Source organism: Thalassophryne amazonica, chromosome 12, assembly GCF_902500255.1.
Source record: "Thalassophryne amazonica chromosome 12, fThaAma1.1, whole genome shotgun sequence".
Lineage (NCBI taxonomy): Eukaryota > Metazoa > Chordata > Actinopteri > Batrachoidiformes > Batrachoididae > Thalassophryne > Thalassophryne amazonica.
Window position 1 is genome coordinate 14933592 of NC_047114.1, and position 72089 is coordinate 15005680.

Genomic DNA, 72089 nt, shown 5'->3' on the forward strand with positions numbered 1-72089 from the left:
ACATTTTTAATGATCCGTTCATTTATTGTTAAAATATAAAATGAAACAGCTTTTTAAAAAATAATAAAATAGTTGCTGTTGAAAGAGCCTTTTATTTAGAAGCAGATGATGTTATGCTGGATTCTCGGGACCAGATGAAGGTCTCTTCTGCAGCTTTGAACTCTGTTGGTGTTGCTGTACACGTTTGTCCTATTTTGAAGAGCAGAGATGTTTTCTTTCGACTGGACTTCATGGTGTTCAGCTCATCAATGGAAGTTTTGTCTGCACAGCAAATGTTCCTGTTTGGGACAAATAAATATATTTTTTTAAATATAAAGAAACACTAAACAGTTTATATATAAAAAAAAAAGGGGGGAAAAAACAGCAAAAAAAGAAATTAAAAAAAAAAGATGGAAAAAGGCCCGAAAACACAAGTATTTAAAGTTGAGCTTTTCTGGTGTCTGAAAAAGCTGTAGCTTTATTTGGTAAAATAAGAAGACTGAACCATTTACAATTAAAGCGTTCACTCAGATCAACTGTGCTAAAAAGCTAAGCTAACGTTAGCCGATCAATAAACCTTCACAGCAGTGCAGAAACATCACGTTTTACTTTTATTTTATCCTCACCTCGATAAAGCTGCAGAACTAACCTCCGTTGGGCAACTGGGACTTTGCATATATCCAAAAAGTGGGAGATTTCGGACTGAGTGGGTTTGCTCCATCCCCCCGGCTACCTGCCTCGGTCTGCCCAGGAATGATGCCTGAAGGCCGGCTTCTCCGTGCAGGTCGGCCCGCTGTCGCTGTTCGATCGATATCCCAAGTCGTCAGTCCTCCCTCAGTCTGCGTCACTCTGAAAAGTAGGGTCCCAGTAGGGTGATGGGAGAATCGTTTGACTGCTGTTTTTTAAAGTTTTCTTGTGGTTCAGGCGACCCAAATTCAAGATGGCAATTGCTGAACTTTTTTCAGGGTGTGAAACAGCCAGAGTGTGACGTAGCCGCAATCTCCGCCCCTTGCCGCTTCCGAAACGACGCGTCTGATGTCACGACACATTGGAACGAATCGGCCTGACGTGCTAGGGGGCGTTAAAGCGTCACGCTGAAGCTTGCAGTGTGAAAGGCCCTTAACTGCTGGCACATCGGCTGCTTTTTTTTGCCGATCACCAGCGTTGGGACACTGTCAGCCGCTGGTCCCTGGGATGGTCCATAGCAAAGCTAACACAGCTATTAGCTGTGGTCTGAATGTCTTTGTATTGTGTAATTAATCAAAAAATCATTTAATCTCCCCCTTCTTGCTCGATTTATATTCTGCAGCCAGCAACAGTTACGACAGTACCAGTAATGTCCTTGTGTCATGTAATTAATCCCCCCCCGCTTGATTTATATTCTGTTCCCAGCAACAGTAACAATGAATATAATCCTTGTCCATTGTTTACTTATGTGTTTTGTGTGGGTCAGTATTATTGTACCGCTGTGATGGGATCCAGACGCACATCACCCACCCATCTATGGATTTCTCCAGCTCAGGAACTTGCACTTGGTCAATATCGGCTACTGATTATTCGGTTTCACATCAACTGATGTCCTGCTACCAGCAGGAATTAATTTGACTAATTTTACAACTCTTCTTTCTTTGATGTGTATATCAGTCTTACAGAGCAGTTTTACACAAACAGAAAAGGCACTCATTGACCTGAAAATCTCCAACATGGTCAAGAATGACAATTTTTTCAAATGCAGCGCTGAGATCCAACAGCAACAGAACTGTAGTGGTGTCCGAATCCATTGTAAGCAGAAGATCATTCACCACTTTAGTGAGAGCTGTCTCTGTTGAATGATATTTTCTAAAAGCAGACTGCAGTGGCTCAAAGAGATTATTCTCAGTAAGATAGTCTACGAGCTGCCGTGACACCACTTTTTCCAGAATTTTAGAGAAAATGATAGATTTGATATCGGCCGATAGTTTTTAAATACACTAGGGTCAAGATTAGGTTTCTTAAGTAATGGTTTAATCACTGCAGATTTGAAACATTTAGGAACAGATCCAGAAGTTAAAGAAATATTAATAATTTCCAGCACAGTTGGCCCAAGAGTGGGCCACAGGTCCTTAAACAGTTTTGTTGGTATAGGATCAAATAAACAGGTTGTGCTTTTTGTTGACGTTACGCGTTTTGTCAGCATGCCTAGTGAGATACTATCAAATTCTATAAATCTAGGTAATACCTCGGTAGTGGCGCCCACCTCAATAGCAGGGTGTAGTGGCTGAATTAAGGCATGCCGGGATATGTTTAACCTGATGTCTTCTATTTTCTTCCCAAAGTAATCCAGCAAATCTTGTACTGTAAAAGGAGAGCGAACTACAGGTGGTTGTCCATGCATAAGTTACACAGACAAGTCTCCACAAACACACACACGTATCGCTGCACGCATTTGTAGATCTTCCTCAGCAGGAGTGTAGCAAAAGTCACGTGTAACAACACATCCAAGCTAGTGGGCCAATTTTTACAGTTCATACATCCAGATCTGTCGCCCATCCAAAATGTGTGGTGCATTATGAAGTACAAAATACAACAACAGAGACCCCGGACTGTTGAACAACTGAAGTCGTACATCAAGCAAGAATGGGAAAGAATTCCACCTACAAAGCTTCAACAATTAGTGTCCTCAGTTTCCAATCGCTTATTGAGTGTTGTTAGAAGGAAAGGTGATGTAACACAGTGGTAAACATACCACTGTCCCAGCTTTTTTGAAACGTGTTGCAGGCATCCATTTTCAAAACAATAAGGTCTATCAGTTTGAACATTAAAGATCTTGTCTTTGTGGTGTATTCAATTGACTATAGGTTGAAGAGGATTTGCAAATCATTGTATTCTGTTTTTATTTACAATTTACACAACGTCCCAACTTCATTGGAATTGGGGTTGTATGACGATATGTGTTTGGGCAGCACGGTGGCTTAGTGATTAGCACTGTTGCCTCACAGCAAAAGGTCATGGGATCAATTCCCACCTGTGGCCTTTCTGTGTGGAGTTTTATGTTCTTCCCGTGTTTGTGTGGTTTCCTTCCAGGTTCTCCAACTTCCGCTCACATCCAAAGACATGCAGGTTAGCTGGATTGAAACTATAAATGGTCTGCAGGTGTGGGTGTGACTGTGTTTGTTTATCTATACAGTACGTGGCCCTGCGGTAGACTGACATCCTGTCCAGGGTGTACCCTGCCTCCCGCCCTATGACTGCTGACACACACTCCAGCACACCACTCCCCTCGACTCACGCCCTGTGATGCTTAATTGGAGTAAACGGTTGAAGATGAGTGAGTGAGTGAGTGAATAATATGTGCTTGAGCATTTTTATAATAATAATGATAATGCACTAAACACAGATTTATGAAAACTGCTTTGGTTGATTAAACATTGAATAAAATATCAATGCATAATACAAGGTAAGTGATGATGATGATGATGATTATTATTATTATATTTAAAAAAAAACGTGTATTAAAAACACTGGACAAAACCAAAAAAATCTAACATTTGAATGTCAGTGATATAAATAAGTATTCACTGCCCTCAAGCGGACATAATGCAGGACTACAACCAACTATTTACTTGGGAATAATAGTGTTTTAGCATTTTTCAGCATTTATCATAATAAAACCAATCATAGTAGTAATAATAATGCACTAAACATAGACATATTAAATATATTTTGGTTTATTCAACATTGATTGACAAAACTAAGTATAATGCAAGGGAAAGTGACGACGATGATAATGATTAGTTTCGATTAGATAAAACTTTAATTATGATGATGATGATGATTATTAAACAAAACTTGTATAATATAACTAAGACAAAGCCTTGGACTGAACATCGATGCAGGTTGATGTAAATATATTGTGTCGACTGTATGTGATACACCATAGTTCAAACTTGCTTGGGTGTATGAAGGTCTTGAGATGAAGATACTTTATGTAGACTGACACGATTTGTTAATGATAAACTATTGTGGGCTTTAATGGTACATAAATATGGGTTTATTGAAAGTATTTATGAAAATATCATTGCTAAGTAGAATACCAAGAACAGAAACTTCTGTATTCTCGAGATCAATAGATTTATTGAATGATCAGTGTAATTTACAACAACAGTAAATAATATGTTTATGTTGCCGATATTAATGAGCGAAGCTTCCCACTATCTCACCATGTCATTTAGGTCATTCAGACTTTTTTCAGTAAAATGCTTCTGGGGAGCATTAGCATGGCTAAAACGCTTCGGCTTCTGGGGAGCTTTGCAAACGTTCAGGGCATTCTGAAGCAACAAAAAAGCAGTACAGGCTTCAAAACAAACAAAACTGGACTTCTTCAAATGAGTGGATGTGTCAGACTTTAAACTGTGACTTTGAAGAACACAATGCTGGCTGTGATCGTGTTTTGGACTCAGAGTGGGTAAAATATTTTATGTGCTTCACTGTTTTGTTAAGCACATTTTCATTTCATTTTGTGACTTTAAATGCTATAATTCTTGTGCTGTGATGTTTTGAGACTGAGTGGAAGACATGGTTTGTCTCTGACTGTAGTCAATAAATCTGTGATGTTTTTCCCCATCCTCCTCAGCAAAGGTCACCCCTCTGATGTGGCCACTTTTAGTCTGGAGTTGAGATGGTCTTAATAGAGGGGGACTACTGTGCTGCTCACTCTCAAGTCCCAAATATATTCTGATTACTTCATTAATTTTTTGCAACCGCTGCTCCATTTACTCTCAATGTGTAGCGGCTTATACTCTCATCATCTCCAGCATGGGATGCGGATGCTCTGCCCAGTCTACCAAAAGCTGGTCTCTGCCCTGAGTGGCCAGAGTATCCTTTGGCTGTCGGGTGAGTGAGGCCATATTCTATTTCTACCTCATATTCTTATTTTATTGTACGAGGTCTGTTAGAAAAGTATCCGACCTTTTTATTTTTTGCAAAAACCATATGGATTTGAATCAGATGTGATTGCATCAGCCAAGCTTGAACCTTCATGCGCATGCGTGAGTTTTTTCATGCCTGTCGGTTGCGTCATTCGCCTGTGAGCAGGCTTTGTGTGAGACCCCTCTCGTCGGATTTTTATTGCGAATAAAATGTCTGAACGATTTGGAGCTTTGCTGCATCAAATTTTTCCAGAAACTGTGAGAGACCTCCAGGTGGACACCATTCGAAAAATTCAGATGGCTTTCAGGGACGATTTTATGGGGATTACACAGATTAAGGAGTGCTCCAGCTGGTTTAAAGACAGCCCACAGCGTCTGAGAGTGCCGATCAACAGGCTGAAACCCCGCTGAAACAACCAGATCATGTGATTCAAATCCATATGGTTTTTGCAAAAAATAAAAAGGCCGGATACTTTTCTAACAGACCTCGTATTGTTCCAAGTATTATTATTATTATTGCTTAACCTTGCACATGCTGTTTGATGCACATTTTCCTTTACTTACACCCATCTTGTGTGTGTTTTTAAGAGCTGACATATGTGAATTTCTCCACTGTGAGATAAATAAAGTCTTATCTTATCTTATTGACTACCACATGCACAGCGACTCCTGCTGGCCTCTGTCACACTCACCCACCTCCCTTGAACCTTGAATCTCCCTTGATCTGGGGCTCCATGCAAGATGTCATCCTGTGGGGTCAAAATGATCATGAGAACGGTGAACAAAAATCCCAGCACTACACGGAGGGACCTGATGAATGACCTGCAGAGAGCTGGGACCAAAGTAACAAAGGCTACACACTACGCAGAGAGGGACTCAAATCCTGCAGTACCAGGCGTGTCCCCCTGCTTAAGCCAGTACATGTCCAGGCCCGTCTGAAGTTTGCCAGACAGCATATGGATGATCCAGAAGAGGATTGGGAGAATATCATGTGGTCAGATGAAACCAAAATAGAAGTTTTTGGTTAAAAACTCAACTCGCCGTGTTTGGAGGAAGAAGAATGCTGATTTGCATCCCAAGAACACCATATCTACTGTGAAGCATGGGGGTGGAAACATCATGCTTTGGGGCTGTTTTTCTGCAAAGGAGACAGGACAACTGATCTGTGTTAAGGGAAGAATGAACGGGGCCATGTATCATGAGATTTTAAGCCAAAACCTCCTTCCATCAGTGAGAACATTGAAGATGCAACGTGGCTGGGTCTTCCAGCACGACAATGATCCCAAACACACCGCTCGGACAACGAAGGAGTGGCTCCGTAAAAAGCATTTCAAGGTCCTGGAGTGGCCAAGCCAGTCTCCAGACCTCAGGGCTGGCCCAAGTCTTTATGGGGCCTTAAGCAGAATTTCATTTGGGGGGCCCCCCTACCATCACCTCAGTACCAGATGCCTCATTATTCCATAGGCTACACTGTTATGTGTGTAACGTACCCACAATCATTAGCATTATTTGTAATTATCTTACATCATACAGGTGTCATTCTTGTTTTTAACCTTAAAGGGGTAGCAAACTCATAAATATATTTTAATTAACTTCTACATACAGAGTGATGTATAAGTATGGATCCTTAATTTAACTATTTGAAAGTAACATCAGCAGGCAGGAGACTGCATTTATAGTAAACACGTTAAATAGTTTCTTTCAGATGTGCAATGGTGTGCAAATGTTCAACATCCAAATACAAAATAGAATCAAATGACATTCACATTATCTTACAGAAAAATAAAGTTGTAATCAAAATTAATACTTAAATAAATACAATACTTAAATAATCTCCAAAATGAACACAGAAATCCACAACATAACAGCAATGTGTGTGCATAGCAATGCACAAACATTGCACTGGGGGCTATTTCTTTAACTTTGGCCTGCAAACCATTGAGAGCTGAGCTACTTTTCCCCACCTTTTGCACCAAATTAATCTGAGGAGTTGATCTGCCCCGCTGTTTAACTCTAAGTTTTTCTTCGTAAGGAAGACTGTTGTATGGCTGGGGGGGCCTGGCTGCCTTTTTGTTTCTGTCTTTTGTCCTGTCTTTTGTTTTTTCCTTCCAGGTGGCTTGCATTTGGGACTGAGTGGCTGTGTAGCTGAGTTTATCAGGACCTCACCCTGATCACCTGAGGCTGATCACCTGCGGTTCGTCAGGACTCACAGCTGTGGTGCATCTACATGGATTGGAACATGGTGGCATTTAAGACTGGAGTACACAGTGTGTATTTGCCAGAGACTCGACCTTGTGACCAGACGGGTGAGATCATCGTCTCGGGAGCCATCTCATCATCAGTGGATGCAGAGAACGTCCAGGTTTGATGCATGGTCTGTGAAAGAGGAGGGGGTGAGGTCTCACGCTCGTCAGCACACTTCCTGAGGTATGTTAGATTTTGTGACTAACATTTATACAGTCAGTAAATGTGGTGTCCCTCACACCTTATTATATTGAGCTGTATGTTGGTCATGTAATCAGCTTCCACTGCAGTGGAGTTTTGTGAACTGGGTGTTCCATGCCTGCAGGGTGGGAAGCTGATTAGTAATTAAGCCAGGAAGTGTTTGCTGTTTGTGCACCTTTGAGCGTTCTCTCTGTGTGTTGAGTGTGGACTCACATAATGATTCCTTCTTTCACAGACTCGGTTTGTCGCGGCCACCTGGGGGGTGTCGGCGGGGTCCTTGGGTCCGGGTTGGTTCTGGCTCCGGACCGTTGGCGCTGCTGGGAGCGCACCGCAAAACCACCACGCCAGACCGCGCACTTTTATATTTTTTTCACAGCACTGTTATGTTCATTAAACTCTGTTATCCTTTTGTACCGTTGCTCTGCTTATTTTATACTGGGTCCTTCAAATGCTGGTCGGTTCTCCGGGCTGCGTCCGAACATAACAGGCGACTAATCAAATGGCTTCGCCAAAATCCGGTCCACAACATTCAAATGTCTGCCATTATGTGCAGCTGCTACCTAGCTAGCTCGCTAGCTGGGACTGGCGCGAGGCTCGTGTGAAGTCTATCCGCCTGTGAGCGCTTTGTGACGGTGGAGGTAGCTCAGCAGCACCCGCTGCTCGGTAGGACAGAAACTGCGATAGAAGTCAGTCTCCAAACACAAGCAGCTACAAAAAAAAAAAACACCAGAATAGAAGCTCGATTTGTCGCTAGTCGTTTTTAACAAAGAAAATGCCGCTAAGAGGATTAGGAAAGTCTCCGGTTCAACTCAGAACAGAATGATGCTCCCCCACGGATGTTTACACCAAAAGATCGCTGATTCGCTCATTTCGCTGTCAATCAAAAGGGATTCAGCCTCAGACAGATCATTCCAATCAACATGCAGAAGTTGAGCGGCCGGGCCAGCCGAGCCCGGCCACTGCCCCATAGACCCCCAGACACGCTGAGCGTCCGATGGGCGGGACAAAGTCCAGCATTTATCCAATGACTCGTCTCGTTTCGCTGCATGCTTTGTGTCGCTATTGAAGTCTGTGGACGCTCAGCGTTCACACTTTTTTAAAGCACTGTGAAGCTGCGGGTCTGAGTGAGAGGAAAGTCGCATCATTACCAGTGATAAGAAGCTGATTCTGAGAAAAGTTGAGCGCGTTGTAGCGCATATTTAGTCAATGACATGTACACACAACAGTATATATTTGATAACTTATTTTTTGACATTTTAGGGGAAGCTGATCTTCCCTTGCAGTCTTAGAGCAATCACCTCTGACTTTAAGACACCTAAAGCACTTTACACTAAACGAACGGATCATTTCGCAAATAATGACAACAAAAATTGTAATATTGGACATGCAAATCTACCTTTGTCTTGTTGTTTTTTCTCATCTCCAACTTCTTTTTTCTTTTCTTGCTCCAGAGGATAATTTCTTTCTGAGGACATGACTTGCACTCACTTCTTTCCTCACGATTAGTCGACCCCTGACCCAAGCGGTGCATCTAATTTGCCCAACGGTTCTGCCAGCAGCCAAAAGGAGGCATCAATTAACCTAGTATGGTATTTGTCAAATGAATTTATTTTTTTTTTCGGGTGTAATACAATTTCGTTTAAATTATTCAATATTATTTTAATTTCATGTATATATTTACTTTTTTATCACAACGTCTCGGTGCTCTCGGGGCCCCCTGGTGGCGTGGAGGCCCTAAGCGACCGCGTAGTTGGCGTATGCCTTGGGCCGGCTCTGCCAGACCTCAACCCCATAGAAAATTTGTGGAGGGAGTTGAAAGTCCATGTTGCCCAGTGACAGCCCCAAAACATCACTGCTCTAGAGGAGATCTGCATGGAGGAATGGACCAAATACCAGATACAGTGTGTGCAAACCTGGTGAAGATCTTACAGGAAATGTTTGACCCCTGTCATTGACAACAAAGATTATGTTACAAAGTATTGAGTTGAACCTTTGTTATTGACCAAATACTTATTTTCCACCATCATTTACAAATAGATTCTTTAAAAATCCTACAGTGTGATTTCCGGATTTTTTTTTTTTCCTCATTTTGTCTCATAGTTGAAGTGTACGATGTTGAAAATTACAGACCTCTCTCATCTTTCTAAGTAGGAGAACTTAGAAATCTAGTGTGGTGAAAATGAACAGTAAACAGCAATCTATGAGACTGACCATGTTCAGCAACAGACTTCAGAATTGCAAATAATCGCAGAATAAATTCAGTTGTAGTCAGTGGTGGGCACAGCTACCAAAAGAGTTAGCTTTGATAACAGTTAATCCACTAACTGAAAAGTTAACTTTTATCAAGCTAAACTGATAAACCTCTAAAACATTTTACAGCTAAAAGCTAAACCAATAACTTTTATTATTGACTCCAGTACACTGGCAGCTACTGATACTTCTGAATAAATTCAACGGCAATCACAAACAACAAGCCAGTGCTTCTGTTTAAGATCAACCATCTCTCAGCAAAACAGACATAATGAACAGAGCTGAAAAAAAGGAGCGCGGGGGGGGGGAGAAGATTATTTATTTTCACAACCATACAGTCTTGCAGATGTGTCACAGGTAGCACAGCACAGCAAGGCAGTTTGATTTATGGTTAAAATTTTAAACAAACTAATTTCAGTCAATTATTGAAATTAACATCACCTGTGCAGTGGTGGGCACAGTTCGGCTAATCCATTATCAAAGCTAAAGTTTTCATTATCGGATTAGCTTTTCAGATAACTTTGAAACCATCGTCGGACCACTTATCTTCTGATAAGTTTTGGTCCGATAATTTTTAGACTGCTAATATATTTTTGGAGGCGTGGTGAACAAAACTTTATAGTTACAAACATTTATTAAGTTTAAAATCAGTTGAGCACCTACCTGTTAAATGTTTTGTAGTAAATGCACACTCTCACGAGCACCACTATCTTAGCTTATAACAAGCTAAAAGTGGACGCTTTCATTATGGCCGAACAACTTACCACAGTTTCTGGGGATTCTGTGTTAGTACGCGCCCGCGGCCGATGTGCTTGATGAATTCCTGCGCAAAAAGTAGTTCCCAGATAATTGTGATATATTCCTGTGAGATAATGAGTATATCTCATCTAATCAATTCTAAAATTTAGTAGTAATAAAATTATAAAGGAACTGAAGTTTTAAGAGTGGCCATAATAAATATTTAAGAAACTTAAAAGTTTATGAGCATTGTAAACATTGGCACAATGGAGTTTGATGAGGAAGAGTTCAGAAAGAAAACGATTGGAATGTTTGATTACTATTTACAGTTGGCGATGAAAGACTTGGGTGTTAACTTCACGTTAAAGTCAGAACAAGAAGCTGTACTGAAAGAGATCTATCTGGGAAGAGACACATTCTGTGTTGTCGCTCCAACAAGAGCGGTACTCTGAGCAGTTTTGTGAAAGTAGGCCAGTGAGCTCAATCTGTGGGCAAGCTATCCCACAATGTTAAATTGCAGAGATGTCGGTCCAGTAAGAGCAGCACTCTGAGCAGAGTGTAGTAGATGTACAGTTCTATTCTTTTCAAACAAAGACAAGCTGGTTCAAGAAGAAACCACTTTATCCTCTACAGGCAAAGGAGAACTAGTCACAAAAAAAAAAAAAAAACTCATTTCTGTTGACCCCATACTGATGCATTGGCAATATCACCCAAGTCATTGAGAGGCATACAGTTTTAACTTATGGTCAAAATTTTAACCAAACTAATTTCGGACAAGTTATTTAAATTAACGTCACGTCTCAAGTTTTATAAAGTGAAAATATCAGATATATGTTTTAGTTTTAAAGTATTGCACTAATTTTGAAGGTTTTAGTGTGGACACGCTGTGTCCAGGTGCATTATGGGTACAGAAAGCACAGTCACAACAGAAGAAATGCATTTGAGATGCTCTGATCAGGTTCCACATGGACAACAGCATCAAACCCCTTGTACGAGGTCTACTAGAAAAGTATCTGACCTTATTATTTTTTTCAAAAACCATATGGATTTGAATCACGTGTGATTGCGTCAGACAAGCTTGAACCCTCGTGCGCATGCATGAGTTTTTCCATGCCTGTCGGTTGCGTCATGACGCAACCGACAGGCGTGAAAAAACTCATGCATGCGCACGAAGGTTCAAGCTTGGCTGACGTAAAAACATATGAATCAAATCCATATATTTTTTGCATAAAATAAAAAGGTCGGATATTTTTCTCACAGACCTCGTATATGTAAACACCAACACACACACCTCACATTAACGTGTTGGTTTTTGCATAGAATGAATGAATGACTCAACCAATCAGTGTTAGTGGAGGCACATTTTACCCATAATCCCTTTGGCATATGTCTGTATTTATTACAAAACTTCAGAATTAGTGCAGTATTTAAAATTAAAAGATATATGCTATGTTTTAACTTTGTAAAATGACAGAATTGACATTAATGGAGTTATTCTATCGGTGTTAATTTTACTTATAAATCAAATCCATAAGTTAGCACTGCTTTATTTTCCAAGGCCTCCACCTCACAGCGATACTACTATCGAGTAGAGAGTTGATCTTCACTGTTCCGCTGCTTCACTGGTGTAAGCTCTTGTTTACTACATAGCTTCCAGCAGTGAGTAGGATGCTCAAGAACAGAAGTACAGACTCATTGTTTGGGTCTGTAGTCACCTTTGATCATACCAGAAGCAAATGTGGTACTAAAACTCAAAATTAGGTTGTTAGTAGTTGCAAGTGTACTGAAGACGATACTGGAAATTATCTGTAGTCTCCGACAAATTTTTGGGTGGTTTATCGGTTTAGCTTTGTAAAAGATAACTTTTGATTTAGCTGATTATCTGTTATTAAAGATAACTTTTTGCCTAGCTGTGCCCACCACTGCACATGTCATTTTTACAAAGTGAAAATATAAGCTATATGTTTTGATTTTAAAGTAATGCACTAATTCTGATGGTTTGACGTGAAACAGACACATATGCTGAAAGGCATTATGGAAAAATTCAAATAAGCTGCTCTCATCACCCCCCCCTCCCCCCAACAAAATGCAGAGAACACTGCCATCTACTGAATGGGAGTGTAAATAGACCAACTGTAATTTGTGTGTGAGGTTTCAAAAGCGTGAAAATGTCGCAAAATATCAGAGTTCGCATTGAGACTGTCTGATCAGGCTGCAATTTAACCACTGCACTGCATACAAACAACAGCATTTAACATCATCACAACATAAAACTCTTTGTATAGTGTGCCCAATACTCTCATGAATATATGATCTAGGCAGTGGTGGGCACAGTTCCGATAATCCGATAATAATCGAAGATTATGTTTTCATTATCGGATTATCTTTTCAGATAACTTTAAAACCATTATCGGACTAATTATCTTCCAATAAATTTTTGTCTGATAATTTTTAGACAGTTAACATGGTAAACCAAGCTGAACAGCTACAAACACATACAAAATTTAAATCAGTTGAGCACCTACCTGTTTGTTTTATGGGAGATAAAAAGTTCTGCCCTCTGCAAGTAGAGAAGAACTGCTTCGAGAACAAACCGCTCTAGTTTCTGCAGGAAAAGGAGAGCTGGTCACAAAAAAACTCATTTCTTTTAACCCCATACTGATACAAGGGTGATATCACCCAAATCATCAAGAGGGATACATTTTAACTTATGGTTCAAATTTTAACCAAACTAATTTTGGACAAATTATTTAAATTAACGTCACGTCTGAAGTTTTCTAAGTGAAAATAGATATATGTTTTAGTTTTAAAGTAATGCGCTAATTCTTAAGGTTTTAGTGTTGACATGCTGTGTCCAGGTGCATTATGGGTATGATAGGGTAATCTCAGTATGTTCACAACATGAGAAATGCATTTGAGATACTCTGATCAGGCTCCATGGACAACAGCATTAAACTCTAGTGCCTAAAACTCTTGTGAATATATTCTCTGGTTTTATAGACGTTATTGTATTTGCGTTTATTAATTTCCACACATTTTACACGTAGCAGAGTAGCAGACACAGATTATCTGGAATTTTGTTTTGGCACGTTTTCAAGGTCTCTACTACCATCTACTGGCCATACTGTTCATGGCCGTATTCACCCTGAAGCTGGTCTGATTTTTTCAATCACTGTACTCGGGTCCAGCTCAAACTCTACTACAGAATCACACGGAAAGTTCAGAGCACACGATTTACGTTCTCACACACATTGTACTTTCAAAAACCACATGTCGGACTCGTGTTTCCAGAAGCAAAACATAAACAGAAGCTTTTTTTTTTCAAACGTAATTTACAAAAACTCTCGATGGGAGACATCAAAATTTAAAAAACAAACAAACAAAAAACATTACAAGACAGGTCTGCTGTGTTTGCACATGCACAGTACGAGAGGTTGGACGCTTGTAGCGCTTCAGCAGTGGGATACCCTCATGACGGCCAACCAGAATATCAAACAGGTTTGATTTTCATCTGACCATACGATCGCCGATCAGGAGGTGGTCGTGAGATGTCAAACGCAGCTCGTTACTCCATGTATACTAAACAATGCAGGACACGCGATTAACCTGAAACTCGGTGTGATCCAAAAAATTCTCGCACGAATGAAAATCAGCTGAAAAAGGGTCAAAACTCGCAGTGGCACCAGTTGATCATTGCAGTGTTCTATTTATTTTGCCACCGGTTATATCAGACGGTTATCTAATTACAACTTGTTTTTTTTTTTTGTTTTTTTTTTTAAAATGCCTTTTTTTACAAATAAAAAATGGCATATTTTACAAAAGCACATTTATCTGTAAACACCAACACATGACACACCTCATGTTAACGTGTTGGTTTACATAGAATGAATGAGTCAACCAATCAGTGTTAGCGGAGGCACATTTTACCCAGAATGCCATCTGTCTGTTTGTTACAAAACTTCAGAATTAGTGCATTATTCAACCTTAAAGATATATGTTCTATCTTAACTTTGCACAAATGACAGAATTGACATTAATGGAGTTATTCTATCAGTATTCATTTTATTTACACCAAACCATAAGTCAGCATTGCTTTATTTTACAAGACCTCCGCCTGATGGAGAGGTGAGCTTTGGGGTTTTTCTCAGCTGTGTTTGTGCTGGAAGCTATGAAGTAAACTGGAGCTTCCAGCAGGGGGTAGAATGCTCAAAGACAAAAGTGCTGACTCATTGTTTGGGTCTGTCATTGTGGTGTTAAAACTCAAAATCAGCTTCTTAGTAGTTGCAAATGTACCGGAGACAATACTGGAATTTATCGGTTATCTGTAACTTCTGATATATTTTTGTGTGGTTTATTGTTTTAACTTTATCAAAGATAACTTTTCAGTTATCTGATTATCTGTTATCAAAGTTCATTTTTTTGGTTATCTGTGCCCACCACTGAATCTGGTTTTTATAGACATTGTTATTGTGTTTGTTTTATGTAAACTTGTGTTAAGCTCATGTTGTTTCACCGTTATTTACAGTGGGCGGGGAATCGCTGTGAGCCGCGATTGCTTCATGTTCATGTCATTCTGGAGGAAAATGAAGTTTGCTCTTAACATCCTGCTTATTGTCCTTCACAGCACTGTTTGTTCCAGAATAATATACAAAATGTTTCAAATTCAGTTTGTGTTTATGAAGTTGTGAAGTTCCGACAGGTTAAATGTAGCAGCCACAGAATATTTGGAATATTTGTTTTAGCAAGTTTTCAGGGTCTCATGCAGCAGTCTCTTAAAAATGTTATGAAAGGCATAAAAGTTACATTTTGGTCATATAATGTTCATTTACAATTGTCGTCATGTAGTTTCTCAGTGTTATTTTGACTGCAGCAGCTCTCTGGTATGCAAGGGATTATGGGATATTTCAGTGGGGCTAATTGTGGTAGTTAAAGTGATATACTGTTGTGAAACTGAAATAAACAACAAAAAAAAAAAAACATGCCAATTTTGACACCCCCTGGAAAGTTAGTGTAACTTGTGTGTTGTTTTTTACAATGCGTGTGATCGATGAGCCACTTATATTGAGATGTTCTGAATATGTTGGTCTAATTCATGGAGCTGTATATAAGAACTAGAGAGCGCAGTCGTGCTGAGCCGTGTGCAGACAAGGAGGCGTGATCGCCATTTTAATTCCGGCCAAGTTTGTGATTTGCATGCATAGAAGTTCACTTAGTCTCATCAAGAAACAGGTGGAATATGCCGGAAAGCTGCACATGTTGGCAAAGCCACAAATGGAGGAACAAGGGAGACAATATTTCCTTCCATAAGTAAGTGGTTTTGGTTATTCTTGGGAGGTGGTGGTCTAGTGGGGAGGTGATGGTCTAGTGGTTAAGGTGTTGGGCTTGAGTCCAGAAGATCTTGGGTTTAAATCCCCGCCTGACTGGAAAATCACTCAGGGCCCTTGGGCAAGGCCTTTAATCCCCTATTGCTCCCGGTGTGTAGTGAGCGCCTTGTATGCCAGCACCCTGACATTGGGGTGAATGTGAGGCATAATTGTAAAGTGCTTTGAGTGTCTGATGCAGATGGAAAAGCGCTATATAAATGCAGTCCATTTACCATTTTAAATGCAGTCCATTTATTCTTGTCACTTTGTCCATGACATTTGGATGATAAACAGCTGTATGTCTCCTGCCGTACCTGTGTCGGGGGGTGGAGTGATGAGAGTAGTTTATTTGAATTTTTCCATAATGCCTTTTGGCACATGTGTGTTTAATGCTTAAACCTTCAGGAATTAGTGCATTACTGGATATGCACCTAAGATGAAAATTTCAGACTCCCTTATTACCATTGCAATGAGTCAATCCTTGGATTAAATGATGATATTTCCATATCTCCCATAAAGGCTTTGCTGAGGGCATTCAAACATTTCTTCATTAAAGTCACCAACAGTTCAAATCATATCTGCATGAGTCACCAAGTCAGAAACGAAATGAAGGAACATGACTTAATCTGTCTGATCAGAACTGCTCCTAGCAACCTGAGATGGGCTGACAGTTCAAATGAGGAAAGTATTAAAAAAAATAACACTCCGATGAGCCAACACCTCCTCTTTGTTTAGCAGAGGTGGGATGAAGTCACCAACAATTCACTCTCAAGTCATGAATCAGCAAGTCCCAAGTATAAGTCGTAATGACCACCAATTGTTTGCAAGCTGAGAATGACCACTTGAGAATGACTTGACAGTGACTTTGTCTCACCTCTGTTGCTTACTATCAGGGCAGCATGAGTAAATGTGATCCTCACTGATTCCGTCCATCTCACAGAGTATTTGGATCCTTATCAGCTCTGCACATGGTCCAAAGTGAAGGAGGCGGTGTTGAGGTGGACTGTGGGGGGATTGGGGGGGGGGGGGTGTTCGGGTGGAGTCAGATAAAGAGTAACAGCAGACGTCAGTCAGTGTCTCTGTTGGTTTTGACACTCAGCCATGTCTCACGCATGGGGATACGGAGCGGCTAACGGTGAGGTTCAACAGCTCTCCATCATCACACAGCTACTTTCATCATGCTTTGGAAAATGTTTTGTTTGGTTTTGGTTGTTGGCTTTTCTGGATGAATTCATCACCTGTAACGATGTATGATGACCATAAACACACAACTCATAAAATTAACTTTCCAGCAGACTTATGATGCATCAAATTTGTGGGCAGTTGAGTGACACTGACAATATCACCTATAATGAAAAATACAGCATCTTCACTCCTTGGCAGTTTTGCACTAAGTTTATATGTATTCTGACCCTGACGAGACTTCAGATGTCTGTGGATAATATGCGTTAAAGTATGTGGCATACTAATGTTTTCCAATAATACTGCACCGTCATTTCTGGTCTTGTTAACGGACAGGCAGGAAAACATTTAAAAAGAACCTATTCAAAAACAGGAAAAGAAATAGTCCAAGCACTGCTGTGTCTGACTTTCTTTGGCTTCATCCAAATTTAACAGCGTACAAAGTTATTATGTCTTATTGAACATGGTCCAATAGCCTGAGTCAGTGGTAGCTTTTCAGCCAGGTCAGAGGTCAGACAGCCTCTGGAGGTAACAGTGCATGTTACACAGCTGATTTTATTTTCATTTAGTTGTAATGTTGTGGAGAATTTGCAAAACCCTTGTGAAGCTCCTTGGGTGACTTATGTTGTGATTTTGCACTATATAAAATTTAATCAGATGAAGCATATAATTGAAATCTAGAATTTGGCATTAGTTAATGTTGCTTCGTTGTTAACTGATGATACGACTGCGTTTTGTAGTGGGGATCATTTGGCACAGGTTCTGAACACGATGAAGACGGAACTACTCAAGTTCAAAGAATGGTTTGATTCAAATAAATTATCACTCCATTTTGTACTTGTAAATGAAACTAAATTTCTTGGGGTTTTTATTAATGTTAAATTAAGTTGCGAAACATATAAATTATGTTAAATCTAAAATGTCAAAAGCCATTGCAATCTTGTATAAAGCACAAGTCTTCCTCTCCCAGCACTCATTAGCTACCTTATATCAATCATTACTTGTTCCATACATGACCTATTGTATTGAAGTTTGGGGAACCACCTACAAAACTAATACAAATCGAATAGTTTTACTAAAAAAGAAAGCTATAAGAATTATTAGTAATAAACCATATTGTGAGCCAACAAATCCATTGTTTTTCTATTTATGCATTTTAAAATTTTGTGACTTGACTGATTATATCATAATACATATTATGTTTAAATTAAAAGATAAACTTTTACTACAATGACCAGGACCTGCTTAAAATGAGGGACTCCAGTTATAATTTGAGAGGAACATTATTTCAGAAATCAAAGATCCAAACTACTGTAAAAAGTCATTGTATTTCTGTTAAAAGTGTTAATATCTGGAATAAGTGCCCTGATAACATAAAATCATTTTGCAACTTGGTTGGCTTTAAAAGGCTCTATAAAAATTATTTAAATACTTGTTACAGCGTGATGAATTAGCTTTTGATTCTGTTTTGTTTATTGTGCACTGCTGTTTGCATGTTTGTGTTTTGAAAATTTAGTTCAGTGATTCATTTATATTTGTATTGTTATGATGGGTATATGTACATTTTTATATACATATGTATATTTTATTTATTTAGTTAAAGGAGTGGGCACCTATAAGCTTTTGCTTACGCCTACACCCTTTTGAGCACGAGTACATTGTTAAATTGTTTTCTTTATGAGTTTTCCTTGTTATTTTGAGTCTGTGTGTGCTGAATAAATTAAATAATTTATTCATAGTTAATACTTGTTTCCCTGTCTTTGTATACATGTGGTGGCTAATTGGATAGGAGCAGGTCTGCCAATATGTAGACCTGGGCTTGAATCCTGCTTGTGCTACTTGTTTGTGATCTTGGAGAAGAAAATCTGCATTGTCTGAGTCTACCCAGCTGTAAATGGGTACTGGCTTTGCATGGAAGTAACCTGTGATAGATTGGTGTCACGCCACAGAAAATGGAGATAAACACTGGCCTGATGGGCCTCAAACATGGAAACACATCACTTAAATCCTTTATTGAATTTGCTGGCTGGGGCTTTCATCATCCTGCAAATATGATGAATATTCGTGTTGTTAAATTTGAGAAATTCTTGCAGCTGGCAGGTGTAGAACATTTTCATTGTTGGACTGGAAACAACTGAGCGGTATTAAGTAGAACAAGGAAATGATATGCAAGTAGAATGGGAAGTAAAGAATGAAAATGAGGTTGCACTGCAGGTCTCTATTTGTTACTTTCATAAAGTGTGGCGATGGAAGATGTAATATCTGTCAAAGTGTTTTTTCTCCTTTAAAAATAGAGGAAAATACACACATCAGTGTGACGTTTGCCTGATGCACTGAAACTGGCTCATATTCATTCATAACTTAATGTTGTTTGCTGTGACTAAAAGATCCAACAGTTAAAACGTAACTCTACATTTAATGTGTCCTGTCCTGGGTTTTCTGCAGGTCCACACAAATGGGCAGAAGATTTTCCAGTAGCTAATGGATCTAGACAGTCTCCCATCAACATTGTCACCAGTGACACCCTCTATGACCCCACTCTGAAGCCTGTGAAATTGACCTTTGACCCCTCCACTTGCACTGGTATTTTAAACAATGGACACTCAATCCAGGTGGATTTTGAAGATGACACAAGCTCTTCCAGTATGTATACCATAAGTGTAGCACCTATGCATGTGGAAAGTAGAATTGCAGATCTGTTTTTATGTTACAATTGCATGATTTGCTTGAAACTATGTTTATTCATGAGAAACTTTAGCTAAATTAAGAGAAAAACAAAACAGAAAAAGTCAGAAAAAAGAAAAAAAATCTTAATTCTTGAAATTCTTAATTTGGTCTCAGAATTAAATTTTTCTCAAGTCATATGTTTTATTTGCAACCTTAATCCATAAATTGCAATTTTTATTATAATAACCAAGTAAAACTTAAAAAAATCTCAGCATTCATTAATATGCAATACCACAATTTGAAATAAAATATGATTCTACGGCATAATATAAACGCAACACTTTTGGTTTTGCTCCTATTTTGTATGAGATGAACTCAAAGATCTAAAACTTTTTCCACATACACAATATCACCATTTCCCTCAAATATTGTTCACAAACCAGTCTAAATCTGTGATAGTGAGCACTTCTCCTTTGCTGAGATAATCCATCCCACCTCACAGGTGTGCCATATCAAGATGCTGATTAGTGCACAGGTGTGCCTTAGACTGCCCACAATAAAAGGCCACTCTGAAAGGTGCAGTTTTATCACACAGCACAATGCCACAGATGTCGCAAGATTTGAGGGAGCGTGCAACTGGCATGCTGACAGCAGGAATGTCAACCAGAGCTGTTGCTCGTGTATTGAATGTTCATTTCTCTACCATAAGCCGTCTCCAAAGGCGTTTCAGAGAATTTGGCAGTACATCCAACCAGCCTCACAACCGCAGACCACGTGTAACCACACCAGCCCAGGACCTCCACATCCAGCATGTTCACCTCCAAGATCGTCTCAGACCAGCCACTCAGACAGCTGCTGAAACAATCGGTTTGCATAACCAAAGAATTTCTGCACAAACTGTCAGAAACCGTCTCAGGGAAGCTCATCTGCATGCTCGTCGTCCTCACCGGGGTCTCGACCTGACTCCAGTTCGTTGTCGTAACCGACTTGAGTGGGCAAATGCTCACATTCGCTGGCGTTTGGCACGTTGGAGAAGTGTTCTCTTCACGGATGATGCGAAGGAGATGTGTTGCACTGCATGAGGCAAATGGTGGTCACACCAAATACTGACTGGTATCCCCCCCAATAAAACAAAACTGCACCTTTCAGAGTGGCCTTTTATTGTGGGCAGTCTAAGGCACACCTGTGCACTAATCATGGTGTCTAATCAGCATCTTGGTATGGCACACCTGTGAGGTGGGATGGATTATCTCAGCAAAGGAGAAGTGCTCACTATCACAGATTTAGACTGGTTTGTGAACAATATTTGAGGGAAATGGTGATATTGTGTATGTGGAAAAAGTTTTAGATCTTTGAGCTCATCTCATACAAAATGGGAGCAAAAACAAAAGTGTTGCGTTTATATTTTTGTTGAGTATATCTATCTATCTATCTATCTATCTATCTATCTATCTATCTATCTATCTATCTATCTATCTATCTATCTATCTATCTATCTATCTATCTATCTATCTATCTATCTATCCATCCTCTCCTTCTCACCCCCAGTGGGGTGATATGTGTGTTTGAGGGTTCTGTGCAGCGTCAGTATTGTTCTTCCATTTCATTATAATGTTTTGTAAGCAATGATATAAAATATGAAACTTGCACGATGAACAATGTCTCCAGATGCAGCCACAGATCACAAGTCGCCGTCATGTCTTAGTACCTTTCTTCACTCCTCTTCTTTTGTACATGTTCACTCAGTTATGAGAATTGTCTCTTTCAGACAGATTTATTATACAATTATACCATACTGATTGTATTTATTAATTATTGATGTAAATGAAGACCAAGATGTATTGAGTAATTGGAAACATTCATGTATTCATCCCCTGGCTTATCTGAAGAAAATTGGCTGTAAAAGTTATCATTTACAGGTGTTACATTCAGAAAACTTTTTTCATGATGTTGCGGCTGCTGCACGGAAACCCCTCAGAACATTTTGAAATATTCCATGTAATTTGGTGCAATCTGATGCAATTAATAAGCTTAATGTGTTACGATTAGTAGCCAGAAACAAAGACTCAAAAGGACTTTGTGTCAAAAAAACAAGTGATTTAAGTGCAGTTCAGAACAATAGTGAGGGAAGACAAGTAAATACGAATAACAAAAGAAGGGGATAATAGGGAAACCCAACTATACTCACAAAGAATCTGGGAATGCAATTGAATGAACATGCCGACTAACCTTCATACCAAACAAACACTAACTGAACTAATGGACAACAGGTGTGAATACAAAACTGGAAGGAGGAACAAATAGAACCAGGTGAAATAACACAAACACTGAAGAGACTGAAATAACTGAAGAGACAATAGTCGAAGATGCAAACACAAAAAGGGTCGAAGAGTACATACTGTAAAAATAACCTAAATCGCAGACAACAACCAAGCCGACACGGAAAATAAAAGACAGCCATGGAAGAAGTACAGTGAACTTCAGAGAACATACATGAAGTCAAAACCAAATACATCATCAAAACCGACAACTGAACCAATGAGGAACTACAGATAAACAGATGAACACACGAGCAGACAGACAGAGGATGGGCAGAGGTAGCGTGCACACACGCACACGTGCAAGGGACCACCAGTATGACTGCTACACACACACCCAGCACTCGGGAGGCAGCCACACACTCACACACAGACAACAGGATGGTAGGTGCACATGAAGGGACGCATGAGAGGCTCACACATACAGACTGGAGGCAGGAGAAACAGCAGTGTACAATACAGAAAAGATATGACGGCACAGGATTCACAGGAAGCATATTTTCCCATATTGGCAAGATGACAGAACTATAATATGCAGAGTGTTATTTCTATTTCATAAAACCACATAGGTATTTTGCAGAGGGCTGATCTTGTTCTTGTTCTCTCTATATATTTATCGAAGTATTTGACTTCAGCAATTTGTGCTTTTATTTAAAAAAAAAACTGATAGTGTCTCAGCATAAACAAAAACAAAATTTGATGCAAGTAAAGTAAAGTAAATGCTGCACCTACTGTTCATTCACTTATATAAATGAGAAACACAATAACATGAATTTCTCCGTCCACTGCAGATGTCAGCCTTTCTGGGATACTGACAATTTACATGTTGTGCAAAATGATGCACAAATGTTTTTCACATCAATATTTGACTTTTAGAGCATGTTAAAAAATTATCATATGTTAATTCACAATAATATTTCACGCCCATGTAACAGAAGAAACCAAATGCAGATTGAGAAGGTTAATATATCACATATGCACAGAGCAGGTTAAAGTAAATTCATCCCAAAGACAGAGTTTGATTTGTGTGAAATAACTTAAATAACATCAACTCACAACAAATTCTGTCAAAACATGATATAATAAGCTCAAAGACTTACCAGGAGTGTTACCTTTTCTGTATAAATGATGATTTAAAAAAAAAGTTGGGTCGGTGTTTTGGTCCTTTTTGCTCAAACCAGGTGCATTTTAATTTATTCCCGATGAACTTTAAATTGTTTCCCTGCAGCAGAACAACTTTTCCATCCATTACTTTGTAGTTTCAACATGGCATGGAGATACACTTTTGAGAGGTTTTGCCAGATTTCCCGTCTGACCTGGGAATGTTTGTGTGTGTAATCTGTCCGTGTGGTGTGTTGTCTTTACACTGTGGCTGCACACTCACACACTCTACGACCAAAATTGTTATATCTATGATTTTCATCACCGTGTGGTCTCTCAGGTATTGAAAACCTACCAACAATTTGAAAATCTTGCCAGGTGAACCAGGATTAAATCCGATGCGGGCCACGAGAACAGAAATAACCCAGTAAATATGCGGATTTCTGTGAATTCCTGGAAAATTCCCATCACTCTACACAAAAGGGTGCAATTACTATTTTTATTTAATTTATCTTGTGGAGGTTACATTAGGTTTCACTCAAGTTTAAAGGGCATCATTTAAATTTTTCAATTACAGAAGCCTGAATATTTGTTTGACACTGGATCTCATTCTAGCATCAGATGTGTCATAGCTCAAAGGTTCAAATACATTTTTGTTGCCACTGTGTATATTTTTGTCTAAAAAACACACAAACTACTGTGACCACCCATGCTGGGTTCAGCGTCCTTGTTCCTGTCCTTATCGTGTATGTGTCTCCACCCATTTGCGCCTGCTCCCGAGGCTGTTCAGGAGCAGATAAGAACAGTGACGTCAGCTTTAGCATCAACTCGTATCAGGATTATCTTCACGAGCAGCTGAAGCACCAAGTTATAGCAGTTATGCAGAAAAAAAGACACACTGGATCTCACATTTTTACAATGCTGTCAGTCCGTGTGTGTGTGTGTGTGTGTGTGTGTGTGTGTGTGTGTGTGTGTGTGTGTGTGTGTGTGTGTGTGTGTGTGCGTGTGCGCGCATCAGTTTTCCATTCTGTCTGGTGGTCATATTTCAGTCCTGTTATTTTTCTTTCCATATTTCTTTTGTTGAGCTCCAAATGTTGGCATTCGCAGAATCATCATTATCATGATTACAAACACGTGTGTCTTATGAAGTGTGACCAGATCACATTGAAATTTTTGCCCAGAGGATGCTGATCCTTTGGTGTTTTGGAAAGAAAACCAGAACAGTTTTCCAAATCTAGCTGCACTTACCAACAAATATCTGGTCATACCTGCATCCTCTGCACCTGCTGAGAGGATCTTCAGTGTTATCAAAAAAATTATTCCAACCAGAAAGATGTCTCAATGATAAAAGCTTTGAGGAATTTAGGACAATTAGATGCAACAATGTTACCCTATAAATTAAGAATGGTTAAAAAAAAAGGATTATTGCATTTACCACAATTTTGTGTCATTTGTTCATTTTCATGCAAAACTTTTTTTTCAAAGTCAGCTTTATTGTCAATTCTTCACATGTACTAGGCATACAAGGAATCAAAGTTTTGTTTGTCACCTTCCCTCAGTGATGACAGGACAAAACATTTCGACAATAAGGACAGTAAAGTGCACAAGTATTTACCATGTAGTGCAGTGGTCTCCAAACTATTCCAGAAAGGGCCAAGAGGGTGCAGGTTTTCTTTATAGCCACTGACTTCAGCAGGTGATTTCACTGATGAACTCATCTCACCTGCTCCAAGTGATGTTAATCAGTGAAATCACCTGCTGAAGTCAGTGGCTGCAAAGAAAACCTGCACCATCTCGGCCCTTTCTGAAATAGTTTTGAGACCACTGGTGTAGTGTCTGAGGTAGTAATGAAAGTGGAAAGTGCAGTAGTGCAAACCATTCAATATTTGTAGCAGCAGCAGATTTTGTTAAGATAGTGGGCAAGTGGTGTGGTAGTGATAATGTGAAACAGTGCAGGACACTGGTCATGGGCAACAGATTTTATATAGGCAAAGGCTATATGCCCAACTGTTTGTCCCATAAGTCATACATTGAACGTTACATGCACAACCGTTGGGAGATAAATATAATGTCTTATCTTATTCGCCCAACCGTGACTGTGTATTTGACACGCTTTGTGCATCTAAACTACGTTTTTTACACCACTTTTTAAGGCTCTATTGTAGAATATGTTTGACACATTTAACGGCGTCGTCTTTAATTACTGTGAAAACACCGCAATGGATCAAAACAGACAAACTTCATAAGCATTTGGAACAGAAGTCTGTTAACGACGACGAAACAGTTTTTGAACAAAATGCTGCTTGTTGGCTGTAAGATGGTGTTAGTTTGACACAGTTCCCTGGGCGTGATGAGCCAAACAACCATTTTAGATCACAGCCCCTCCACGGGGAGCAAACCCTTCCGCAGCCGGTAAGAAAATATCCACCTTTTTTCCCTCCCGCGTTGAAACCGGAAGTGACGGAAGTGAGCTTACAAGCGCGCTCATTGGTCTTTTGTGGTTGGGCGTATATGCTTGCGAATTTACGTTATTGACCCAACGGTTGGGCATATAGCCACTCCATTTATATATATATATATATATATATATAAATATATATATATATATATATATATATATATATATATATATATATATATATATATATATATATATATATATATATATATATATATATATATATAGCTTCTGAAGGAATATGTGTGTTTTTAAAGTATTTTTAGCATTTTGCCAAACCTTTGTTAAGCGTAACAAATTTTTCCTGTTACTTAGCTAATAGCTATAAGGAATTTCTCTGAATTGTATTTCATTTAATTATATTTCCTCTAATTCCAATTCAAATTATAATTCAACATCCGGTGGGGTCGGGGCATTTCAATTCAAATTCCAAGTTCTTCAAATGAATTGAATTGAAATTCCAAATTCAGAATTTTGCACAAGCTTGTTTTGGGCAGTTGCTGTCTTGCTAAGTGTGTCAAACACTGAGACTCTATTTGTTTTGTTTTCCACAGCTCTGACAGGAGGTCCTGTTTCTGGAACCTACCAGCTCAGGCAGTTTCACTTCCACTGGGGAGCCGCTGACGAGAGAGGCTCTGAGCACACCATCAACAACTTCTCTTTCCCTTGTGAGGTGCTCAACTGCCTCATTTAAAAGTCCTACTTTCACACTCAGCACTGCCACCTAAAGTTCACATCAAAACTGAGTTTAAGCCAAATTTAAAGGTATGTGCTGTGTAGTGTGGAAACTGCAGAGCATTCATATATAAGAACATTTATTATAATGTGATCATTAGCATAAATTTGAATTTTCATTCAGTGCTTACAAATATTTAGTCTGTGGACTAGGAGGGGTCTACATACACTGCCTACATAATGAGAGTGGCAACATTCAGTGTCTCAGGGTTTTGTCTGACAGGTGTCATATTGTTTCCAACACTAGAATAATTGCACATTGATCACATTGTAAAAAAAAATGCATCTCAATGTTATTGTATCAAAATGACAGGATGTTGTATATGTGGATACAAAATTTTAATTTAATTAATTTTGTTATATACAGCACCAAATCACAACACAGCCGCCTCAAGGCACTTCACACAAGTAAGCTCTAACCTTACCAACCTTACCAAAGGGAAAAACTCCCTTTTGATGATATTGAGGAAGAAACTTCAAGCAGACCAGACTCAGAGGGGTGACCCACTGCTTAGGCCATTCTAACAGTTACAAGGTTTCAGTTTCAGGCATGGCATCTCAAGATGAGTTGAGCTGACAATGAAGACCAAACAGAGATAAATATGTTGGGAAAAAAGCAACATCCAGCTCATGTCTCTGTCAAGCAAGTTCATGTTGAGGGTTATACAATGAACATTTCAACCGTGGGAGACAGAATCTAAAAAAAAAAATCAGAAAATCACATTTTGTGATTTTTAAATAATTTGCATTTTATTGCATGAAATAAGTATTTGATCTCCTACCAACCAGCAGGAATTCTGGCTCAGACCTGTTAGTTTTTCTTTAAGAAGTTCTCCTATTCTGCACTCTTTACCTGTATTAACTGCACCTGCTTAAACTCATTACCTGTATAAAAGACACCTGTCCATATGCTCAATCAATCACACTCAAACCTATCCACCATGTCCAAGATCAAAGAGCTGTCTAAGGACACCAAGGACAAAACTGTACACCTGCACAAGGCTGGGATGGACTACAGGACAACAGGCAAGCAGCTTGGTAGAAGACAACAACTGTTATGATTATTTATTAGAAAGTGGAAGAAACACAAGATGACTGTCAATTTCCCTCAGTCTGGGGCTCCATGCAAGATCTCACTTTGTGGGGTAAGGATGATTCTGAGAAAGCCCAGAACTACATGGGAGGACCTGGTCAATAACCTGAAGAGAACTGGGTCCACAGTCAAAAAGATTACATTAACACACTACACCATCATGGTTTAAAATCCTGCAGGGCACGCAAGGTCCCCCTGCTCATGCCAGCACATGTCCAGGCCCATCTGAAGTTCACCAGTGACCATTTGGATGATCCAGAGGAGGCATGGGAGAAGGTCATGTGGTCAGATGAGACCAAAATAGAACTTTTTGGTATCAACTCTACTCACTGTGTTTGGAGAATGAAAACAACCCCAAGACCACTGTCCCAACCATGATGCATGGGGGTGGAAACATCATTTTTGGGGGTGCTTTCCTGCAAAGGGGACAGGACGACTGCACCGTATTGAAGGGAGGATGGCTGGGATCATGTATTGTAAGATTTTGGCAAACAAGCTCCTTCCCTCAGTAAGAGCATTGAAGATGGGTCATGGCTGGGTCTTTCAGCATGACAATGTCCCCAAACACACAGCCAAGGTAACTAAGGAGGGGCTCTGTAAGAAGCATTTCAAGGTCCTGGAGTGGCCGAGCCAGTCTCCAGACCTGAACCCAATAGAATATCTTTGGAGGGAGCTGAAACTTGAAACCTGAAAGATCTGGAGAAGATCTGTATGGAGGAGTGGATCAAAATCCCTGCTGCAGTGTGTCCAAACTTGGACAAGAACTACAGGAAACATCTGACTTCTGTAATTTCAAACAAAGGTTTCTGTATCACATCTTAAGGTCTGTTTTTCTATTGAATCAAATACTCATTTCATGCAATAAATGCAAATTAATTATTTAAAATCATATAATGTGATTTTCTGATGTTTTTTAATTCTGTCTCTCACAGTTGAAGTGAACCTATAATAAAAATTACAGACCTCTTCATTCTTTGTAGGTGGGAAAACTTGCAAAATCGACAGTGAATCAAATACTTATGTGCCTCACTGTATATAATGTGTAGGTCCTACCCTTGAGGCTTTTATTTAATAATTATGGCTGTAAAAAAAAAAGGGGTTAAATTAGCTAGTCTCATCATTGCCAAACAAGAAATGCATATTTTTAAAATCACTAACAAAAAAACAACACTGGATGTCATTATTCTGGAAATCAACAATGATTTTGGTGCATCCACAGAAATGTTGAGAGATAAAGAGTTCCTTATAAAAGTAATTTGCTTTAATAACTGTCATGTAATTATCTAAAATGTGTGTGTGTGTGTGTGGGGGGGGGGGGGGTATGTATTTAAGTGAGTGTTAAATAGCAGAGTTTTGTGCTAAAATACTTGTTGAACCTCAAATTATCATTAAGCACGGTGTTGGACCCCTGAAATGTGCAAACTATGTAAAAATGTTTTCTTTTCAGGTTTTAACATTTAAAGATAAGATATAAGAGCAGGTGATGCGTGCATGCATTATTGTCATTCACAAATTGGGTGATAATATGTCAGGTATGACTGTGGAGGTGCCATAGTAAATACAGTGTGGAATGGATCAAGCTACCAAAGAATATGGCTTCAAATCCCTAGTTGTGGCCACTCTCAGTATGTAGGCACTCTTGGTGTACATGTCCACTGCCCTGTCCCTGCAGTCAGTAGATCTCTCCTTGCAGTCACTGGATCTTTCTCTACAGTTAGCACATACACAGAGTCTTCAAATCTTCATGTTGCTATTTTTTTTTTTTTTTTTGACCATGCCTTTTTTTGCCACTCAAACCCTATATGGGGCTAGGGCAGGGCTGGGCAAAGAGGGCCGAGGCACTGCAGGTTTTCTTTGCAGCCAATCACCTCAGCGTGTGGGTTGCTGATGAGCTTCTCCCTTGAACATAAACACCTGATCGTCAATAAAATCACCTGCTGAGACACCTGATCATTAATGAAATCACCTGCTGAGATAATTGGTAGCAAGGAAAACCTGCAGTGTCTTGGCCCTTCATGGCACATGATTGCCCACCCCTGGGCTAGGGGAAACTCAATTGCTCATACGATTGCTATAAAGGAGTGACACAAAATAAATCTGGAATCCATAGTTATCCTAAATATCCATAGATAGTTAGGAATTTTAATGCATTGTTTCATAATTTCTGACCTTGTAAGGGGTCAAAAATCTATTTTGCCATGAACAGGTAAAAAAAAAAAAAAAAAAAAATCTCTATGTGAACCCTCTCTCTGTGAGGTTGATATATCTATATAAGTATATATCTATTAACAAGCACAATCTGAGATTGCTGACATCCGGCAAGGGTTGACAAGGACTCAAAATAAAAGATATGTGATTCACATCATGACCCGGACTTTACCTGGATCAAGATTTCACAACACAATGCAATAATTGCATACCGATCCAGAAAAGATCCAAGTAATCAAGATGTTGCAATCTGATTCACAAGCTGAAACAGTGTCTTCCTGATCTTGGTTTTACATTGTGATGTCCTATCCATGAAGTAGTTTTGACGTAATTGTTTGATGTCATAAGTCTACAAAGTGAAATCCTGATCCAGAATCTGCATCCAGATCACCTTGAAAACTTAATGGAGTCTCCCAAGGCCTAACACCAATGTGTGGTGAAAATGTGGTGAAAATCCGTACGTTATGATGTAATCCTCAAAATCCGAAAAAGTGAAGCATCCTGATCCAGAATCTGGATCCAGATCATCTCCAAAACTCAGTGAAGTCTTCCAAGGCCTAATATCTGTCTGTAATGCAAATTTGGTGAGAATCTCTGAAGTAGTTTTGACATGATCTTTAAAAGCCTAGTAGTAGTTTCTTAAATGTCATCCTTCAAAGCCAATAAAAAGTAAAATCTTGATCCACAATCCGGATCCAGGTCTGGGTCAAATCCAAAATTTAATGGAGTCTATGTCCATAGCCTAATATCTATATGTGGTGAGAATTTCGTCAAATTCTGTGCAGTAGTTTTGACATAATCTGGCTAACAGAAAGACAGACGCAGAAATAAATGCAGATGATTTTATTGCGTCCTTGGTAGGCGTAATAATAGCACAGTGACATTGTAGAATAACAGTGCAGTAACACTGGAATAACAGCTCCGTAACACAGTGGAATAACAGCTCAGTAACACTAGAATAACAGTGTAGTAACACTGTAGAATAGCAGAGCAGCAACACTGTAGAATAACAGCATAAAAACACTGTGGAATAACAGGACAGTAACAATGTGGAATAACAGCACAATAACACTGTAGACTAACAGTGCAGTAACACTGTAGAAAAACATTGCAATAACACTGCAGAATAACAGCACAGTGACACTGTGGAATAACAGCTCACTAACACTAAGAGCACAGTAACAATAACAGCACAGTAACACTAGAAAAACAGCACAGTAATAATGTGGAATAACAGCACAGTAACACTGTAGAACAGCACAGTAACACTAGAATAACAGCACAGTAATCATGTGGAATAACAGCACAGTAACACTGTAGAATAACAGCTCAGTAACACTGTGGAATAATAACAGCACATTGACACTAGAATAACAACACAGTAATAATGTGGAATAACAACTCAGAAACACTGTAGAATAACAGGTCAGTATCACTAAGAACAGTAACAACAATAATAAGAGTGCAGTAACACTAGAATAACAGTGTAGTAATAATGTGGAATAACAGCACATTAACAGTGGAATAATAGAGTAACACTGAAGAATAACAGCACAGTAACACTAGAAAAACAGCACAATAACATGAGAAGAACAGGGCAGTAACACTGTGGAATAACAGCACAGTAACACGAGCATAACAGTTCAGTAACACTGTAGAATAACAGCACAGTAACACTGTAGAATAACAGCTCAGTAACACTGTGGAATAATAACAGCACATTGACACTAGAATAACAGCACAGTAATAATGTGGAATAACAACTCAGAAACACTGTAGAATAACAGGTCAGTATCACTAAGAACAGTAACAACAATAATAAGAGTGCAGTAACACTAGAATAACAGTGTAGTAATAATGTGGAATAACAGCACATTAACAGTGGAATAATAGAGTAACACTGAAGAATAACAGCACAGTAACACTAGAAAAACAGCACAATAACATGAGAAGAACAGGGCAGTAACACTGTGGAATAACAGCACAGTAACACGAGCATAACAGTTCAGTAACACTGTAGAATAACAGCGCAGTAATGCTGTAGAATACCAGTGCAGTAACACTGTGGAAAAACATTGCAGTAACACTGCAGAATAACAGCACAGTAACACAGTAGAATAACAGCACAGTAACACTCTGGAATAACAGCTCACTAACACTAAGCACAGTAACAATAACAATAACAGCACAGTAACACTAGAAAAACAGCACAGTAATAATGTGGAATAACAGCACAGTAACACTGTAGAATAACAGCTCAGTAACAATGTGGAATAACAGCTCAGTAACACTGTGGAATAATAACAGCACATTGACACTAGAATAACAGCACAGTAATAATGTGGAATAACAGCACAGTAACACTGTAGAATAACAGCTCAGTAACAATGTGGAATAACAGCTCAGTAACACTGTGGAATAATAACAGCACATTGACACTAGAATAACAGCACAGTAATAATGTGGAATAACAGCTCAGAAACACTGTAGAATAACAGCTCAGTATCACTAAGAACAGTAACAACAATAATAAGAGTGCAGTAACACTAGAATAACAGTGTAGTAATAATGTGGAATACTAGCACATTAACAGTGGAATAATAGAGTAACACTAAAGAATAACAGCACAGTAACACTAGAAAAACAGCACAATAACATGAGAAGAACAGGGCAGTAACACTGTGGAATAACAGCACAGTAACACGAGCATAACAGTTCAGTAACACTGTAGAATAATAGTGCAGTAATGCTGTAGAATTCCAGTGCAGTAACACTGTGGAATAACAGCACAATAACACTGTAGACTAACAGTGCAGTAACACTGTAGAATAATAGCTCAGTAACACTAGAAAAACAGCACAGTAATAATGTGGAATAACAGCACAGTAACACTGTAGAATAATAGCTCAGTAACACTGTGGAATAACAGCACAGTAACACTGTGGAATAACAGCTCACTAACACTAAGAGCACAGTAACAATAACAATAACAGCACAGTAACACTAGAAAAACAGCACAGTAATAATGTGGAATAACAGCACAGTAACACTGTAGAACAGCACAGTAACACTAGAATAACAGCACAGTAATCATGTGGAATAACAGCACAGTAACACTGTAGAATAACAGCTCAGTAACACTGTAGAATAACAGCGCAGTAATGCTGTAGAATACCAGTGCAGTAACACTGTGGAAAAACATTGCAGTAACACTGCAGAATAACAGCACAGTAACACAGTAGAATAACAGCACAGTAACACTCTGGAATAACAGCTCACTAACACTACGCACAGTAACAACAACAATAACAGCACAGTAACACTAGAAAAACAGCACAGTAATAATGTGGAATAACAGCACAGTAACACTGTAGAATAACAGCTCAGTAACAATGTGGAATAACAGCTCAGTAACACTGTGGAATAATAACAGCACATTGACACTAGAATAACAGCACAGTAATAATGTGGAATAACAGCTCAGAAACACTGTAGAATAACAGCTCAGTATCACTAAGAACAGTAACAACAATAATAAGAGTGCAGTAACACTAGAATAACAGTGTAGTAATAATGTGGAATACCAGCACATTAACAGTGGAATAATAGAGTAACACTGAAGAATAACAGCACAGTAACACTAGAAAAACAGCACAATAACATGAGAAGAACAGGGCAGTAACACTGTGGAATAACAGCACAGTAACACGAGCATAACAGTTCAGTAACACTGTAGAATAACAGCGCAGTAATGCTGTAGAATAACAGCTCAGTAACACTGTGGAATAACAGCACAATAACACTGTAGACTAACAGTGCAATAACACTGCAGAATAACAGCGCAGTAATGCTGTAGAATACCAGTGCAGTAACACTGTGGAATAACAGCACAATAACACTGTAGACTAACAGTGCAATAACACTGCAGAATAACAGCACAGTAACACTCTGGAATAACAGCTCACTAACACTAAGCACAGTAACAATAACAGCACAGTAACACTAGAAAAACAGCACAGTAATAATGTGGAATAACAGCACAGTATCAGGCGAGGCACAAACCAGAGGGACACAAATGCAAGCTCGCAAGACTGATAAAGTTCAAATGGTTTAATAACAGGCAGGGGTTCGGTACACGGGTGGTCCAGCAGCGATGCAAAGGTAGCAAAAGGACAAGAGGCTGAGACGTGGTACAAAAAACAGGCACAGGTCAAAAAACACGGTGTAAGAGCTATCAGAGGCAAGGCAAAGTCAAGGTCAAAAACAAGGCAGAGTCAAAATACTTACAGGCAAGAACAAAGCAAGGAATTGGGCTGGAAGGTGTACAGAGACAACGATCTGGCAGTGAGCTGTGAGACTGTGAGGGCTTAAATAACTGGTGGTGTAATCAGTTAAACAAGATGCAGGTGTCAGTGAAAGTTCTGGAAGGGGCGTGACCGGGGAAGACAAAGATTGTGCACAGTGCAAGAAAGTGAAGGCAGGAAAACACAGAGTGGAGTGATGAAAGAGACAAAGACACGTGAGCAGGTGCAAGAGTGGAAGTGGTAGAAAACACAGAACAAAAAGAGTCAGTCACAGACGAGGACACAAGAGCTGGTGTAGGGGCAAACAAAGAAGATGAGGCAAAAACAGAAACCATGGACAGATTAAAATACAACTATAACCAGGACAGAGCATGAACATGAGAACTGAAAACAAAACTGGACATAACTGAAATCACAAAAGAGAAGAGCCAAAATAAACTACTGATAAACAGAGAATAAACAAACCCGATGACTACAGAATAATGCAATTAATGAAACAAGATAACTGATAAACAGAAATTGCAATACATATCAAATGGAACATAATCAGATAAAAAACACTGACGATAAATAATAACAAAACCCTGTGACTAAAGCATAATATAATAAATGTGATAAACAATGAAACTAAGACTAAAGCAACTAAGAGACCAAGAGTGAAAGCAAATAATAAACAATAAAGCAAAACAAAATATGTGGCAAAGAAAAGATACACAGAGAATAAATGAAACAAAAGCAAACATAACATGAACATGACAATGATAAGAAGACATGGCATAGAGGCTCAGAACATGGAAAAAAGGTCCAAAATCATAACAGCTGGCCCCAAAAGGGCCAGACCATGACACACAGTAACACTGTAGAATAACAGCTCAGTAACACTGTGGAATAATAACAGCACATTGACACTAGAATAACAGCACAGTAATAATGAGGAATAACAACTCAGAAACACTGTAGAATAACAGGTCAGTATCACTAAGAACAGTAACAACAATAATAAGAGTGCAGTAACACTAGAATAACAGTGTAGTAATAATGTGGAATAACAGCACATTAACAGTGGAATAATAGAGTAACACTGAAGAATAACAGCACAGTAACACTAGAAAAAATAGCACAATAACATGAGAAGAACAGGGCAGTAACACTGTGGAATAACAGCACAGTAACACGAGCATAACAGTTCAGTAACACTGTAGAATAACAGCTCAGTAACACTGTAGAATAACAGCTCAGTAACACTGTGGAATAACAGCACAGTACAACTAGAATAAAGATCAGTAACGCTGTGGAATAACAACACAGTAACATTAGCATAACAGCTCAGTAACGCTGTGGAATAACAACACAGTAACATTAGCATAACAGCTCAGAAACACTGTAGAATAACAGCTCAGTATCACTAAGAACAGTAACAACAATAATAAGAGTGCAGTAACACTAGAATAACAGTGTAGTAATAATGTGGAATAACAGCACATTAACAGTGGAATAATAGAGTAACACTGAAGAATAACAGCACAGTAACACTAGAAAAAACAACACAATAACATGAGAAGAACAGGGCAGTAACACTGTGGAATAACAGCACAGTAACACGAGCATAACAGTTCAGTAACACTGTAGAATACCAGTGCAGTAACACTGTGGAATAACAGCACAGTACAACTAGAATAAAAGATCAGTAACGCTGTGGAATAACAACACAGTAACATTAGCATAACAGCTCAGAAACACTGTAGAATAACAGCTCAGTATCACTAAGAACAGTAACAACAATAATAAGAGTGCAGTAACACTAGAATAACAGTGTAGTAATAATGTGGAATAACAGCACATTAACAGTGGAATAATAGAGTAACACTGAAGAATAACAGCACAGTAACACTAGAAAAAACAGCACAATAACATGAGAAGAACAGGGCAGTAACACTGTGGAATAACAGCACAGTAACACAAGCATAACAGTTCAGTAACACTGTAGAATAACAGCACAGTAACACTGTAGAATAACAGCTCAGTAACACTGTGGAATAACAGCACAGTAACACGAGCATAACAGTTCAGTAACACTGTAGAATACCAGTGCAGTAACACTGTGGAATAACAGCATCGAAACACTGTGGAATAACAGCACAGTACAACTAGAATAAAAGATCAGTAACGCTGGAATAACAACACAGTAACATTAGCATAACAGCTCAGTAACACTGTAGAATAACAGCACAGTAACACTGCAGAATAGCAGTGCAGTAACACTGTGGAATAACAGTGTTACTTCTATTAATAATAATAATAATAATAATAATTTAGTTCTCTATTTCACTTGGCAAGGAACCCAAAGTCACTTAAAACAGAAATTGATCAGGATGAGAAGCGATGAGAAGCCAGCATCCTCTTACATCAAAACAGACAAAAACATCAAGATCTATGGTCAATTTACAGTTTCAAGTTCACCTAATCTGTATATCTTTGGAGGTATGATGAAGCCAGAGCATGGACCTTGAGGGAATTCACTCAAACACAGAAAAAAATAATTATTTCATCATGTTTCTATTAAAAGATCAGGAATGGAATATCACAGTCTTTATTCAACAGCTTCCTGAAACTAAAGAGTGTCACTTCTTGTTTCAATCCCTGCTGTGGACTATCTATGATTCACAGCCAGTTCAAGAGGCCAGAGAAGTTCATATGTGCCCATTATATTGCCTCCCTTCCAATTTTTTTTTTTTTTTTTTTTTTTTTTTTTTTGAGATTGGACCCCTAGACACCCCTCCACCTGCTGAAAGGCCCATTATTGATGGCATTTAGGGTATGATGACAGCTGTTTCTTTTTCTTCACCCACATTTTCTTGTCTGGTCAGAAAGCCTCTCTTATGGACTTGTCTATCTTATGGGAAGTTCACGTCTCTAATCTTCAGGCCACTACTTACTTTATATAATGTTTAGATAAATGGCATCACACCCTGGCCATGTTTAAACAGTCAAACATCTTTCCACACATCAGCTTCACCTGGTACATTGGAACAACAAGTACCCCAGCTTTGGGGAGGCAGTTACCAAACCTGATGGACTGGCTGTTCTTGGGGTCTTTCTTAAGGTGAGTCCATTGACAACCTGTCAATCTGTCGTCAGACTGTGGACAACTGGACACTATGTGATGTATAGAGTTAGAAGAAAGTGAAAAGACGTTTGTTTGTATGCTTTAAACTTCAGATTGGACCAGCCAATCCCAGGCTGCAGAAACTACTGGATCTCCTCGATGCAGTTAAGACAAAGGTAAACTTTCACAAGAAACGTGTGATCAGTCACCATGAATCATTGTTGTATTCAATTTAAAAACACAAAATTATGCTATGAATTATGAATTGTTGTGCACATTTAAGATGTGATTTTTTCAAATCATTATATGATCAACAGTTCCACTAAAGTTTTGGTACTTCCAGTCCAAAGCAAAATTTACAGTTTTACATCTTTTCATATCAATGTCTTCAGAAACTGTCTTACCTCTCATTGGCTAATCAGAAAAAGGGATTAATGTTGCCCACCAAGCCAGGAAGCCTTCTGATGTCTGTATATATCTTGCACTGTAAAGTCACTGGTCTTTTAATTTGATTCACCTTAATAAACTATGACACTATGGGCCTACTATAATAAACTCTGAGATAAGGAGTGTTAAATTGTATGGGCAATCCAAGCTTTTACGCATTGGGTTGAGCCAGTTTTGCAGTGATTTATGATAGTAAATGTGCATTGTGTTCCATTAACACTGACAATTTAATTGTACTCATTGGATGTTTATTTTGTGTATGCCTTAACACTGTCAAAATCCACTAAACAACCAACAAAAGAGTGAAAGTGATGATTCAGCTCCATGCGGGACTGCTTGCGTGGCTAGCATTGCTAGCTTACTGGAAGACCACAGCCTTGGAAGCAAAACTGGATCAAACACAAGTTATGGTGATGGAACATGCTGGGCGTATCAGTTCCTTAGAGGCTGGTATCCTGTAGGATACTTCTCAGACAACATTGGTGGAATTACACGAGGATCTTCAGGTGGTGGTGGGAGGTGGACCAGTTCTCTGACCCATATAGCAGCATTGACACAACAGCAGCTTTGTAGATGAGGAGTTTTGTCTCATGTCAAAAGTCTCTGCTGTTGAAAACATGGGTGCATAGCTGGCCGAAGGCAGTTCTTGCACACTTGAGTCAATGTTGGATGGATGTATGGAAAGTGGGTCATGTTCTCCAGGACCTGTCCATGCAGTTTCAAAGTCGTGAGCTTTGGATTGACCATGTTAGGTGGAGGCTGGTACAGGATCTGTATCTTCTTCAGGTTGATGTGAAGACCAAATTTGGTGTAGGCTTCATCAAAGGTTTCAAGGATATTATGAAGACCTTCTTGTGTAAAGGGTGATATGCTGCTATCCTCGGCATACTGGAAGTCCAGGAGCGAAGTGATGATGAGCTTCTACATGGCTTTCAGTCGGCTCAGATTGAAGAGCTTTCTATCCATTTTGTACACAATATCAATTAATGGTGGCACGTTGTCCTTAATCAGATGGAGAATTGTTGCCACAAAGATAATGAATAGTATAGGGAAATAGAACCTGGTCTCACAGCAAGTCGTGATTCAGCAGCACGAAATATACATTAATCTATTAGTTTGTGATATTGTGATGAAAAGCGCCTCATTTTCGTCAATGAATGGTGTCCAGCTTGGTGTAGGAGGTTTCCTTTTCTTCATGGTCAGCATCAAGTGTTGATGCACAAGCACTGATGATAGTGGCATGACGTTCAATAGCAAGTTGGAGACGGCGTGTTGCCAGCCGTTCACTGACACCCACTGGGAGTTCAGGCAGTTGTGGAAGGAGAGAGAGTTCTTGATGGCAAACCCTATGCTGTGGATTTGTTGTTTCTCCTCAGGAAGCCCTTTCCAGAAGAAAGTGCTCCTCCCATAGCTGGCTTTCATCTGCTCTTGTTTCACTGAAGGTGATGATGTCGAGGTCAAGTTTCTTGAGTTCGTGAGAGATAAGAGCTGTTTAGCTTTCTGGTTAGCCTGACTTTTTGTTGTACATCAAGGTTCATATGTTCCAAGTGCCAAATTTCATCACTTGTGTTTTTGTATCAGAGCTGGTGACCTTCTGGACTCCAGACAAGACCTGTAATCCAGTCAGGTTAATGTGAAGCAGACTATGCACCTATTCTAGCACCTCCCGGTTCAGGATGAGCAGAACAGATCCTAAATAGGGCTGCTCAGTCTTAGAAGCAGCTTCACAATCCTTCCCCTGTCCCTCTTTACTGATCAAAAATTAATGATTGCCACAAGAAATGAATTAATTAAAATTAATTAATGCCACAAGACTTCTCTAGTTAAGCTGCAGTAACTTTAAGTTAAAATAACTTTTAAAAGTCTATGCAAATTGTTACATCACTTTTTCTCATTGAGATAGCTGCTCATTTTTGAGAGTCTGTGCGTGTGTTTAATTAACTTCGCAATGTCATTGCATGTCAACAAACACACAGTCTTTAGTCAATCCTTAGTGTTAAGGTTAGAAGTTCGGGTGGGACCGAACTGTTGCAGGCAATGAACCCACATGCAGGGAGCTGGACATGGAGAAGAGTACAAAGGAAAATATATTTATTTATAATAAATAAAGTAAAGGTGCTGTGCTGGGTTGCCTGCAGTGTGGCGAGATGGCCCGCCTCCTCGCAGTGAAATGAAGGAGCTGCAGGATCTCGAGAAAGTCTTGAAGGATAATATCAACTAAGGTTTCAGGGTTCAGGACCAGGTGGAACGCTTGCGTCCAAGACCAGGAATTATGGGGAATAAAGTAACACAGGGTGAGTGAATGCACTCGTAATGCTGGAACCTGAAAACAGTCGCAGTTCATAAAAGGTTTAGCACAGGTTGTTTCAGAGGTCAGGAAATAAAGTTCTCTTTTTAACTTCACTGTTCAGGAATTGTTCATAGTTCTGAAGTTGTGTCCAAAGGTCAGAGGTCAAGTGCTGCATGCTGTAACGCAGTTCCAATTAAGCAGGACTTGATAAAGCTGGGCTCTCAATTGTTTGATATCAGAATTTATGCGGTTCTTAGGAAGAGTTCTTGGAACAGTTCTTTATCATAACACAAACAGGCAAGAGTGAGAACGGGATATCACTGAGATGAGGAGGAATGTAACTGGTGTGTAGTTGAGGCGTGCTCTGCACCAAGAGCTGAGGAGTTCCAAAGTGACGTTGCTGTGAGCCAGGATCCAGGTCCGCTCGGGACGTGTACCAGAATTGTTTGGAACATCAGGAAAAGACAGTTCACTCTAATACAAGAATTAGAGGGGAGGCCAGGTTACCTGAGCTTTTGCTGTGGGACCCTTCTGTGTCTTAAATGCACAGCTGGAAGATGCAGTCAAGGTCACAGGGTGGCATTAAGGCTTGATCCTCTTGGAGACTGCCTGGATCATCGAAGGTGGCTCTGGAAGCTGGTGAAGCAAAAGAGGCAAGCAAGGCAACAGATAAACACAGCACACAAGTATCTGGCATTACATGAACAGAAAGTCAGGGTTTAAATAGTCTGTCAGTAATCAGTCACTCATCTGATCCAGGTGTGAAACAAAACTGAGTGCGCCATCTAGTGGAGAAACTAACACATAACACTGGTAAAACAGAGTTAGAACCAGGCTCTGAGGGAAATCCTGTCACTTAGCCTGGTCTGATGGCTGGGAAACCCCAGACGATCGGGTCTGAGGATCTGATGCAGCCTTCATCCACCTTCACAGCTGTTAGTTGACAAAGGCATCACCTCCTCCACCTGATCTGCTATTGACGACTTCTTGTTTCACCAGAGCCCCATTAGCCATCTTGTGTTCAGGGTTCCTATTGGGCCTTCATGGGTACCATAGCGGCTATGGGGCACACAGGTTCCCCTCCATACTTCATGCCAACAGGTAAAAGCTCACCCAATACAATGCCCAGGTGCCACTTCATTGATGTGGTGATGGACTTTGACACCCCCCACCTTTACACACACACACACACACACACACACACACACACACACACACACACACACACACACACACACACACACACACACACACACACACACACACAAACAAATTCCTGTCTTCATGTGAGGGCCATCACAGCCTGTGGCTGACAATGGCTTAAGTGTATCAAACCATGGGATGATATATTTACCACTAACTGAAACACCACTACAGCACATGTGGGTAGAGGATGTCAAGAACAAACCAGTCCTTTGGGCAAGAAGTATGCGTCCCAAGCACAGTGTTGTGCTGTCTCACCTGCAGATCAACGTGTGTCATGACATCCTCAACTATATAGGCAGGGAGGATGGAGTCCTTACTGCTCAGCTCTTCAGCAGTATTGCACTGATAGGGAAAGTCATCCAGCATGACATTATGAGACCAAGGATGGTGACACATGGGGATTTTGGACAAGGCTGATCAAGAGTGCTCACTGTGCTTGACAATTATTAATCAGTTTGGCAGACTGAATGGATTGTGGTTTGTAGTTGTCAATCAAAACAAAAAATCAGCTGGTCTTCCTCAGCAGCCAGTGATGCCATTCCTGCAATGGAAATGACTGACAAGAGCTTGTGATTGCACACATTCATAATTATGTTTGCTAGGGGTAGATTTGTGAGAATAAAAGACTCAAGGTTACTTACTGAGATGCCTGCTGGAACAGGACAAGGCCCACTTTAACATCCACATTGAACCACAAACTATTGGAAAGACTCACGCTGAGTTTGGGCCACAGATGAAAGTAATACAGAGATGAGAGATATCTGCCTTGGTTGTCTGGACCAGTCAAAGTCTTGGTCAAGAGTCTTGGTCAAGATGACAAAGGTAAGGGCAGTTGCCAGGGCAATGAACTGAACTCAGAATTTCATGTGTTTATTTGAGTGGACAAGGATTTAAATTTGAACAACTAAATTATAAAATAACATCATCATATTCAGTAACGACCAACAGAGGTTTGAATTTTTTCCTTTCTTTGTCTCTCTCACCTGTGCAGGGAAAGCAGACTGACCTTTCTTTCTTTGACCCAAAAACTCTTCTTCCTAATTCTCAACATTTCTGGACCTATGATGGCTCTTTGACCACACCTCCCCTGCTGGAGAGTGTCACCTGGATCATCCTGAAGGAACCAATAAGTGTCAGTCCTGCCCAGGTACTTATCTCCTTGGTTACATTTTTTTCCTTCTCTGTCTGTTGTCTGTCTGCCTCATTGTCATTTGAATATCTTGAAGGAATATGAATGTATTTCAGTGACATTTTGTGGAAAGTTAGGCCTCAGGTCAAAGAAGAGATTGTTAAATTTTGTTGGTGTCCTCAATCACAAGAAGTATTTTGCCTTCAATCTATGAATGCTTTTGATTCTTTTTAATTCTATTCCTTCCTCTCATGTGTGACATCTGTTCCTGATTCCTTTGATCCTGTAGTCTAGAATTCTGAAAAGACCAAGGCTCACACCTTGAAGCTTGTATGGCCTTGGTGCTGGCTGTGGACCCAAGTGACTTGGGGGTCCTTTGTTGGTGAGGAAAGGTTCACTGACTTTCACAAGTCATTCAGTTTCTCAAATGCTAAAACCATTGATGTATTTGGACCTTGGAAAAAAGTTTAATTTCCCTCAGGCTGTCCAAACTTTCCTGACACCTGATGTCATCATATGGTCTGAGGAGGAAAAGTAAACCATCCTGATTCAGGTGATAGTCCCGTGGGAAGCATGTGAAGAGGCCTCAGAGTTGAAGAACCTTAAGTACCTCATACTAGTCCAAGAGTGGTTATTGCAAGTGGAAGTTGGGTGCAGAGGTTTCCGGCATAGTCTAGACTTACAGCTCTGGGAATAGTAGGGCGAGAGAGGAAGACTGTTGCTCATAGGTTGGTGGAGTCAGAAGAGAGAGTCTTTTACTGGCTCTGGAACAATCTGCTTCCATACTGTCCTAAAAGACAAGAAAGTTTGGTGAACAGTTTCTTTTTGACTACACAAACATTTCATGCTTGCAGAATCTGTCCATACAGCCATATTAATTGATTATGCATATAAGTTATAAGATGATCATCAACACAGAGAGTATTTGTAATGGCGTATATAGCGAACGTACAACATTTTACATTAGTATAATGTTTGCTAACTTAAGCTACATTCTAGCTAGTGTAACGGAGGCCAGCAAGTGTCGCTGTGCAGATGTAGTTAGTAAACCTCACTCCCAACAGCTCAAAAGGATTCTCTGGTCACAAGGCCAGAGTCCTGGGTTTTAGCCTTCTGGTTAGAGAGTCCGACTCCCATGCCGGAGCTCGTGAGTTCGCGTCCCAAGGGGAGCGAATAGGCGGAGTCATAACAACACAACGCAGAGTGCAGCCGCTACAATGGTGCCGTGTACCCGGATGGGAGTGAGTTTAGGGGGGGTGAATGTAACGGAGGCCAGCAGGTGTCGCTGTGCAGATGTAGTTAGTAAACCTCACTCCCAACAGCTCAAAAGGATTCTCTGGTCATGAGGCCAGAGCCCTGGGTTTTAGCCTTCTGGTTAGAGAGTCCGACTCCCATGCCGGAGCTCGTGAGTTCGCGTCCCAAGGGGAGCGAATGGGCGGAGTCGTAACAACACAACGCAGAGTGCAGCCGCTACACTAGCAACATTCATTCTAGTCATCTAAACTGTAGAAAGCAAAAGGATTTACTTACCATGCCAAAAAATAACTCTGTTGTTGTGTTGGATCAGTATCCCTCACTGAGCGGGGTCCAGTCTGCATGGAAGGATAACAGTGTCTGCTACCAGTCACCTATTTTTTATCCTCTATATTTTCTTGCACTGCTCCTGCTTTTTCTCCACATGCAGATAGGTAATCCTGAGCCGTGCATAACATGTATGTCTTGTTAAAATGTTTACAGAGTGGATTTGTCGCAAATTTAGACTTAATTTTTCACCTAAAATACATAGTTTAAATATGATATATCAAGTTTTCAGGGTTAATGAGTAATTTTTACTCAAAACTAATGGCTGGCATAGATTTAGCACCCCTAAAAACCCCTACATTGACATCTCAAAAGTTAATACGGGGGGGGGGATTTCAATATTTTTATCCAGTTTGATTGGCTCTCCAGACAATTCCATGAGGATCGGGCCATGGATAAATTGGGAGGTGTTACTTGACACCTATAAGAACACATTGTAAAAAAAAAAAAAAAAAAAGCTATTGGTAAAAAAAATTGTTTGCAGATTTTTTTTTAAAAATGCCTAACTCTCGCTAACTACAAGTGGGAGGAATTTAGCTGGAAGTCAGGAGAAGATGGGCATTGAGCCATAGAGCATGTGGAGGCCATTTACAGATACTCATCATAGTCATGATGATTTGGGGCTTTTAATGTTCTAGAACTGTTTTGCCAGGGTGGACTGATTGTGCAGCATAGTTGTACATAATTTGTCCCAGGCTAGAGTCCCATCATGCCTAAGGACAACAACAATCATCCCTGTGCCAAAGTCGTCTGCAGCTTTGTGCCTTAATGATTACCACCATATTGCACTCACCCCTATCACTTGAAATAGACCAGGACATAGCTGAAGAGTCTCACCAGTATGCAGGTAGGTAGAACTGGTCTACAGCTGATGCCATCTCTGCTGTGACCTACTAGGCCCTCTCTCATCTGGAAAACAAGGGCTCCTACGTGAGGCTACTGTTTCTGGAAATCAGTTCTGCATTTAATACAATAATCCCGCAGAAACTGATGTCCAAGATGGCAGCATGGGGAGCTTCCTCTACATTATGTAACTTACGTAACTGGGTCTTGGATTTCCTGACCTGTATGCAACAGAATGTCAGGAACAAAGACAACATACCTTCCACCATTGTCCTGAACGCTGGTTCACCCCAGGGATGTGTGCTCAGTCCACTGCTGTATACACTCATGACCTATGACTGCAAAGCACACGATGAGAATAATCTTGTGGTGACGTCCACAGACACAGTATTGGTTGGACTCACACCCAAGGGGATGGATCAGGCTGGAGTTGGAGCACCTGGCTTGGTTGTGTGGAGAAAATACAGATACAGATACTTTATTTGTCAGTGTAACCTGTACAACAAAAGATAAGGTGCAAGCCTTTCAGCGCAACTGTAAACCCGAGTAAGCCATGAACAGACTTTAAAGGTCTGAAGAAGAAAAGAAAAAGAAACATAAAATTTAACTAAATGAAAAAAGTATGTCCAGAGCGCAATTTAAAAAATAAAAAAAAAACTATAAGAATGTAGTAGCAAAAAGAGACTGCACATAAAAAAGAGAAAAGTATATACTGTACAAAATTGTGGATATTGCACAAAAACAAATATTGCACTCAAGTGTGTCATGTGACCTGGCTATTTGGTTCCAGTGGCATTCAAAGCTGTAACAGCAGTTGGGTAGAAACTGATTTTCAATCTATTTGTACTTGCTTTAATGGCCCTGTACCATCTGCCTGATGCCAGTAGCTCAAACAGAGAGTGTCCAGAGTGGCATGAGTCCTTCAGGATGGTGTTGGCTCTCCTGAGACAGTCAGAGCCATGAAGGTCCCCCATTGTGGGTAGAGGGCACTCAGATCTTCTTTCCCATTGTGGTAACTCTCTGGAGCTCCTTCCTGTTTGCCACTGTGAAGCTGGCAAGTAATGTACAGAGGCAGTATGTGATGATGATCTCCATGGTAGAGCGGTAAAATGACAAGAGGAATCTCTGGTTTATGTTATTTTTCCTGAGGATTCTCAGAAAGTGGAGTCTTTGCTGTGCCTTCTTTACCAAGTGTGTGGTGTTCCTGTCCCACGTCAGTTTCTTCTCTATGTGGACTCCCAGGAAACGGAAGTCTCTGACACCTTTCCACTAGGGCTGTAACGATAGACAAAAATCACGGTTCGATACGTACCTCAGTTTTGAGGTCACAGTTCGGTTCATTTTTGGTACAGTTTGGGAACAAAATGCAAAACCTAAATCTGCTTGTTGTTTAAACCAACAATTTATTGTAACATTATACAAACAGGAAAATAAAATAATTGCAAAGTGCTGCCTGGTAATAAGTTATGAGGTCTGTTATAAAAGCAACGGACCTTTTTATTTTTTTCAAAAACTATATGGATTTGATTCATATGTTTTTATGTCAGCCAAGCTTGAACCTTCGTGCGCATGCGTGAGTTTTTCTACGTCTGTCGGTTGCGTCATTCGCCTGTGAGCAGGCTTTGAGTGAGCACTGCCCCACCCCTCTCGTCGTCGTTTCATTGCGAGGAAATGGTGGAATGATTTGGGCTTTTTTTCCATCATAATTTTTTCAGAAACTGTTAGAGACAGGCAGCTGGAAACCATTCGAAAAAGCTATCCACAATTTCTCTTATACTCACTCGACTGGTAAGCATTGAAAGCCGAGATAGGCATGTCCCAACTTGTCCTTTAACACTCAGAAACTGAGGTGTTCCTTTGTCTCGCTTCATCAGTGAATCGGTCGTGATGCGCGAACCTCCGCGCGGCTTTCCATGACAAAATCTCTTGTTAAAAGTGAAATCTGCCGGAAAATGGCTGATGTCCAGCTCTTGTGATAACCAGAGATTGCACACGATGGTCCCGGATCCACAGAGCCATCCGTTTAGAAATGATGTGGTGGTTTCTGCCTCTCGATGGTGGCTCAGAGCGCGGTTCACCATGCGCCATTGTGGGCAGTCCTTAAAGCTGTAGCAACACTCCTTATTCTCCGTGAAGCCCGTAAAATTTTCACCGAAAGCCAGATAAATTTTTCAAATGGTTTCCAGCTGCCTGTCTCTAACAGTTTCTGAAAAAATTCTGATGGAAAAAAAGCCCAAATCATTCCGCCATTTCCTCGCAATGAAACAACGACGAGAGGGGTGGACCAGTGCCCACTCAAAGCCTGCCCACAGGCAAATGACGCAACCGACAGGCGTGAAAAAACTCACGCATGCGCACGAAGGTTCAAGCTTGGCTGATGTAATCACACATGATTCAAATCCATATAGTTTTTTGAAAAAAATAAAAAGGTACGATACTTTTCTAACAGACCTCGTACATAAAATCTTCTCAAATGTATAAAAATTGTATAAAAAAATTGATTCCTAGTAAATAGCTTTTAACAAAACTTTTCCACAAGGAAAGAGCAACACATCAGTTCCAGCATGAAGCCCTGTTCAATTTTATTCAACCTTAATATTTTTTGCCAGAAAAATTAACTTGTCCAAAACTGTCACACTCTGTAATGGATTTTTTTTTAAAAGAGAATTAATGTTAAAGAATCGCTTTACTTTTGTATAATTTATTTTATTTTCTATCTCTTTATATGTTTAATGTTTGTTAATATATGTCATTCAATGCACATATTAAACAAATATGTAGGACTGCTTTTTTGCATTTACGCAATATCTCTAAAATTAGAAAGGTCTTGTCTCAGAGTGATGCTGAAAAACTAATTCATGCATTTATTTCCTCCAGGCTGGACTATTGTAATTCATTATTATCAGGTTGTCCTAAAAGTTCCCTGAAAAGCCTTCAGTTAATTCAAAATGCTGCAGCTAGAGTACTAACGGGGACTAGAAGGAGAGAGCATATCTCACCCATATTGGCCTCTCTTCATTGGCTTCCTGTTAATTCTAGAATAGAATTTAAAATTCTTCTTCTTACTTATAAGGTTTTGAATAATCAGGTCCCATCTTATCTTAGGGACCTCATAGTACCATATCACCCCAATAGTGCGCTTCACTCTCAGACTGCAGGCTTACTTGTAGTTCCTAGGGTTTGTAAGAGTAGAATGGGAGGCAGAGCCTTCAGCTTTCAGGCTCCTCTCCTGTGGAACCAGCTCCCAATTCAGATCAGGGAGACAGACACCCTCTCTACTTTTAAGATTAGGCTTAAAACTTTCCTTTTTGCTAAAGCTTATAGTTAGGGCTGGATCAGGTGACCCTGAACCATCCCTTAGTTATGCTGCTATAGACTTAGACTGCTGGGGGGTTCCCATGATGCACTGAGTGTTTCTTTCTCTTTTTACTCTGTATGCACCACTCTGCATTTAATCATTAGTGATTGATCTCTGCTCCCCTCCACAGCATGTCTTTTTCCTGGTTCTCTCCCTCAGCCCCAACCAGTCCCAACAGAGGACTGCCCCTCCCTGAGCCTGGTTCTGCTGGAGGTTTCTTCCTGTTAAAAGGGAGTTTTTCCTTCCCACTGTCGCCAAGTGCTTGCTTACAGGGGGTCGTTTTGACCGTTGGGGTTTTTACGTAATTATTGTATGGCCTTGCCTTACAATATAAAGCGCCTTGGGGCAACTGTTTGTTGTGATTTGGCGTTATATAAATAAAATTGATTTGATTTGATTTGATATATCTTTTTAAATAAAGTTATGAAAACAAAAGTTGTGGGAAAGGCTAAAAAGTGAGTAAAACCACCTTTAAAATATTTAGAACCACAAATGAACTTGATTGTTGGTTTGTTTATTTATTTTGCCATTAAAATTGGCCATCGCTTATTAAAATAAAATAACTTCTCAAGGCCAGGGCTGCTCAAAGTCTGGGGGCTATTTATTCACAGCGCAGCAAACGAGGTCAGTAGACTGAGGAGGATTGTAGATATCCCTCCGCTCAGAGCTTTACAGGCTGCTGCAGGCAGCAGAGGAGGGGGAGACCCGCTGCCACTCGGTGACAACAGAGACTTTCACTTTCAGTCGCCAAACCTCAGAAAAGTCTCCGGTAACACCAGGAAAAATAGCTAGATTTGTCGCTAGTCGCTTTTGAGAAAATAAGTTGTCAAGAGAGTTTGGAAAGTCACCAGATTTAGTGAGAAAGTTGTGAAGTTGGTAAGTCTGAATGCAAACACACACAACGCAAACTCACCCGTGCACAGCCTTGTACCTAACCAAAAGTCCCGTACTGAAACGGTTCAATACAAATACATGTACCGTTACACCCTTACTTTCCACACAGGTCCCTCCAATGATAATGGGTCTGTTTTGTTTCTCCTGAAGTCTATGATAAGCTCCTTGGTTTTGGACGTGTTCAGGAGCAGGTTATTTTCTCTACACCACGCTGTCAGCTGTTCCACCTCCTCCTGGTAGGCAGAAACATTTCCTCCAGTGATACAGCCTACCACTGTAGTGTCATCCGCATACTTAATGAAGGTGTTGCTGGTCTGGGTAGGAGTGCAGTCAGAGATTTAGAGGGTGGAGCAGTGGGCTCAGCATGCAGCCTTGAAGAGAACCGGTTCCGAATGTGAGAGCTGTGGATACGTGAGAGCCAGTCCTGACTCTCTGTCAGCAATATGACAGAAAGTCTTTAAACCAAAGACATGTGGAATGAGATCAACTGAGGTTCAGCAGTTTCCTCTCGAGACCATGGGGGAGGATGGTGTTGAATGCTGAACTGTAATCCACAAAGGGAAGATGGGTGTAGTTATCCCTGTTGCTCCAATGGGTCAGCGTGGTATGGAGGGCATCGATCTCGACATCCTCCATTGACCTGTTGGCCTTTTAAGTGAATTGGTATTGGTCTGAAGTGGGGGTTATGAATGATATGATGTGACTTCTAACCAGTTTTTCAAAACACTTTATCACCACACGTGTGAGTGCAACAGGCTGGTAGTCATTGAGGCTGCAGTGGATTTCGTAGGTAGGGGGAGTATGGTGGAGGTCTTCAGGCATGACGGGACAGCAGACTGTCAGGTACCAGTTGAAGATTTTGATGAAAATCCCTGCAAGTTGGTCTGCACAGTCTGTCAGCACCCATCTGGAGATGCCGTTGGGGCCCGTTGCTTTGTAAATTAACCTTATCCTTAATGTCCAAAAGACAAAAGAGATGAATGTGGATTTCTGGAGGTCTGGAATTGCTCCACTACCTCTCCACATTGATGGTGCAGCTGTGGAGATGGTCCACTCCATCAAGTACTGTACCTTGGGGCATACCTGACCAACACCCTCATCTGGCATACCAACACCACAGCTGTAAGGAAAAAGGGCCACCAGCGTCTCTATTTCCTGAGGAAGTTGAAGAAAGCAGGACTGGAGGCTGATGTCCTCAGGTCCTTCTAAAGCTGTGAGATGGGGACTATTCTGACTTCCTGTCTTACTGTGTGGTATGGGGTTGCACTGTAGGACGCACTGCAGAGAGTGGTAAAGTCTGCACAGAGGACCAATCGAGTGCAGCCTACCACCAGTGGTGGGCACACTTCCGATAATAGATAATTATCGAAGATAATGTTTTCATTATCGGATTATCTTTTTAGATAAATTTAAAAACCATCATCGGACTAATTATCTTCAGATGAATTACCGTCCAATAACTTTTAGACCGATAACGTACTAAACTAAGCAGAACAGCAAAAAACATTTTTTAAACTGTTAAAGCTGTTGAGACCTACCTGTTTATTGTCATGTCTGAAGTTTATAAAGTGAAAATATCAGATATATGTTTTCATTTTAAAGTAATGTGCTAATTTTTAAGGTTTTGAGAGCACATGCTGTGCCAGGCAGCAATGCATTATGGGTAGCATAAGGTAATCTCAGACGTTCACGACAGGACAAATGCATTTCAGACACTCTGTTCAGGGTCCACAGATAACAGCATTAAACTCTAGTGCCTAAAACTCTCGTGAATATATTCTCTGGGTTTATAGACGTTAGTGTATTTGCGTTTGTTAAATTCCACGCATCTTAAATGTAGCAGACACGGATTATCTGGAATTTTGTTTGACATTTTTTCAAGACTGCTACTGCCATCTACTGGCCAGGAGTGTTCATGGCAGTATTAAACGTCTGGGTACATGGCTGCTTTCAAAGTGTTGGTATTGTCCATTGTCCAGGCGCTTTTTGTGTGCATATATGTTAACTTTGTATTCTAAAACTACAGTTAGAAGTAATTCCGACTCCTTATCGGTCCACACGAACGAGGTTGGCGCCATGTTTTTATTTTTTGTGGAAGTGGAATTTTAATTAGTACCGCCACCCAAAGGTTTGGCAGACTAATTACAACACATTTATACGGTTCAATGTGGATGGATTTTTTTTTAAACGACGTAGTGTGGATGAAGTTTTTTCCCCAAACTGAAAGGGTAAGATATTCGGTTTTACAAATACCCGACAATGTGTGTACATGGCCTTATGTCTGTGAAAGGCACTATATAAATAAATTTACTTACTTACTTACTAATATTGAGTGCACGTTTTACAACATCATAAAACTTTTAAAACATGCAATTGCGATGACACTTCCAGGGCTCCGTAAAAATGCCTGTTTTTACAAATAAAAATGGAATATTTTACAAAAGCACATTTATCTTTAAACCAACACACGACACACGTCACATTAACGTGTTGGTTTACATAATGGATTACTGAACCAATCACTGTTTAGCACTTTTACCCAGAATGCTTTGCGGTCTGTTTTTGTTACAAAACCTCAGAATTAGTGCCTTATTCAACATTAAAAGATATATGTTATATTTTAACTTTGTACAAATGACAGAATTGACATTAATGGAGTTATTCTATCAGTATTTTCAAAAAACCATAAGTTAGTATGACTTTATTTTTCAAGACCTCCGCCTGACCGGAATGTTGAAATTGATAGAGAGCTGGTCTTATGACTACTCTTGGTGGTCCTTTGTGGTGAAAGCGCTGTTGTAAACAAGAGCTTCTAGCAGGGGCAGAATGTTGAAAGAAAAATGATTATGATTAGTAAAGAGTTGATTTTGTGGGTGTTCTCAGGATTTGTCTGTGCTCCTTGCTGCAGGGGGCAGCATGGTCAAACATTCTTGCTTATTCTTTAGATCTTTTACCGTTTTTGATGCTTTCAAAGCGATAGTGTTAAAAATCAATTTCAGCTCCTTAGTAACTGCAAATGTCCCATAGACAACACCGGAATTTATCGGTATTATCTGTAACTTCCAATACATTTTTGGGTGGTTTATCGGTTTATCTTTATCAAAGATAACTGAAAAGTTATCGAAATGAATTTTTTGGTTATCTGTGCCCACCACTGCCTACCACCCATCGGGGACATTTACACCATCAGACGCAGGGATAGAGTCACCTGCATCCTCTGTGACCCCACTAACCCTACTCACGAAATGTTCACCGTCCTGCCTTCTGGAAGGAGACTGCTCTGCATCTGAGCAAAAATGTCTAGAGTCTAGACTGAGAAACAGCTTCTACCTGGATGCAGTCAGGCGGCTGACTTGCTCCCCCTGACAAGACAGTTTTATTTGCACACACAAACACTATTGTAGTCACTACACTATTGTAGTCACTCTGCACTTTCTTGATCATTGGTGCATTGACCACCTAAAGCCTTTGCAGCTACTGTACATCCTGCAATATTGCACACAAGTTTTATGTTATTTTTGTTTCATCATTATTGTTTACCTTAGCTTATACCCTCTTCACAATAGAGGCCAAATGAGGCCAAATGCCCTCCCAATGAAAATTTTACCCACATTCTGGAGGTGTCGAGGTGCATTCAAGGACGTCAGACAGTAATCTGAGAGCAGTGTAAACAGTCAGCCAACTTTTTGTGACTGTCCCAAATGTTTTACATATGTACAACACAGTCGAGGTGGAAATATAATGAATGGTGGTCAGAGTGCAGTCTGACCGCATTCTAAATATTATTCATATGGCATGAAAATGGCATTTGAAGCAATCTGATTGCATTTGTGGGGCAGTTCCAAGCACTGAATATCCCAACTGTGCACTGTAAAACTAAATGAGTTAGTTGAACTCAAACCATTTGAGGAAATCGATTGCCTTAAACCATCTGAGTTTGCCAACTTAAGTAAGATAATTTTCAAAAATTTAATTGTCAAAGTTTTAATAACTTAACAATTTATAGTTAAATTTATGTAAATGTAGTTTATGTTTTTCAATAAAAAATTGACAAACAAATTTCTGCCTAAAAAATTTGTATTACATTTTAGATTAGATTTTTGATGCATTCTTTGGTTTACTTGTTGACTCTGCGTTGTGTTCTTATGGACCCCCTTGGGATGCAAACTCACAATCTCCGGCATGGAAGTTGGGCTCTCTAACCAGAAGGCTAAACTCTAGGGCCCTGGCCTTGTGAACAGAGAATTCTTTTGAGCTGTTGGGAGTGAGTAGTTACTAACTACATAAGCACAGCGACACCTGCTGGCCTTCGTTACATAAACTCAGTTAAAATGAGTGAATGGAATGCATTAGAAATACATCACCAACACTTAAATGCCCCAAAACTTTAAATGCAGTTATAGGAAATGAGTTGTTATGACAACAATTCATTTTTGAGTTAGTTTAATTAATGGAAATGAGTGACTACATTAACTTCATTATTGTATTAAAATGGAGTGTTCGGTTTAACAGTGTGCCTGAACGCACCACGAGTGCAGCACGAGTGCTGCAAGAATATATTTCCTCCACCCGCAATTGGACCTCGCTCATATGGCAATGTAAGTGCATTCTTCATAAACTCACTGCATTCTGACAGCAGTCTAGGTGATTCTAATGTGTTCCACATACATTTGTAGGAGGCTGCGTTAGGAGGCTTAATGCACACGGACTGTTCACAGATCACTTGGGGCGGGTCGAGAGGCGCACTCTGTATGGTCAGATGGCTGTTTTCCATAATTTTGATTCCCTCCCACGGTGGTACGAATATTGTTGTTCTTTGTTTTACATTCCACCTGGGTCGGCTTGATTCTTGCTAAGTGTGATGGGACCCCGGGGTTTAGTTACAATTTCGCACAACCTAACTGAGACTGTTGAAACTGTGTTTCGTTCTATCATATTATGTGGGTTACAATGACAACAAAGTTGAATCATTGTCCTGCTGAATGATGAACCGTCACCCTGATCTGAGGTCAAGAAGACTTTGGACCAGGTTTTCATCCAGGTTGTCTCTGTACATGGCTGCATTCATCTTTCCCTCAATCCTGACTAGTCTCTCAGTTCCTGCCGCTGAAAAACATCCCCACAGCATGATGCTACCACCCCCATGCTTCAATGTCGGAATGGTGCCTGGTTTCCTCCAATCTTGACGCCTGGCATTCACGCCAAAGAGTTCAATCCTTGTCTCATCGGACCAGAGAATTTTATTTCTCATGGTCTGTGAGTCCTTCAGGTGCCTTTTGGCAAACTCCAGGTGGGCTGCCATGTGCCTTTTACTAAGGAGTGGCTTCTGTCTGGCCACTCTACACTTATGCCTCCTTGCTCTCGGCCGAGACAGTCGCATTTTTGTCTTCTCCCTCCCCCCTTATCTTTCCTGCTTCTGTGGCATGTTGTCTGTGAGGCTGCCAGCTTTGCTCTTCTGGAAACAGCAAAAATGGATCTGTTAAAGTGGTCTCTGAACGCAATTGACACTATTTTTTCTACAACACACTCGGGAGCGGAGGACCCGACCTGTCCTGCCGGGACACATGTGATGGGTTACGTGATGGGCAGTTGGAGGAAATGGCAGGTCATGTGCCTTTACACGCTGTCTGTGGAGGACGTCGAAGATGTGTATATATTTGGCATGGTGGTGACCGGGTTCCTGCTGTGTGGAGCGGGCATAGCGCTGGTTTATCGGAAAATTAAGAAAGTGGAAGCAGCAATAATTGGCCTGTCCAGGCTGCCCCACATGATTGATTCGATTGGAAGGGCAGTGTCAGCTCAGTCGGTGGGTGTTAACCGCGCGTTGGATACCATCTCCGGAAGAATGGCTGCGCTGGAAAACCGCATTGATCGTCAGTAATGACCACATCTCCTCTCCTAATTCAGATGTATTGAAAGCCACTCTGTCTCAGACTGTGGAATCTTTCAGGCGTCTGCTAATCTGGATTTTCATTCGGCTTCCCAAAACACAGCTGCACTTCAAGGCCGCTGTGATAAAAACCTCCTGGAGAAGAACAATGCTCATGCCTCACTCCCCTGGTCTCCCCCGCCCTCAGCTTCTCCAGCTCTGACGTTGACTGTGGACAGTGGACTGTTCAGGGCTGGGCCCCTCCTCCCTCCAGAATGGACGAACAAGGCCGTTGATGGCGCCTAAAGGCGGCCTCTGGGTGTTCTGTCTGATAACTGGACTTTTACAAATCTCGGTCGTCGTCTCTCGTCCTGTTGTTGTGTGTGATCATTGTTCATTGTGCTGATGGTTTTTTTTCCTGCATTGCTGCTGCATGATTCAATGCAGCAGCAATGAAGGTTTTTCTTTCCCAAGTTTTACCTTGTGTGTGCTTTTTATATGTGTGTTGTGTGTTCGTCTGTCGTCATGACATGGTCATGGTTTGCTCAGCCCTGCTGTTGACCTAAGGCAGGATATACATCTGGAGCTGGTCCCCGGGCGCCTAAAGGTGACTTCTGCTCCTAACTGGCAATTAGGATGGGTTAAATGCAGTAAACACATTTCATTGTGCAGGGAACATGTTCCATTGTGCATATGAATAAAATAAATTTCTTTTGAAACCTTTGAATATTACCTGGTTTTAACTGATTGAAACATTTTATACTTTATGAACTGATGTAATACTTTTGTTTATTGTTGAGATATTTTTGTTTTTTGTTTTTTGGGGAGTGGGTCTTTGATAAGCCTCTTTGGCTTCTACCTCTCCCCTGCTATCAGGCTCGGTGTTGACAACTGGCTGGACACAAATGCAGAACACAAACTCACCGATCTGTAGGCTTAACTCTTTTACTGGGTTGGTTAGCAGGGGTCGGTACATGGTAAGGCAGTCAGACAAGAGCAGAAGTACAACAATCATCAGGCGAGAGACGTGGTCTAGAAAAACTAGCAGGTGGTCAAAAACACAATGAGGCAAAACGAAGCAAGGCAATGGTACAAGAGATGGCTGGAAAGAAGGCTCAAGGCACATTGATCTGGCGAAGGACCAGTCTTAAATACACCCAAGTGATACGCAGCAAATCAAGGACAGGTGTGAGGGGAGGCGATTAGAACAGGGGTGTGGTCAGAGAAAGGGAAACACTCACTACCAAGAAAAAAACAGAAAACCCAAGCAGAAAGCAACAGGCAAGGAACCGACAACACGCAAAAATAAGACAAAATGTACAATAAAACAGAACACAAACCCAAAACCTGACACCAGCACAGTATGCTCATATTGTATTTCTTTTTTATTATTATTATTATTATTTTATCTTTATATATGTATGTGTATGTATGTATATGCAGTGGTGGGCACAGATAACCAAAAAATTTACTTCAATAACAGATAATCAGATAACTGAAAACAGGCATTTTTACGGAGCCCTGGAAGTTTTATTATTTTTATTATTAGTTTTATGATGTGCGCACATTTTATGATGTTGTGAAACGTGCACTCAATATTGTCTTGACACATAAATGTTGGCTTTACACTGTGCAAGTTTTGGCCCTTTTTCAGATGATTTTTCATTCGTGCAAGAATTTTTTGGACCGAGTTTTAGGTTAATCGCGTGTCCTGCATCGTGTAGTGTACATGGAGTAACAAGCTGCGTTTAACATCTCAGGACCACCTCCTGATCGCCGATCGTATGGTCGAATGAAAATCAAACCTGATATTATTCTGGTCGGCCGTCGTGAGGGTATCCTGCTGCTGAAGAGCTACAAGCATCCAACCGCTCGCACTGTGCATGTGCACACACCGCAGAGCTGTCTTGTAATGTTTTTTTTTTGTCATTTTGTTTTGTTTTTAAACTTTAATGTCTCCCATCGAGTGTTTTTGTAAATTAAGTTTGAAAAAAACTTAACTTGTGATTAAAAATATCATGCAGTGGCTGCTCAGCTTCAGGACGAATACTGCCATGAACTGCCAGTACTGCCAGTAGATGGCAGTAGAGGCCTTGAAAACTTGCCAAAACAAAATTCCAGATAATCTGTGTCTGATACATTTAAGATGTGTGGAATTTAACAAACGCAAATACAATAACAACGTCTATACATCCAGAGAATATATTCACGAGAGTTTTAGGCACTAGAGTTTAATGCTGTTGTCCATGGAGCCTGAACAGAGTGTCTCAAATCAAATACATTTGATTTTAAAATGATACAAATGATTTTAAAGTTTAAAAATGTTTGCCGCTGGTTAGCTTTATTTACTACGTTATCGGTCTAAAAGTTATCGGAAGATAATTAGTCCGATAATGGTTTTAAAAGTTATCTTAAAACATAATCTGATAATGAAATGTTATCGGATTATCGGAACTGTGCCCACCACTGTGTATATGTACAAGTATGTGTGTGTATATGTATATATACTCAACAAAAATATAAACGCAACACTTTTGGTTTTGCTCCCATTTTGTATGAGATGAACTCAAAGATCTAAAACTTTTTCCACATACACAATATCACCATTTCCCTCAAATATTGTTCACAAACCAGTCTAAATCTGTGATAGTGAGCACTTCTCCGTTGCTGAGATAATCCATCCCACCTCACAGGTGTGCCATATCAGGATGCTGATTAGACACCATGATTAGTGCACAGGTGTGCCTTAGACTGCCCACAATAAAAGGCCACTCTGAAAGGTGCAGTTTTGTTTTATTGGGGGGGATACCAGTCAGTATCTGGTGTGACCACCATTTGCCTCATGCAGTGCAACACATCTCCTTCGCATCATCCGTGAAGAGAACACCTCTCCCACGTGCCAAACGCCAGCGAATGTGAGCATTTGCCCACTCAAGTCGGTTACGACGACGAACTGGAGTCAGGTCGAGACCCCAATGAGGACGATGAGCATGCAGATGAGCTTCCCTGAGACGGTTTCTGACAGTTTGTGCAGAAATTCTTTGGTTATGCAAACCGATTGTTTCAGCAGCTGTCCGAGTGGCTGGTCTCAGACGATCTTGGAGGTAAACATGCTGGATGTGGAGGTCCTGGGCTGGTGTGGTTACACGTGGTCTGCGGTTGTGAGGCTGGTTGGATGTACTGCCAAATTCTCTGAAACGACTTTGGAGACGGCTTATGGTAGAGAAATGAACATTCAATACACGAGCAACAGCTCTGGTTGACATTCCTGCTGTCAGCATGCCAACTGCATGCTCCCTCAAATCTTGCGACATCTGTGGCATTGTGCTGTGTGATAAAACTGCACCTTTCAGAGTGGCCTTTTATTGTGGGCAGTCTAAGGCACACCTGTGCACTAATCATGGTGTCTAATCAGCATCTTGATATGGCACACCTGTGAGGTGGGATGGATTATCTCAGCAAAGGAGAAGTGCTCACTATCACAGATTTAGACTGGTTTGTGAACAATATTTGAGGGAAATGGTGATATTTTGTATGTGGAAAAAGTTTTAGATCTTTGAGTTCATCTCATACAAAATGGGAGCAAAACCAAAAGTGTTGCGTTTATATTTTTGTTGAGTGTATATATATATATATATATATATGTATGTATGTATGTATGTGTATTTATATATATGTGTGTACATTTTTATTTTCTCTGCAAATTGTGATTTCCATTGTGCTAAATAAATGGAAAAAAAAAAAAACTCTACCATACCTGCCTGATTGGTGGATTGCTGCAGAAATGGTTGTCCTTCTTTAAGGTTCTCCTAATCAGGTTCTTGGTCACCTCCCTGACAAGGCTCTTCTCCCCCGATCTCTCAGTTTAAATAGGCAGCCAGCTCTAAGAAGATCCAAACTGTGCTCATTAGGACCTTCAAAGCAGCAGAAATGTTTCTGTACTTTTCCCAAGATTTGTGCTTCAAGACAATCCTGTCTCGGAGGTTCCTTTGACTTTATGCTTGGTTTGTGCTCTGACATGCACTGTCAACTGTGGGACCTTATACATAGACAGGTGTGTGCCTTTCCAAATCATGTCCAATAAACTGAATTTACCCCAGATGGACTCCAGTTGTAGAAACATCTCAAGGATGAATAGTAGAAACAGGATGCTCAATATTGCACTTCATGGCAACAGCTGTGAATACTTATGTACACATGATTTTTAGGTTTTCTTTACTTTTTAATACATTTCTAAACATCTCCAAAAAAAAACCCAACAGATTGTCATTATGGGTTACTGATGTGGCCTGATTCTCTGTGCATGATCTACCATGCAGGTGCCTGAGTGTCAAGGACCTCAGTAGTAGGAGAAAGCCCAGGGGTTGTTCACCATTCACCTGGCTGCAGCATAAAACCAATGAATATTTTGATCTTATTTGTATACGTTACACATTTGAAATACAGGCTTCAGTTTCAGGTTTTTTTTTTTTTTTTTTTTGGTAACGTCATGGACATGACTGTTTCTGTGTTTGCTGTCTTTAGATGAGGAAGTTTCGCAGTCTTCTCTTCAGCGGTGAAGGGGAAGCTCCTCTCTGCATGGTCGACAACTATCGGCCTCCTCAGCCTCTGAAGGGCCGTAAGGTGCGCGCTACCTTCAAATAAAATCTGCACCTTTACCTCCATGGCCACGTCAAATACATATTGGCTGTACACTGAACAAAACTGAAATGCAATTTGTTGAGAAAAATTATTTGCAAATAAGTGTCCACATAAATAATTTGTTTCTCAAGTATAAATTCCACTTTTCTCTCCATTCTGTCTCTTTTTTTCCTTGAGGAAAAAGAACAACTGTTTTTCAATTTGTTAAAGCTTCTTGCTGTGCATTTTCTTGTGGGACTGGCCTAATTTTTGAGTAGTTATTCAATTTAACCTATAATGAATAAAAAACTGAAAAAAATATTTCCCCGTGTTGTCATGAATTGGTGCTTGCATACAGTTGTGGTTGGACACGAACAGACACTCATTATGGAATGTCATGATAAGTTTGGGCTTTCAGTAATGGTCTACAGCTCTTCCTTTGCCAGGGTGGATTGATTGTGTAGCAGTCTCGGCACCAGACACAGATTTGTGGAGGGGCCTTGCATTTCTCTGAAGGGGGCATTTTTTTAGACCAGAAGTGTAAAGTAGAGCCCTATTATAATAATACAATAATAGAGATGCATTGATTTTGTGTCTTCTCCCATCCCGCAGGTGAAAACACATCATTTATGGTCTTAATAAAGAGATTCATGGGGTTGTTTGTTTTGTTCCCTGGCCTGTATTCCAACCTGTACGATGGGAAATGAAGGCACCCCCTGGAAATGTGCTCACATTTCGATGCTGATGAGATTTAGAGGCTAAGGAAGAGGTTTAAGAAACTCGACCTAGGTAACTCTGGCTCCCTCAGCATGGAGGAGTTCATGTCACTGTCAGAGCTGCAACAGAACCCAGTGGTGCAATAGGTGATCAACATATTTGACATGGGTTGGACATATTTGACGCACTGGTCAGGAGTAGCGCTCCTATTTTGTTTTCGTTTAAAGACAGTTTCATATTCTATTTGTCATATATGTGTGCCATATACGGGCATGCAGTAACGTGAGACTGTCATTCGGTTTGCACCTATATTGGAAATTAATATAAATTGTAATCATGGAAGCCTGCAATTTTTTGGGGAGTCAGGGCGGCCCCAACTGACTCCAAAGCCGGGCAAGGCCGCCTAAGGCCCGCCTATGACGCCAGGTCTGCAGACATCATTTGTGACTTTACAAAACAAGAAGTGGATGCAGAAGTTTGAATTAATTCTGGATCTTCTCCAGTCTCCACACAGTGCCAGCATTATATACACACACTCAAATATATACATACACCTCTACTAATATTTGGTTAAATGCTGCACCACAACCAGAAGCTTTTGGTAGCCTTCAGTATGCTTCTGGCATACTTCTGGATGGATGTTTGACCACTCTTCTTGGCAGAATTGGTAGAGTTGGTTTCCTGGCATGGACCCAACTTTTAAACAAACAAATACTTAATAGGATTGACTCTGGGGATTTGATAAGGTATTTCTATATACCTGCTTCATACATCCCACAACCAGTTCTGATGTGCAAGACATGAAGAAGAAGAGCCTTTATTGTCATTGTACATATTTACACATGTAATGAAATTTGTCCTCTGCATTTAACTCATCCTAATTACATTTAGACACAATCCAACCACAAGGAGCAGTGGGCAGCCACGGTCTGGCACTGGGGGACCAACTCCAGATGTAAAGACACAGTGCCGCATGGTGCACAGCAATGCCGTGATGAAGCCTCACGGGACATGTTCTGGCATGTCCAGGCACATCCACAATTTCTCGGATAATCACTCGATGGAAAAACCACCGACAGCTGTCTGAACACCATCTCAAAGCTGTCCTGTGAGACCAAAACAGAGGTGGTTTTGTCTCGCTCCAGTAGCGAATCCATCGTGATACACGAAGCCTCCGCTCGGCTTTCCATGACAAAATCTCTTGTTAAAAGTGAAATCTGCCAGAAAATGGTTGATGTCCAGCTCTTGTGATAACCAGAGAAATGGCACACGATGGTCACGGATCCAGAGAGCCATCCGTTTAGAAATGAAATGGTCGTTCAGCCTGTCGATGGCGGCTTCGGAGCGCAGCGCACCCCACAGCCGCTGGGGGCCGTCCTTAAAGCGATAGTAACACTCCTTATTCTCTACCAAGCCCGTAAAATTTTCACCAAAAGCCAGATAAATGTTTTTAATGGTTTCCAGCTGCCAGTCTCTAACAGTTTCTGAAAAAATTCTGATGGAAAAAAAGTCCAAATCATTCCGCCATTTCCTGACAATGAAAATCCGACGAGGGGGCTGGACCACTCCTCACTCAAAGCCTGCTCACAGGCGAATGACGCAACCGACAGGCGTGGAAAAACTCACGCATGCGCACGAGGGTTCAAGCTTGTCTGACGCAATCACATGTGATTCAAATCCATATGGTTTTTGAAAAAAATAATAAGGTCGGATACTTTTCTAATAGACCTTGTGAGAAGAAAATATTATTAAATATTATTATTATAATCATTAGCTACCTCCAAAACCTGGAGAAAGAGGGACTCATCGACAGACAGACATACTACAGACTGTACCCTGGGGACGCCACTCCATGCATCGATGGACTGCCCAAATACACAAACAGGACGTGCCACTCAGACCTATTATATGTAGCACAGATTCCATCACATACAATTTGGCCAAGCACCTCAAGTGGATTTTGGCTCCTCTTGTGGGTAACTCAGACCACCATGTGGAGAACACACAAGATTTTGTGAACAAGATCAAAGACCTGCAGATGGAGGCAGATGAAACTATGTGTCATTTGATGTGACATCGTTGTTCACCTGCATCCCCACCGCTGAGGCCATCTCAGCTGTGAGGCAGAGACTGCTGGAGGATGTGTCTTAACTTGAAAGGACCAAACTCACACCAGACCACATCTGCCAACTCTTGGAGATCTGTCTTAACACCACGTTTTTCCTGTTTAGGGGGAATTACTACAGGCAGATCCATGGTTGTGCGATGGGGTCTCCGGTATCCCCCATTGTGGCCAATCTGTACATGGAGCGAGTGGAGAAGACAGCCTTGACATCTTTCACGGGCATCTCTCCCAGTCACTGGTTCAGATATGTCGATGACACATGGGTTAAAATCAAGCAACAGGAGGTTGAGGACTTTACAGAACACATCAACTCAGTGGATTCCAATATCAAGTTCACACGTGACGATGCCAGAAACAACCATTTAGCCTTCTTGGACTGTGATGTTACGATTGGAGAGAACAGGCAGCTCCAGACAGGGGTTTACAGAAAACCCACTCACACTGACCAATATCTGCTCTTTGGCTCAAACCACCCCCTTGAACACAAGCTCGGGGTGATCAGGACTCTTCAACACAGAGCCCTACAGGTGCCCACAACTACAGAGGGAAGGGCTAAAGAACAACAACTTGTACGGAAAGCCCTCACAGTATATGGGTACCCACGATGGTCCCTGGACAAAGTGCAGAAGTCCCAGAAAACAAAGAGACCAGATAGACAGGAGACGGAGACAAGAAGAAGAGGAGTGTCTCTCCCTTATTTAGCAGGAGTAGGGGAAAAACTACAGAAGATCTTCAGACAGCACAAAATCCCAGTTTACTTTAAACCAGTTAACACCTTGAGACAGAAATTAGTTCACCCTAAGGACAGGATCCCTAGTTACAAACAGAGCAATGTAGTGTATTCTATCAGATGTCAGGAAAACTGTAATGAACACTACATAGGTGAGACTAAGCAACCTTTACACAAAAGGCTATACCAGCACCACAGAGAGGGCGCAAATGGACCTCAGTCTGCAGTTCATCTCCACCTTAAAGACACTAACCACACGTTTGAGGACAAGGAAGTTAAAATCTTAGCCAGAGAGAAGAAATGGTTTGAGAGAGGGGTCAAAGAGGCATTCTATGTGAAACGGTTGAAACCCAGCCTTAACCGGGGAGGGGGTCTGAGACACACTTTGTCCCCTGTTTACAATGGGGTACTCAGGTCAAAGCAGTTTCAGTCTTTTGTTCATGGTAATGAGTCATTCACGTCATCAGGAGAGTCGTCAAGGGAGCCATCAGGAGAGGCTTCCATACCATCATTAGGAGGGACAGCTGCCCTGTCATTAGGAGGGTGCTTACTAGAGCACAATAGGTGCTAATTAGAGCTATTGTTTAGTCACCAGCCTATAGCAGTCGGCCTCTCGGTAGGAGGGGACTGGTTAGGTTTAAAACTCCAGTTTTTGTGGCTTCTGTTTTATTCTTCTCTACAAGAGTCAAGACAGAAGTCAAACTACCAGAGCAGGAATTTTAGCTGAGGAAGCTTCTGCGATTTGAAGCGAAACATCCTCGCATCAAGCAACCCAGTCCAGTCGAAGATTCAAGCTTCTCTACTTTTCAAATTGTAATATTTCTTAAATTTATTACCTCCACCAAGGAGGTTATGTTTTCGGTCGCGTGATGAAATTTTGTGTATTGGTTGGAAATGACAAGAGGAACAAGTGATTACATTTTAGTGGTGATCCGGATCACGATCCGGATCCAGGAATGTTTTAAAGGATTCTTCACTATTGTGGGATAGAGGGAATTTTGACATTCTAGTTTCTAACTCCACAAAAACAAGGCAGAAAGGCTTGAAAAAAATTAGGGAGTAACATAGTCAAATGTTCTATCAAACAACAAAGTTTGGTAATGATTGGATCCGGATTCCGGATCTGGTGATCCAGAATATGCAAAAATATAGGGAAAATAGAAAATGTGTCAGTGTGAGGTGACAAATGAAGCTAGAGATGCACAACTAACACCAAATTGTAGCTGAATCTGTACTGATTCAGTAAAGTATCATCAGATTTGATGTAGCTTCAAATGTTATGGAGCTAGATCCAGAAGAAAACCGCCATTACCGAAAAATTGTTTTTATACAATAACTTTTGAACTAATAAAGACATAAAAGTGATTCCAAGTTCTAGTGGTATGTTTTCATGGTCAAGGATGTCAAATATAAAGGAAAGAAAAGTGTATGTATCATAGTTTTGGTTGTAACACTGAATTGTTGAATAGATCACTGTGCCAAGGAGGGAATCTCTTTAGGGTCAGTGACCCTATGGCCTTGTTTAGAGAAGTGTTTCATAAATGTTAAAAAATTCATATATTTGCAGTTTAGTTGAATAATAACTTGAATTTTGTCTCTTATTTGTTTTTGTCTATAAGCACATGCAATATCAATATCAGTGCTCAGATGACAGTAGCTTCTGGGAAAGGTGCAAGTTGCAATAAACTGTGATGCCAAGCGCTAAGGATACATGCTATCCAGTCACAGCAGATGAAACTTTTTTACTACTGAGCAAACATCATTGTTAGACTTTTTTAGGTTCAATGATTCCACGGCGTGTAGATGTTATGGCGTCAGTGACCCCATGGCCTTGGCGGAGGTTTGCACTCTCTGAGTGCTTCTAGTTGAATATGTAAATAGCCCCTTCATAATGAAACCTTGACCTGTCGTCTAGCACCGCCATCAGGCCAAACTTTTAAATTAGAATTAATTTACCTTTAAAAGTTTTCATCCAAATCTTCTCAAATTTACTGACAACATTATTGACCACAAGAGTATAAACCCTTTTGGTTTTGGTGATGATCTGGCCTTTCTTGCAGTGCCAACATCAGATCAAACCTTCATGTCCAATCAACTGAATTTACCCCAGGTGGACCCCAGATACACCCAAGCTCAAATTTGAACTTCATGGCAAATGCTGTGAATACTTATGTACACATGATTTCTTAATTGTTTTATTTTTTAATAAAATTGCAAAAAAAAAAAGAAGCAAAAACAAACAAACAAAACAAATCTTTTTCACATTGTTATTATGGGGTATTGTGTGTAGAATTTTGAGGGAAAATTAATTTCATCTATTTAGGAATACAGCTGTAACATAAATTGTGGGAAAAGTGAAGCAATAAGAATTATTTCCGGATGCACTGTTTTTCACATTTTGCTCTGATACTGTTCTTCTCACTGTAACATCAGTTTCTTTCCAAAGTTATCTCACTAGGCCTTCCAAGATCAGTTATTTTCTTAGAAATCTTGAGAACATTTATGTAACTGACTGTTTTGCACTGAGAAAACATCAGTTTTAATATTTTGATGGTACAGTAAAACTCACCAAAACTGCCACTGTATAAACTGGATACTCCCTGTATAAACTGGATACTCCCGTATATACCCGATTTTGTATGACCGATTTTTGCTTACATCGGACCAAATGTCCAGTCCCATCGCAATGTATTTCCTTTAAAAAAAAACGCCTCGCATGTGGTGGACAGAGCAGTCTGGGCATGCACAGTCACAACACAGGTACAAAATGAAGTTCAGCACGGACATTAGCCAATTCGAGCTAAGCAGGTACACAGTAAATTTTGCAGAGTAATATTTACTCTTCTGGGATAACATTTGGTCCTAGTCTAAATAGAGTTAAATATACTCTACCACGGTGCTAAATCAACTCTATCACAGTGTAAAATCAACTCTTATTGGAGTAGAAATACTTGATTTGACAAGACAGTAGAGCTGATTTCACTCTATAATAGAGTGTATTTTACTCTGTTTAGGCTGGGATCAAATGTTATCCCAGCAGAGTTAATTTTACTCTGCTAAATTTACTGTGTACTGTATTTCCTTGATTAAAAGCCCAAGCGTTGATTTTTTTCATTCAGTGCTCAGACCCGGTGCCTAAATGAGGCAGGCCTTTATTTAAGGCTGGAGATTATTAACAAAATGCTGCTGCTGCCTGTGCTGTAATATGGTGTTAAGTTTCACCGTGGGTGTGAGAACCCAAAGACAACCACTTTAGATCAGAGCCCTCTGCATGGCTGTGAACCCTCTCCGTAGCCTGACGCCCACCTGCTTTAACGATGGTCATCAAAATTAGCTTGGTTTTGGTTAATTCTCCACTTCTGAACTACTTTCTACATTTCCTAAAGGTTTTTTGCCTATTATGTCCAAGACGGCTATTTCGAGTCGAGAAAACATCAGTTTGGCTAGTTTGATGTTATTCCTTGAATTGAGCCTAATCTTATATATCGTATGTTGTATGCATTTCATTTATTGTATATCATATATTCTTCTTTTCACTGTAACAATAGTTTCTGATGTTGTCTCATTGGGCCATACAAGTTCATTAATTTTCCTAGAAATCTTCAAAACATTTAAGAAACTGATTCTAATCATGAAAATTAACTCAGTTTTGATAAATTCACTTCTGAACTACTCTCTAAAGTTCCTTTGGCTGTTTGGCACCATGAAAAGGCCAATTTGGCTATTTTGATGTTATACCTTGGACTGAGCCTAACGAGCTTTATGCACATTAGAACTTTTAGATTTTGTTGCTCCCAATACCCTGTCAAAAGGTGTTCTGCCCTGATTTTTTTTTATTTATTTATTATTATTAATGTAACATCAGTTTCTTTAATGAAAGAGATGGAGCTGACTTTCATTTTGTGGCCCAAAGTGGCCTGGAGGAAGAGGAGACTCAACTCGAACCAGCAGCCACAGACAATTAACAGATTTCACCTGCCACTGGATTGATACAGCAGGACAAACGACCGCTGTGTGTCACAGTGGGACTTTTCTTCAGCCAAGACAAGGAATTCAAATATTTTCAGACCTCGTTTTCAATGTGGATATGTTTTTGTAGACTGAAGATGATCTCACTGAAAGATAAGACTTTATTTTTACTACGTACATTTGTGAATGGTTTTAATATTTAATAGTATGTCAAAGATAGTCAAACAAATTATTTTATTTTTTATCAGTTGATTATGACCAAAGAGCTGGTAAAAAACAAAAGCAAACAATAATTTATAATCTCCACCCAAGTGTAGAAATTGCCTGCATTATTTATTTATTTTATAATGACCATTCTGTGTTCTGAACTCTGCCAATATCATCACTGTAGTCAGCCTGAAGGTTTTCCTCCAAGGTTTAGTCTCATTGGGCCTCATGTATCAAAGTTGCGCACTTGTGGTGTAAATTTACGGTGTAAATTTGAAGTACACCAAAGTTGCGTGACATGTATCAAGCAGTGCGCACCTGCCCAGTTCCGGCGTACGCCTGACGTGACCTTGATAAATGCGGCGGGTGAAAACAATCGTAATTATAATAAACACGCCCATAAATATTCAGACTCCGCTTCAGACACACCCTCATTTTACGACATGGAAGCCAGGAAGATGGCAAAGAAAAAGAACTTCACCAATCATGACACGTGCCAATAGAGCGTCAAAAGCGGCCGTCGTATTAATTGTTTTGTAGTATAATCAAAAAAGTGTTACAGTGGTCCCTCATTTATCGCGGGAGTTACGTTCTAAAAATAGCCCGTAATACGGGAAACCGCTACATAGTCAGCGTTATTTTTTACAATTATTATAGACGTTTCAAAGCTGTAAAACCCCTGTAAAACCACTTTATACACTTTCTCAATCAGGCATGAACATTTTCTCAATTTTCTCTCGTGTGTAAACACTCTCAAAGTTCAAACCTTAGTAGAAAAATAAGACCAAACTGTTTTCAGGCCCAAACATTTGTTTGAGAAATAAAAATAGAACGTTTTCCTATAAATAATTATAATGGCTTTTAGAACTAACGAATTTAATTTTAATGATCAACATACGAGGTTGGACACATAAGAAATTATTAATAGTGACTGACCAGTATTTCACAGATCGCGCCTCTGTGTCCTGGTGCCGCGCCTTTTTCCACTCACACCTGGCTGCAGGTGTCTGTTTCCGAGTGACAAACACAGTTATGAGTAGTTGTTGGCGCTCTTTTTTCTTCTGGGCGAGAAGATTCTTATAAACAGACACGCAGAACACAGAATACTGTAAAAAAAAAAAAAAGCATGCAAAATTGGACTAAAAACACCGCGAAACGGCGAGGCCGCGAAAGGTGAACCGCGTTATAGTGAGGGACCACTGTATTCTCTTTTCACATGTCAATAATTCTTGACGTCAATTAATAAGACACACCTAATTTTTCAGATTTCTTTATTCTTAATCTGTATTTCTTTATTTATTTTATTGTGACAAACGAATGGAGACAACACAACCTGACTGCAGCTCGGGTGAAGGGAACGAGAACACTACAGTTGTAATTATCAATTTCATTGTCTAAAACGATCACACCACATAAAGTTAAGCTCAGCGCTGCTCTGGCTCCAGGCTCGAAGTCTGGAGAAAAAGGCGAGCAGCGCTTTCTTTGCAGTCACGGATCGTGCTCGATAGACCACACTGTAAAAAATGTCTGTAAAAATTACAGTGAACAACTGTGAAATGGCAATAGGAATAAACCGTAAAGCAAGAAGAAGCTTATTGTTGTAGAATAAACACTGAATTACCATAAATTTAAAAACTGTCAAAAATGTTATTTTTAATTGTTTTAACATGTGAAATATATGGTGAAAAGCTGAAATGGTGACAGCATTGGGCAGTCATATTAAAAATAGCACATTACTGTATTATTCACGGAATATCACCCAAGTCATCCAGAGGCATACATTTTTAACTCATGGTTCAAATTTTAACCTACTCATTTTGGACAAGTTATTTATAATTATTGTCATGTCTGAAGTTTTATAAAGTGAAAATATCAGATATATGTTTTTGTTTTAAATGGATAGTATTTCACTTAAAAAGCAACAGGGTTACATTGTGAATTGTACAGCTATACCATGAGCCTATATACAATTTCACCGTTATTTTAACAGTAATTCATCTTTATTGGAACATTTTTAAACTGTTGTTTTTACAAGTGTTAATATACCTTACCGTGAACCCATATACAATATCACTGTATTTTTTACGGTGAAAAAATGGCAACCACAGCTGCCAGTTTTTCACCGTAAATTTGACAAGATTTTTTTTTACAGTGCAGCAATCCCGCAAAAGCGGGATTTGTATTGATTATTATGTAGTATAATCAAGAAAGTGTTATTTATGTAACATATGCATTGATTTGTATAATGGCACTGTTTATCATGTAGATCATTTTCATTTTTATGTGGATTCCAGCGCTGGTTCATTTTGGTGTATAATTTACGCCACCTCTCGACCTGGTGTACGCCAACGACCACATTGATAAATGCCAAGTAGCGCAGCCGTTTTGGCGTACACCCCATATACGCTCAAATATCGTCGTACGCACGTTGATACATGAGGCCCAATGTCATCTAAATAAAGGCTCAAAACTATGGTGCAGATGTGGAGTTGATGACGTCCACACGTTTTGTTGCTCTCCTCTCACTGGGTGTCACCTCTCCTGCGTGCAGCATTTTCATCATACCTCTTTTGTGCAAGCCTTGTCGTCAGATGACTCAGGGTGCAGCAACCCCTCTCTCTGTGGGCTGTCCCACACGGGGGCTGCTCTGGCGAGCCGTCAGTCTGAGCAGGTCCTATCGTCATCTCCATGCCTCCTTTACCTCACTTGATCTGCAACAGATGATTACATCCAGCTTTTTGGCTATTTCTTCGCTGAAGTTCCCGCTGTTTTAGGTTGTCTTTTCAAACATGCCTTTTCAATCATCTAGCAAATTTGTACAGCCCTACTGTCAACTCGCTGAAAACTTTGAATATTAATTTACATCTACGTTAAAAAATGCTTAAAGTGGCAGGGGGTTAAAGAGGGCTGTAATTACCTTCAAATAAAGTTAATTACCTTCAAATAAAGTGTTACTACAGATTCCAACCTTCATGCATGAAGAGGAAGGAAGCAGGAGCAATACAATGGTACAATAATCACTTATTTTCAGGGGAAAGTGAAATTAATAGAACACTGGAGGAGACACAGAAAAAAAAAATACACATGAGAATCATAGACTGTATATAAACTGGACAAAGCCTGCGTGGCATCACCCATACGTTTACTACAGAGACCCTGCGTTGCAGACCGAAAGGTCCCCCCTAAAAACCGGTCCCCCTGCCTTCACTGTGCATGCATCATTTTGGAGTGTCAGCAGCGATTCACCAATTATTACCTTGTTTATGCTTCAAACTGCACTCTAGTCATCATCTATCTCAGTGACAGATAGCTAAAGCTTTTGTACAACAATCATTTCCACATAAATTCAGCATTATTTCATAATAAAAGGAAGCAATCAGAGCTCAACACCAGCGCATCTGAGACTGACTCTCTGAGTCTGACTCTCTACACCCAAACCGATCCGGAATAATGTGATTATTAACCATCAGATGACAACGTAAAACCTCTTAAATCATTCTAAATTCAGTTTTAAGCAGAAACGATGCAGTTTTTAGCAGAAAATGCAGAGAATGCATGGTGCCAAGGCCTATCAAAATTATTTTTGGATCATCCCCCAAATTCTCAGAGTTATATATTATATTATATTAAATTACATTAAATATGTTTAACACAAATTCATAAATGACTTAAATGTTCAGATGAATTTGTCAGATAAAAATACATTGAATATATTTATGATCTGGCAGCGTCGTGATTTTCCATGAATGACACTTATGACAATATACACTGCTCAAAATAATTAAAGGAACACTGTGTATGTGAGCAGTGTGTGTGTATATATATATATACAAGGTCTATTAGAAAAGTATCCGACCTTATTATTTTTTTCAAAAACCATATGGATTTGAATCACGTGTGATTGCGTCAGACAAGCTTGAACCCTCGTGCGCATGCGTGAGTTCTTCCATGCCTGTCGGTTGCGTCATTCGCCTGTGAGCAGGCTTTGAGTGAGGAGTGGTCCAGCCCCCTCGTCGTTGTTTCATTGTCAGGAAATGGCGGAATGATTTTGGCTTTTTTTCCATCAGAATTTTTTCAGAAACTGTTAGAGACTGGCAGCTGGAAACCATTAGAAAAATTTATCTGGCTTTCGGTGAAAATGTTACGGGCTTGGTAGAGAATAAGGAGTGTTACTGTCGCTTTAAGGATGGCCCCCAGCGGCTGTGGGGTGACAAAAAAATCCATGACAAAATCTCTTGTTAAAAGTGAAATCTGCCGGAAAATGGTTGATGTCCAGCTCTTGTGATAACCAGAGAAATGGCACACGATGGTCACGGATCCAGAGAGCCATCCGTTTAGAAATGAAATGGTCGTTCAGCCTGTCGATGGCGGCTTCGGAGCGCGGCCCACCACCAGTCGCTCTGGGCGGTCCTTAAAGTGACAGTAACACTCCTTATTCTCTACCAAGCCCGTAACATTTTCACCGAAAGCCAGATAAATGTTTCTAATGGTTTCCAGCTGCCAGTCTCTAACAGTTTCTGAAAAAATTCTGATGGTAAAAAAGCCCAAATCATTCCGCCATTTCCTGGCAATGAAACAACGACGAGGGGGCTGGACCACTCCTCACTCAAAGCCTGCTCACAGGCGAATGACGCAGCCGACAGGCATGGAAAAACTCACACATGCGCACGAGGGTTCAAGCTTGTCTGACGCAATCACACGTGATTCAAATCCATATGGTTTTTGAAAAAAAAAAAATAAGGTCGGATACTTTTCTAATAGACCTCGTATATATATATATATATATATATATATATATATATATATATATATATATATATATATATATATATATATATATATATATATATATATATATATACACGAGGTCTGTCCAAAAAGTATCAGACCTTTTTATTTTTTCAAAAACCATATGGATTTGAATCATGTGTGCTTGCATGAGCCAACCTTGAACCTTCATGCGCATGCATGATTTTTTTCACGCCCATCGGTTGCATCATTCTCCTGTGAGCAGGCTTTGTGTGAGCACTGGTCCTCCCCTCTCGTTGGATTTTCATTGCGAGGTGGAACGATTTGGAGCTTTGCTGCATCAAATTTTCCAGAAACTGTGAGAGACAGCCAGGTGGAAACCATTCGGAAGATTCAGACGGCTTTCGGTGACGATCCTATGGGCATCACACAGATTAAGGAGTGTTACAACCGGTTTAAAGACGGCGCACAATGGCGGAGGGTGCGCCACGCTCCGAGCGG

At 40.2% G+C, this 72089-nt stretch overlaps 1 protein-coding gene across 1 annotated transcript; it reads left to right on the plus strand.

Moving 5' to 3' along the window:
• Nucleotides 1-16702: 16702 nt before the first annotated feature.
• Nucleotides 16703-59271, plus strand: cahz (carbonic anhydrase). Its single transcript, XM_034183297.1, has 7 exons — nt 16703-16817; nt 19310-19507; nt 25963-26081; nt 36759-36851; nt 36968-37030; nt 41789-41944; nt 58996-59271. The coding sequence occupies exons 1-7, from the start codon at nt 16784-16786 to the stop codon at nt 59113-59115; spliced, it is 783 nt and encodes a 260-aa protein (XP_034039188.1). The 5' UTR covers nt 16703-16783; the 3' UTR covers nt 59116-59271.
• Nucleotides 59272-72089: the final 12818 nt, after the last annotated feature.

What these genes read in the sequence shown, in the direction of transcription:
- cahz (XM_034183297.1), top strand. Translation starts at nt 16,784, where the DNA reads ATGTCTCACGCATGGGGATACGGAGCGGCTAACG. An exon ending in GGGATACGGAGCGGCTAACG is followed by an intron (nt 16,818 to 19,309) that starts GTGAGGTTCAAC and finishes GGTTTTCTGCAG; the next exon opens with GTCCACACAAATGGGCAGAA. An exon ending in AGATGACACAAGCTCTTCCA is followed by an intron (nt 19,508 to 25,962) that starts GTATGTATACCA and finishes TGTTTTCCACAG; the next exon opens with CTCTGACAGGAGGTCCTGTT.